Source organism: Herpailurus yagouaroundi, unplaced genomic scaffold (genome assembly GCF_014898765.1).
Source record: "Herpailurus yagouaroundi ecotype Mexico unplaced genomic scaffold, PumYag 29, whole genome shotgun sequence".
NCBI classification, from domain to species: domain Eukaryota; kingdom Metazoa; phylum Chordata; class Mammalia; order Carnivora; family Felidae; genus Herpailurus; species Herpailurus yagouaroundi.
This window is the reverse complement of record NW_024412377.1, coordinates 75087065-75157325: the sequence shown is the minus strand read 5'-3', so window position 1 is coordinate 75157325 and position 70261 is coordinate 75087065. Positions and strand designations below refer to the sequence as shown.

The following is a 70261-nucleotide window of genomic DNA, read 5'->3' as shown; positions in this document are numbered from 1 at the left end:
CGGACCGCGAGATCGTGACCTGGCTGAAGTCTGACGCTTAACCGACTGCGCCACCCAGGCGCCCCGAGTTTATAACTTTTTTAATGATAATATTTTTAGAGGTAAAAGATTAAGTATAAGTAGCTGAATCTTGAGTTTTGTTTATGAACTCTAGTATAGCTGCATAGTGAGTTACATTAAAAGCAACAACAAAAAAATGTTGGTTGTTATATATTTTTCTCTAGTGGTCTTAGCTTAACTAAGTATGTACACCTGCCCAATCAGTATACAAAATGCTGTGTTGTTTGCAAAGTGAATTTTATAGAATTCCTTTGTATTTTGCAGTAGCTCCGAAAGTTGAGTTAGGGTAGATATGATTATGGAGATGAGAAGTCAAACAGGAAAGATAGGATTTTGCATAGGGAAATCTGAAGTTCAGATTTTTAAGACATTTTTATAGAAGTTTATATAAAAAGTAAGTGCAAAATTTTTTGATTCCAAATGTGCTGTTCTTACCTATATAGAGGGGTTTATTATATTTTTGGAGAATTTTTAATTTTATTAAAACTTTTTAAAACATAAATACAAAATAGGTATAAAAATTCACACAATTTTTGATGTATAATTGAGTCCCATAACTCCTTGAGAGAAATATAAGACCCATGAAGAATTTTATATTTGTATTACTTTTTAATCACATGAGTAATACAGAAACAATTTTTAAGTTATTCTGAAACCCAGAAGTATATAGAATTAAAACAGGCAAGCCTACTTTTAAGCTCACAGCAGCAAATTCTATTTCCTTCTGGAACGTAACAATGCAATTTCCTTATCTGTATATTAATACTTGATTTTTTTCCCCTTCATTTAAAATATGTCTTGGAGTTCTTTTCATATGATTTATCTTGTTCTTTTTAATTACCTCAGTGTTTTCCATAGTAGCAATATGATATAATTTTATTTATAATTCCCTCATCACTGAGCAATTTGTTCATATTTTTGCTATTAATAAGCTGTACTCTGGTGAATTTTCTTTCATCTGTCTGTGTACACAAGTACCTGTTTCTAACATATGTTCCTAGAAAAAGAATAAATGGTTCACCATCATTCTCACTTTTGAGTTTGATACATCTTGCCACAGTGCCTTTCTCTATCAAGAACATATAAGTGATCATTTGTATCTGCCAGTGCCAAACCAGATACAATCTATTAAAAGTATTTTTACTAATTATTACATTATTATCTTAATTTCCACTTCCTTGATTATTGATAGTGCTGATCAGCTTTTCAACTTTATATTTTTCCTGGGTATTGTCTATCCTTATGTTTTGACTATTTTTCTAATGAGTTTTTTTTTCTTATTGACATGTAGAAGTACTTGACATAAATCTAGTGGAAATCTAAACATAAAGAAGATAGAAGAGTGAGGTGGGTTCCCAGCCCTGTGTTCCCTCATCTGCAAAATATGGACATTAAAGACCCCTTTCTCATAGTAAGGGCTGAATAGCTGTTAGTTTTATTTTTTTATGAGTATATATCTTAGTGTACAGTGCTCGTTCTCAAGAAGTCTATCAAGACTCCTTATGGAGTACAAGAACACAAAATAGGGTAGACAAGTTCCAAAAATGTTAATTATATATATTTCTCTTACCTAAATTTCAGATTCCTAAAGGGAATATTTTCAAAGGCCTGTAGGCACTTGTCAAATATTAAGTAGAAACTCACTGTCTAATTCGTTTAATCAATACTGATAAATTAAGTTTGCTCAGGCCTCCTCTCCAAATATATATCTCTCTGATTCATCTAAATTTACTTCTTGTATTGGATATTTTAATCAGATAATTGCTGATAACTACTGAATTATTTGCAGACATAACTAATATACCCATACAATTTATGGGAATTTATTAACAAATTTCTTAAACTATTTCAGATTACTACTAAGTTTCATGAAGTTCCAGCATTAAGTCTATTTTCAAGGACTCTGTGAGTTTTGAGTTCAACTTTTTACATGTATGTATAGGTGTAAATATATATACTTGCATATTTTATCAGAGAGGATTATTTAGAGAAATGCGGTAAAATGACCCTAAATCTGACCAGAAGACACCCTGTTCTTGAAGAACAAGAATCTGATTCTAATATCCATGCAGACAAGATTCTGACTGATGGTTTTCTTTCATGAAAGAATATATAAGGACTTTTCCCTTACAATTTTCTCATTATTGTAATTCCCTAAAACTCCTAATAATCCCTAAGGGCTTCCATACTTTCATCACCTTACTGTACTTTTAATCGTCCTTGAAGTTGCTTATGCTCTTGCTCTTTCATTAGGAAACTTGCTTTTTATGCACTTGATCTGCTAATTGGAGTTTTACCTTCTGAGGTTCTTGGAGCTGCTGTTTCTTGCCAGCTGACTCTTTGTGCTCTCAACATGCTTCTTTACACTCACCCTCTACCTTTTCATCTCTCAATTTATATCATCTCTCTCTCCCCTCTTTTCTTCAGTTACATTGAGCTTGTTTTATTTTGTGTGCACAGACGAAAAATGCCCTCATGACAAGAAATGTCACCACTAATCTTATTTTCCATTTCTAGTGTGTATTTTATTAAATCTTTTTTCATTTCTTAACCTACATACTGACACAGTGCCAGGCTTATTTCAAGATTTTTAACTCAGTCAACACCAACTGGCATGTGTTAAACTAGGAGAAAAAAAGAAATCAAACAGAATAAGAATTACCGGAAATCAACTGCACTTTCTGGATGAAGAACCTTGGTAATTGAATTGTTACATAGCCACCAGGTATAGGGAAAGGAATACAGAATGCCCAAGATAAAACTGAGGAGAATTATTGAGTCTGTTAAATTAGATTTGAATAATTTGCTCCTGTGATAGAACCTATTCCTATAGGAAAGCATCATAAGACTGAACCTGAAAAGAAAATTACTGTCAGTCCTAAAGCTCATTGACAACGTGGCGGCATTACCAGATATGTAGCACATTAAGTAACATAACCGGGTCCCTGGTTATGGCTGACCATCAGCATCAGGAAATAAGCATTGCATATGTATTAGGTTTAGAGTACCTTTATTTCCTTTTTCTGTATGTGTGAAAAAGAATGGGCACATGGAAGGATTTGAAGTTTTTCTCTTTTTGACATTTTACTGAATAAATTGAGGCTAGCCTGGAATTTTAAAATCTCTTGAAAATATATTTTCACTGTTTTCATTACAGGCTAACTCTGCACATTTTGGTGTAAGCATTTGTTTAAATAACCTTACACATGTGGGTGTATGCCATAAGGTGAGGAAAAAAAAGGTAGTGTCAGATAGTATAGTTTTGCTCTAGAAAGAACTGTTGATTTCTAATGATGAAAAATGAAATTAAATATTAAATACATTGAGAAATACTGGTTTAAGTTGTATCACAACAGTGTATTGCCATGATTTTTTCCAAATATAAAAGTTGTCCCAACATAATTCTAGTGTTTCTGAAAAAGTTATTTTTACCTTACAACCTTTCAAAATAATCTTCCCTTATATTTGACACTTACAGAATACCCTCTACTCACTCAGGTGCTTTAAAGCAATCTTTGAGGGCCAGCCAGATCCCTTCTTGCAGCTGTAAGGATGGGTTTGTTTACTGCTCTTCGATAAGAATAACACCTTTGGGTATGGTTTTGATGTCTTAGATCCTAAAAAGGAAAAAAAAAAAAAAAAGAGAGAGAGAGAAGAGAAAGTTGATTTTTCGGTTCTTTTAAATAAAACTTATGAAAAATGTGGTAACCTATAAAATGAACAGAACAAAGATTTGGGATGGAATTTAAATGTATTCTTACATAATATAGATAGATTTTTATATGGCTTAGATTAAAAAAATATTAATCTTTTTTATCAATCTGATGAAGATACATATCTCATCGAAAATAGATTGCCATTTCCATATACTTCAATGTAATTTGACTGCTTCCACATCAAAACCACAGTTGCCTGATGGGTTTTGCTAATCATGTCTTGTGAAAGAAAATGTATGCTAAGGCCATCCCAATTTCCCTGCATTTATTAAGGATTAGTGACTGATTAGTAGATAAATGATATCCATTGGAAAGCCAAGTACACCTTGAACTTATAAACCTATTGTGTTGTTGTTGTTGCTGCTGTTATTTGCAGGGATAGGCTTGTCATCCAAGGTCTGCTCTGTCCTCATGCTTTGCATGTTTATCAGTATAATAAAGAAAGGCTCCATCCTGAAGTAGCAAGTGATGAGTCAGGTCCTCAGTTCAGATAGTGTTGCAGATGTAGGTGAAAACCCCTGCTTGTCCAGGGCTCTGAGATCCAGCTCTCCTGTCACTGCCCTCTACTTTCCCAAATGTTAGAAAAGTACAACTGGAATGACACTCCACATGACTGGTGTACAGGACAACAATGTCAATACAAAGGATAAACTCTGACATATTTTTTGAGAGTTGGGAGAGCAACACTGGCTAAGGAAAAATAACATATAACTTTTATTACGTACTGAATACTGAGAAAAATAGGACATTTACATTAAATTGCAGGAGTAGATATTTAGAATGATTTTGAAGTCATTGTTGATGGGAACAAAAAGGTGGTGTTTTAATATATCTTTTTTTTCATTTTCTCCAAACTATTAAATGTTTCCTATCCCTTCTCAGATGATATTGCCTCTTAGATGATTAAGATTGAGGATGTCTTCCTTCCAGAAACTCAGATTATGATATAATATATAAGAGATGGCAATTTAGAAAAACCTGCACATTCTCTATCCACTTAGTATGGCCTTTATTGGGTGTGTTGCATTTTATTCCTTAATGTTTAAGGATTAAGATAAAGACTGATTATCTAATGTAGTTTAGTATTCCCGAATCCACTTCATACTGTTTTCTGTAAACCAAAGTTTGATCTCATGAAAAACCCCAAAGCTAGAAACCATAAAGACAATAAAAGGACTAATCAAATTGAATAGTTAATAAATTATATGTTTCTTAATGGGGGAAGCATAAAACCCATATGGGATGATGAGGAGAATAATGATGTGATGGTATATGCTTTTTGAATGGCTATCTATTTTTTTTTTATTTCTTTTTCCTAATGAATTTTTTTGCATTCAGACAGCTAAGCATTTAGTGTCTTTGATTCAAGAAGTGATGAGACCATAGAAAGCAGAGCAAATAAAGCCCATTAACTCTTGAGTTCTGATATTCAAATTGCCTATTCAGATTAATAGCCAAGAATAATTGTTCATTTTTACATCCTACACTCCAAGAAGAAAGCATAATTGGAAGAGAAATAATGTGTTTCACAAAAGATTGAGTGAATAGGTAGATACATAGATGAAGGATCCATAAAGAAGAAGCATTCGGAGCCAGTATTTGCCAGGAATGGGCCTGAGTAGAGCACTGATGTTTCAGGAAAATTTGAGGGCATAGATGACCTCCCCTTCCCTTTCTGTACAAAGCTCAGATAGCATCGGAACATAGAGAGGCAGTGGCTAGGAGGTATGTCTAGTCAGAGAGCTACAGATGGAGCAAAGTAGTTTCATGCACTCCCATGAAGTTCCCAAATAACAGAATGAACTCATTTGCCTCTGGCCAACTGATATTAACATATTAGTGAAGAGGGGTATCCGAAGAGACTGTGTAGTTGGGAAAAGGGATGGTTTAATTTTCCCTATACGTTTTGATATTTGTATACCTGTGCTATGTACAGTGAAGTCCTTGCATAGATGGTTCTATGCCAACCCTGGCAGAATGTAAGCCCCTTAAACCTAACAAAACCCTGAGTATAGTTAGGACGAAGTCTAGATTGATTGGAACAATGCTTCTGTCACTGAGTGGAATAGAGATTATTAAATAGATTTTGTTGTTTTTGTTAAATTAGATTTAGCAGATGAAGGCTTACCTGTTAAGGGACAAGGCCTTCTTTCCTTGGGACTAAAGTAGATTCCTTAGCAACATGGTTGTTGGGCTTGACATATTTGGTATTAATTTAAAAGGTAGAAAAATTAAGTGAAACTAAAATTAAAAACAAAACAAAGTAACAAAAACCTCTTGCCTATGCTGGCCTGAAGAAGTTATTAGTTACTTGTGATTAAATATTTAATGCTACTTACATGTGATTACTATGATATGGCTAAGGAGAAATGGATAAAATAATGTATAATTTTGATGACAAATTATTTACAGTAGCACCTTCTTAGTCTTAGCATTTTAATGGGTTTGACTATCAATTGCATACTAATTATGCTTCATATTTCTGAATTTTCTCTCTGGTTTATTATGTAGATTTTAATCTCCTATTATGAGGATAGCCATTTTAAAATGGACTGTCTTACTTCCACGTCTAATTTATTTTCATTCAGCTTAGCTGATGATTGCATAACTTTGAGTTTCATGAGAATACCAGTTAGCTTATTTTAGTTGGAGGCTAAATTTACGGTAACTTATAGAAACTCAAGGAAATTGACATCATTCAATTACTTTACTCTTCCAACAGCCGCATCTTCTTCATGAGAGAGGATTTGTGTACAATAAGAGCTAAAATACTTGCAAGTTGACATGGAAAGAACATGGATAACAGGTAAATTCATGCAGAAGCCTGACTTCTCTATAAATGCAAATGGAATCATAATATATTATTTACCTCTTAAAACATATTGTGTCTTTTTGTGGCATCAGGAATATAGTGGGGAGAAATACTCACTTTTAACTACAAAGCCTAGTATGATCTGGTCTCTGCCTACATCTCAAACTTTACCTAATACCTCTTTGTCTCCTTCTGCAACTTTATTGACTTTTTTCAGTTCCTCCAGCATCTCATGCCCTTTCCCGCCTTAGTTTCTTTATATGTGTTGCTTCCCATACCTTGAAGTTCTTCTTGAACGCTTCAATCTGGCTAACTCTTATCTTTCAAGTCTCATCTTGAAATATAATTTCTTCTGTCATTCTGGACCCTGGAGTGTCATTGTATCACCCCAGCCAGAATTAGGTAATTGTTCCTGAATAGTACTTTCTCATGGCTTTTTCCATCACTTAGCTCATATCTTGACACATTAACGGCATTCAAAGAATGCTTATTGACTGAGGCAGCTTTGGATTTCTGAAGTATGTCAGACTATATTTCTTAAGTATCAGTACATCTTTTTGTGGGAGTAACTGAGAATTTTGCTGTTTTACTACCTCGTCATACTTTACACCCCAGTGACTGTAAGCTTCCATTCCAAATTAGTGTTTAGATGTAAGTTCAAGAGCTCTTGATCTCCAAATTCATTGTCCCAATCATCAACACTCAAATTCCAAATCTTTAATATTTTCCCTCTTCCTCCCAGTTCCATCATAAGGGCCAATTGGGAAGGACAATGTTGGGAAGGAGAAGTTGAGCAGAGGAGCTCAGACATTCCTCTGGAAATTTCCATGTTTATGGCCCTTTGAGATGAGGCAATGGAATGTGCTCATCTCATCCATCAGATAAAAAGCCTACTTCCTACAGTTTTATGTCCTGATGGAAATGGGTGAGAAAGTATGAAGACAGATAGGAGTAGATTTCTCAGTCTGTAAATTTACCTTAAAGCTTGATGGCAAGCATTACATCATGTGGTATTTATATCTATCTTTGGAAAAAGAAGCTGCAATTTTTTTCATGATTTTATTTTCCAGTTTAAGTTTCTTCCTCTTTCTTAACTCATTGTGCAGTGAGAGTCTCCATGGATCAGTTGGTTAAGCAGCAGTCTGGAAACTCAGGTGCTCTGTAGCCCATCCCCTGCTGGGTTTTTAATTTGCTGGGTAACCTTGAACATGCCTCTGAATCTCTCTGTGCTTCATTATCAGGATCTGTAAAAGAGTGGAAAAAAGTATTAAACTTCAGGCATATTTGTGAGGAAAAACTAGTAAATGTGGTGGAAAAGCACTGTGAAAATATAAAGTCCTAACCAAAAGAAAAAGAGGAAATCAGCCAAACTGTAGAACAACTGAGAATGTCCTTAAATGTACTTAGCTCTTGATGGAGAGATTTAGGTTTGATATGAGGAAAATTTTCCTGACAGTGAGTTGTTAAAATAGGCTACCTCTTTGGCTTATAATATTTTCCTGCTGTTTCACATTTTATTATGTCAATGTCAATCTCTCATCAAAGTAGATGTGGAAGCTATAAAATAGAAATTGCCATAACTACCTCCAGTTATATGAAACATGGCCAGGCTTTGAGTAAACAGCCTTTGTTAGTGGTCGCTTTTTATCTGTAGCCTAAATAACTACTGGGCTGACTCTAGAAGAATTTGTCAAGTAAAAATAATGTTTTCTGGTGGCTTTAGGATTTTACAGTTTAAAGTATTGTTCTTTCCAAGAATATTTACTTAATTAAATATCAATCCAGAAATCACAAATTGTCAAATTTCAGGCCCTTGAGAACAGGGGAAGAAAATCTTACCCGTTTACTTTTTAGGGACACAGGAACCACATCCCATGTGGTCACTTATTTTCTTCTTATTTCCAGATTTATTACCTGGTCCATTTAACCTCTTTCTTGAATACATGGTAAGGAGCTGACATCTGATAAGGAATGACCTTCTGGGGAAAAGGAATTGATGTGGACATGAAATATTGAAATATTGTTTAAAGGGGTTTTAAAATATTTGCCTTTAGAGGTCATATAATGAATTCATAGAAACACATTAGTTTCCAGAAATCCAATGTTGTTCTCTTGAAGTTCAATATTAATGTTTATTGGATCAACTTTTTAATAGTTGAAACATCAGTCTCCTGAATGTGTGAATGATCAAAGACCCTACCTTTGAAATCGGTGTTTTGCAGCGATATCTGAGCAAGATTAAAATGTTGCTAATAATATTGAAAGTTTTAATTCAATATAAAATCCAGTGTAAAAATTCTGTTGCTTATTGTATGGTTAAGAGGTTTGTTTTGCATTTTTAAAGACTGTCCTAGATATGTCAATAAACTCTGATGGATGTGCATAATATTTCCATCAATTTATCTGAAGTATATCTTATGATTCTTACGCAAAAGAAAGGAGCTTGAAGATGGTGAGATCATTTTGGTTTTATCTACAGCTTTTAAATTGAAATACTTAGTAGTTTATTTCAAGTTTTAGTTCCTAACTTGTGTGTCCTTGATGAAGAACCCTCAAAGAATTTGGAAATATGATTTCATAAATCATTCCGTTTCCTGGTTGAAATCTAAACTTTTAAGCATACAGCTTTTAATTGTAACTCTAGCATGTCGCATTTGATTATTTACTTGTTGAAAATATAGTGCAGGCCTTCCGTAACATATATTTCTTCAAGTACAAGTTTCAGTTTCTGAGCTATGGCCATGTCTTAATTGGATATCAAATTATCTATCACTCCTGGCCTTGTAGTTTCTTTCTGATATGTTCCTTTTCTTTCCTTTTTCAGTTTCTGCATTTATAAAAAAACATTGGTGGCAAATGTTTTCCTTTGAATTATGGCATGGATAAAAAAATAATATCCAATACAACATATAACGTTAATAATATCTTAGGCTCTTCACTGAGTTTTCTTCATGATTACAGTAAGTGTATCTTTTTCCAAAAGGAATATACAAATGTTTCCCTTTAAAAGCACAGGTTAAAATGAGAGAATCTTAAGAGAATAATGGGAGAAAAGTAGAGCCAATGAAGGCAGAAGCCATATTTTACTTAGAAAACCAGGAATAAAATTTATAGTGTACTCTTTAAATAATATGTTAGTTTGGCTCCTGCTGTGCTATATAATTTCATATATTTAATGTGAACTTGGGGACTCATTTATATTTGGACCAAGTTAATCTTACCCGCATCTGTACCAAGTGAAGCTGCTGCAACTTATAGGACAGGCAGGAAAAGCAGTAACTTATACATGTCAGTATTCCGAGACTAGTTGAGTCTTATCAACTTAGCACAAAACATTTGCTTTATATAGTGTGCAAAGCACCATTCAGTATGTTAAGACTTCCTCATGTGGTGGAAAATTCTAATGGTCATTAATAATATTAATACTTATGTAATTCATATATCACTAAAATTGAAATTATGTGCTCTATTCACATTCTGTTCACAAATTACGCATTCTTTCACAATGGAAAGTGAAGAACTGACAATTACTTCCTGAAATATACTCTATTGGCTGAAAATAAACAGCTAACTAAATATCTTGCCTTCAAATTTAATCTATAGGACATCTCTTTTTTTAAGACCTGTTTTACATACACCTCTTAGTACATCAAGGTATTTTTCTTTTTTCTTTCTTGGTGAGGATTGACTAGTTAATGTTTACAAAGTATTTTGAAGGTGTAAAGTGCTATGCAAGTGCTAAACCCAATAAAAAGTATTTTATACTGAATCTGAGAGCTGATTTGTGCAGCATCGAGCTTTGTGAGTGAATAGAGCAAAGATGATTAAAATCAACATCATTTGTAATTTAAAATACTGTGAACAACAAAGAAGATCCAACTATGGCTTTCGTTTTGGCAGGCTGTAAATACAGATTGCTGAACAGCGGTAGTCTGTCAATATAAAGCATTTAGCACTTCACTAAGCAACTTGAGAGTTTTCCACTTTAGGAAGAAAAAATATAGATGAGATCAGATTTGGTATAACATTATTTTGATGGATTGACTCTATCATTATTAAAAAGAAAACTAAAACTCAACAAAATCTAAGAAGAGATAGTCTTCACTGTAGAATTTACCAGCGTGGTGGTGAATGTTCAAAATGGGGAGACTCTGTCCAGGAAGGTTCCCCACTCCATTCTGAATGTACAGAGGGATGATGACAGAAACCAATTGCGTGGGAAAACTCAGCATAGAATTCATAAGCAAAGCTTGAGAACAGATAATAGATTGACAGTCACTCATATGAGAAGTAGTTTTGAAATCCAGTTGGGCGGTGTCCACAATCATTTTTAAAAATGCAAAAATACTTTTATTTATTAAAGTAATAAATGTTGATTCAGTCCACAAAATATTCTCAGAACTTTGGGGAACACTTTTATTTATTATATTTATACAATGCCAGTCTTAAAAATAATTTAAGATTGCTCTTAAGGGATATAAAATGAATAGGACACAAACAATAAACTTACAGAACTAATAGTTGAGGAAGTATAATAAAATGTCTAAGTAAATATCTATACTACAAAAGAGAATGTGGAAGTTACATGATTAAGATATTGATTTCATATTTAGGGAATTCAGAGGAAGAGATATTGCATCCATCAGGGGAAATCAAATAATATTTTTAATTAAAGTGTTACAGTTTTGCCAATATCTATCTACCTGTCTACCTACCTACCTACCTACCTACCTACCTAACCAGTGAATTGTTTGAGAGAAATATTTAAGGCAACAACAGAAATATAAAGAGATTATTTTGGTTCATTAATTTCACAAATATTTATCCTGATTTTTTAAAGTTTACTTATTATTTATTTTGAGAGAGAGAGCCCACAAGCAGGGGAGAGAGAGAAAGAAGTCAATGTGGGGCTGAAACTCAGGAAGAGTGAGATCATTACCTTAGCCAAAAAAGAATCAGTTGCTTAAACAAATGAGCCAACCAGGCACCCCTGTCTTGAACCTTATATTTAAAAGCAAAAGTCTTACATTTAGAAAATGCATTACTTTGTTAATAAGTCAAGGCTGTGCATTTACAGTTCATTGATTTTGTTTTTATCCTGCTGTGACACATTTACTAAGACTAGTGTGTTTAAGAACAATTCACACATTTTTTTTTAAGTTGCAACAAGATTCAATTTCATATTTTTACCTAAGTTTTGGGCAGATAGGCAAAATCATTATGTTTCAGTCATTCCAATGGCCAATGGACCTACTCAGTAAGAAAACTGGAGATATGGCCTGCCCAAAATGTAAAAAGAACTAATACTATCAGAGGAGTAAATCTATGTTTTTATTGTCATTCTAATCCTTTCTGCTGTTGCCTTTATTCTTTACCTTACAACCTTTATATACCTAGGATCCCCATTCTGCTTCTTAATCTCCCATCATCTGTATTCCTGCACTCCCATCACTGACCTGTTTCCTCTCTCCTACTTGAGTTTTTCATGTATTTCTTTTAATATGCACACTCATTGAGAAGTATTTAAAAATTTAGAAGTATAAGGATATCAGTAAAATCTCTCATGATCTCACTATTACATAGATATTTTTAATGTTTTGGGGTATGTCTTCCAAATCATTTTTTTACCATAGACACTTTTAAAAGTTTGTATAATATTTTGTAAATATGTATTGAACCTCATGTCATCAACTTTCCAGAAGTTTCTTCTTGGAGATGGTAGTGGTGCCTTTTCACCATCCCTTAAGTCCCATGAATTAGGAAATGGCAGTGTATGTAAATCTACTCCAAGATGAAAGGACTTAATTTATAAAGCCCCAGACCAAAGTATTGTGTGAACAAGGCCAGCATTATTACTTTTCTGAAATCTTGAGTACGGAACATCAACCAACATTTATTGAATTTTCATTGCATGCTGGGAAAGCATTATATTCTAGAATGGAATGAGATGCAGTGAGATGGCAGGAGTGTTGTCCTAGCAAGCTCTATCTGTGCAATTGTGGAATAACTGTTTCTATACATCTCTGGTTTTTCATTCAACATTGGGCTTCTTGAGGTTTAAGATAGCTTAATTCATTTTTAGATCACCAGCACCTGATATAAAACATAACATAGGGGCGCCTGGGTGGCGCAGTCGGTTAAGCGTCCGACTTCAGCCAGGTCACGATCTCGCGGTCTGTGAGTTCGAGCCCCGCGTCAGGCTCTGGGCTGATGGCTCAGAGCCTGGAGCCTGTTTCCAATTCTGTGTCTCCTTCTCTCTCTGCTCCTCCCCCGTTCATGCTCTGTCTCTCTCTGTCCCAAAAATAAATAAACGTTGACAAAAATAAATAAATAAATAAATAAATAAATAAAACATAACATATATGGAGTGATTAGTGAAGTGTTCTTGAATTGAATGACATGACTGTCCTAGGTTACTTAAAGTCTGTGTTTGATTAATGATTCCTAAGTTATATGTGAATCATTCATAACTAAAAAAAAAATAACTCTTAATTCTGGTCTTTCACATATGTCAAGTTCTTACTCTGTAACAGTGTGCTTTATACATATTGGCAGATATCACCTTCAAAAACCTTAAGGAGTAAGGACCCTTATTTTCATGGTTTTACAATAACTGAGGCTCAGTATCTTAAAGTAATTTTCCCAAGTTCATGTAGTGAGCAAGTGGGGAATGGTACGTGGACCCAGTTCTGACGCAACTGTAACTATTATGCCAGACTGCCTCACAAATGGCACCAACTAAAGGGATGCACCAACAGTAAGAAAACCAGAGCTTCCAGAACTTACGATCACCTATTAGTTCAGTTCAAAAGTGATCTGCCCCTCCCCCGTTCATGCTCTGTCTCTCTCTGTCCCAAAAATAAATAAAAAAACGTTGAAAAAAAAATTCAGAAGTGATCTGAGAAGTTCCTTAAACTCATTTTCAGCTTTTTTTTTTAGGGGGGGGGCAAGAATTGTGACATGGTATTCTAAATGAAATAACTAAGTTCTGTTAAGTAGAGTTAAGACATACTGGGGCATTTTCTTGTATTCATTTCTAAATGCTATACTCTTGTTTTTTAAATTTTTTAAATGTTTATTTATTTTTGAAGCGGGGTGGGGGGGGAGAGTGCGGCCAGGGGAGGGGCAGAGAGTCAGGGAGACACAGAATCTGAAGCAGGATCTAGGCTCTGAGCTGTCAGCACAAAGCCCCACGAGGGCTCAAACTCAAGAACTGTGAGATCATGACCTGGGTTGAATACAGACGCTTAACTGACTGAGCCACCCAGGCACCCCTCTAAATGCTATATTCTAAGAAGGATATTTTCAAACTGGGATTTATCTCACAGAAAGTGAAGAAACAAACTCATTTGACTTAAGAATTACAGTAACACAGTTTTAAGAGCTTGGAGAAGAGAAAGAAACGAGTGTGTGTATGATTTTGAAGGAAGGTTATTTGTAGGATGTGCAAGTTGCAGTGAAGTTTCGGGAGACTAACAGGAATGGAATCTTATTTGAAATATTCCACATTGAAGGGTGGATTTGTGGAACTCTGAATGGGAATCTATTCCATGTGACTACAGAGTTCAGACTTAAGAACAATGGAAGAACATTCTAGGAGACCAAATCTAACTGTGTATAAGGAATATCATTTTCACAATTTCAGCTGTCCCTCCCACCAAAGGGCAGGCGACTGTGCTTTTGATCTTTTTTATCGCCAATGCCTGGCAACATGCCCGACTTGCAGTCGACTTCAGTGTTGGTTTACTAAATCCATTAATAGGTGTTCAAAAACAGCATGAAGAGCTAAATGATGAGGTATGGATTCCTATTAATGGTGGATTTATTCACAGTCTTTGACAGGGACTGTCCAGTGTGCTGTGGAATGGGTTTTTAAGAGTCTGGTACAAGGAAAGCCTGGCATGAGGCAGAGTGCAGAGGCTCTGCTCCGAAAACCTGGTTGCTAGGTTAGAGTGGACCTGCAAGATGGACCATGAGCTATGGATTCCTGCTCAGAGACCAGATGAGTCCCAGCACTTGGGGTGGGGCTGAGGCTACAGGTCTGCACTAAGAGGTTCCAGCTGTCAGGGAACAGGCAGGGCATTTATATGAATAAGTCTTAGACAACTTTGATATAAAAGATTTTAGCATTTTGATGAGTTAAGATTACTTGAACACTTGGAAAAATAGAATTGCAGATCTTTTCATAAACTGTTAGTAATTACTAAAAGAAATCATTTCCAGAAATAGTATGTTCAAATCAGTGGTTCTCAAATATGACAGTGTAACTCCCAACTGAGAGCGTTAATTCTGATTTAGGAGTGGGATGAAATTATTTCTAAGTTATTTTTTCTCTTTTAAAAGAAATTAATCAGCCCCCTCTCCTTCTCCCAGTCAATAAAATATAATTATACAGTTTTTTTTAAGTTTTGGATGTTCTCTGATATATAGAAATTTTTTTACTTATATTTATGAATGTCAGTGAAATATTCAGTTTAAAATTGAAAGTTTAGTTAGCTTTTGTTTACATTATGGTGAATAATAGACCTGTTTTCATTTTAATTAGACTGAATCATCTAGTAGGTTTTTTTTTCCCCTAGGAGGCCAGTAATCTGTTTTTAATGTTTTTAAAGTGAGAAAAAATTCTGTCCATTCCAGATGTCACTTCTTCTGCTCTTCTTATTAATAAGAACCCCAATTTTAGCTGACTACCTTGCTGCCCACTCAAAAACTGAATTTCCCCTTGAAATAGTTGTGGCCTTATGAATAAATTTTGAACACTGAGAATTAAGTGTTGTTTGCAATTTTCAGGTAATATCCTCAAATGGAGTGAGGTTTCCATTCTTCGTCTCTTTTTTATTCCTGGGATGTGGACATGATGACCAGAGCAGAAGCAGCCATATTGTGAAGTGAGGCAGCACACTAAAGATGGCAGAGTAGCTGGAAGCTGCAAAACAGCTCTGGGCTGCCTAAATCTATTACTGAATGAGAATACATGTTAATTTTGTTTGTCCTTTTTTGTTGGTGTTATTGTTTTTACTGTTGTTATTTTTATGCGTAGGTGAACTTAATACTGATATACCCGAAGATTTAACTGTCAAGGGCACACGCACAAACACACACACACACACACACACACACACACACACACAAACACACACATTTTCACATTTGTGTAATGCAATTGTAATTGATTTGTGTTGGAGCTGCTCAGTAACCTTTACAGTTGTGACAGTGATTAAAGTTTATCAAATACCTTTGGCGATTTGAACTGTCATGGATTGACACCAGTGACTGATGTATTTCTAGATTTTCCCTTTTAGGAAAGAGAAAAGCTACCTTTGAATCTTCCTCCAAACATAGTACTTTCTAAGTTGTTGAAATCTGTGTTTGGAAAATAAATCATACATGGAAAAGAGAATTAGAAGAAAATAATAAGGTTTTTAGTTAAAATATATTTTTGGCACTTTGAAGTCTTTAATAATATAAAAAGTTTTGTGAGAAATATTATTTTATTTAAAAGCACTGAGCTTAGGCTGTTCATTCAAATGATATGGAGTAGTGTAGGGTGGATTGAGTCCTAAGTTTTTGCTTCTCCTTGTAGTCTGGTACCTTTTTATCCCATGGGTTTGCTCTTAGCACAGACTTGGCTGCAATTAATTAACTGAAATCTTGCCGAATTCTGTTCATGGAAACCAGAGCCAAAGGCTTCCTCCCTGCCTTTTGGTGCTAGGGGTATTGTGCTGATCTTTTGATTTGAGGTCATGTTTATTCCTCTATTCATGCTGTTCACAATGTGGCTGCTAAACGTATACCTATATTAAGAATTCCTGCTGTTAGCATAGGTGCACCAAATAGAGTCCAAATCATTGCATAAATGCTCTACAGGGAAATTGGGCAAAAATGTGTGAAACTACTTTTTTTAAGCCCTAGGAATGTTTTAAGAACATCTTTAGTAGAAGCGACTGAATTACATTTCTATTTAAGTCTTGTTTTAAACAATAGTTCATCTGAGGCAAGAAGAATAAGTAAAGATTTTTGTGACTCTAAGACGATCTGTAAAAGAAAATAATTGAAAAAACACTTTATAGCAAAAGTATTTCTAGCTAATTATTCTTAAAACCCATGTGTTAAAAGTAGTATCTGAAAGAGTTGAATTCGGAGAAGATTTACAATTCGCCATGTGCTAAAATTACTAATAAATGTGCTCCTACCATGTATACATAATACCAAAGTGTCTTTATACACACTCATCTACACAGATGGGTCATATATTAGAGAGAGAAAGTGAGATTTGCAATCTCATTTTAGCTGGTTCTGATGTGAGACTAGGGAGCATGGGTTGAAGAAACTGACTTCTTTTCATCAAAATAGGGAGGTCTTGTGTTTGTGTGTGTATTTCTTATTCACTTATTCTCACTCTTTTCACTTGTCAAGTGAAGAAAATTTCCAACTTCGCTAAGGCCTACTCTTGTTCTCTTCTAGTCACAAGCTCATCATGATGGTAAGTAGTATCCTGACTTCTAATAACATAGATGAGTTTTACATGCTGTATTTTTGCATTTTTTCACTTTTAAAAATTGAGGAATAAAATATTCCCATTGAAACAAAGAAAGTACAAGAATTTTAAGAGTTTAGCTTAACAAATGTTTACACATATTATATACTCGTGTAACCATCATTCAGGTCAAGATACGGATTTCTGTCGTGTCAGATGCTTTCTTCCTGCCCCTTTACAGTCAATGCTCATCTCCGCAGAGCTAACCACCACTCTTACTCTTGATTATGTGTTCAGTGGGCCTTTATTGTGTTAACTGCTGTGCTGCCTGCTAGAATTGAACAGCATGGTCCCTGCCTCCAAGGAAATTAACTGTGGAGACTCTAGACCTATAAGCAGGAAATTTCAGTACTGTGTGCCGGGGGCTGTGGTTGAGATACGATGAAAGTTCCCTAGGAACTTTAGGAAGTGCAGCTGATTGAAAAAGGGATTGTCTCAGTATTCTTTTTTTTTTTTTTTTAATTTTTTTTTCAACGTTTATTTATTTTTGGGACAGAGAGAGACAGAGCATGAACGGGCGAGGGGCAGAGAGAGAGGGAGACACAGAATCGGAAACAGGCTCCAGGCTCTGAGCCATCAGCCCAGAGCCCGACGCGGGGCTCGAACTCACGGACCGTGAGATCGTGACCTAGTTGAAGTCGGACGCTTAACTGACTGCACCACCCAGGCGCCCCTGTCTCAGTATTCTAAGTGACACTAGAACCAGACATAGGAATACCGAGAACTACAGCTAACAGTATGGCCCACATGACCCAAGCCAGGCACTGCCGAGTGCTTTCATAACCTATCGATTGTGGGTGTTCAACACAGCAGCAGGGGCAGGTATTACCAATCCCATTTAATTGGTGCCAAAACTGAGGCACACAACTGAGCAGTATGCCTAAAATTGTACTAAGTGATGGAGAAAGATTCCAAAGCAGAAAGGGTAGCAGTAGGACTTGCCTTCTTAATTACTCCGAATAGACCTTTCCTATTAACACATTTGATTCAGCATTGGCAAGTGTCTTCAGCTTACATGCACTGTGACTAGAGGACTTCTCTCGATGGGGAGAAACCTGTTGAGTTTTCTCTTCTTTAGCCTATACCCCCATCTCCACCCCCACACATATAAACTGTTCTTTATTGTGATCTCAGGTGTTATAATAATAAAACTCTTCTTGCAGTTTTCTGATTTTTCAGTTAATAATTAGCTTGGCGACCTAAGCATTTCACTGAAGATTTCTTGGTTTCTTTACAACAAATAAAACCAACCTTGTTTTTTATTCTGTGTGGTTCTCATTGCCATCCGAATCCACCGTGCGTTCCTCAACCCAGTGCTCCAGATCGTCCGAAATTCTAAGGCAGTCTGTGGTTACACTCATTTTTCTCACTCCAAATCCCAATATATCATAAGTCAAACTTCACCTGAAATTCTCGTTTTGTCCTTGTGCTGCCTTGTTCTCTTATACTTGTTTTTGTTCCCATCTTGAATGCTCTCTGCCTCTCTGTCAAATCCAAGGCACTGTTCAGGGCTCAGCTCTGGGAACCCTCTCAAACCCCTCACACCTGTCCCTTAGACTTCTTTTAGGCTCCCTCCTCTTCTGAACCATTGCACTTCCATAGTATTGTACTTTGTTTATACCTTTATAGCACTCAGTGAGAATTCTGTTTGGTGCCCTTTCAAGGAAATTAGGAAGGACTGCTTGCCTGCTAAAGTGATCTCACCATCTGGCTCCTATTGCCTGAAGTTTTACAATTAAAATCAGAAGCGGATTTGCCATGAAGCTAACAAAGTTTCAGCTTCAGTGCCTCTCACCTGAACAGGCCCCTGTGAGTGCTGGAAGTTGAGGAATGTTCTCGTGGAGAATGGAGGCAGGATGCTATGAGGAAGCATGTATATGTAATCACATCTGTTAATTTTCTAAAGAGATCTAAAAATATAAACATGCATGACTGTCCATATTTTGTTGGCATTCTTTTCTTATTCTAAAGCATTATTTCAAACCTGATTTTGCTGTTGTAATTTTATATTCTTCTTCTTAGAGAGCCCCACAAATTATACAAACTTCAGGCCTCACAAAAATCTGGATCCATCCCTAAATATCACATTATTCCACTGCTTAAGTCAGAGTAATGTCTTGCATGATTTCATATTGCAGCATATTCCATTTTTATTGCTGGGGATATTTAGGCATCTTTCAGATAAACATCAAGCCTGGTTAGAAATCAGTCCTGTTTCCGGCTTAGAAATCAGTCCTGTTTCCAGCCAAAGCTTGAAAGCAGTAAGTCAGTCTGTCTGCAAAGGTCAGCGATGTTTGGATCCTTTTCTGATCTTTTAGTCAGGTTCCGGGAATCTGGTACCTTTCTCCTGTTTGCTGTCATTGCCTGGCCTATTCTAATGACTAAGTCACTTTCTTGTTTCCCTGAGACCCTACCTGGGATATTTGTTAGGGAATATAATCTCAGAGCTATAGCAAAGGACATACTACTTAGGGAAAGCTTTGACTCAAGTCTCTACAAATACTAGACATTGGATTACTTTAACATACACAGCAACAACAAAACAACAACAATGGCAACAAAAGGCAGTATTGCAAGAATGTAGAGTAGCTTGAGTGGAATCTGCAAGGTAGAAATGAAGGAAAGAAGGGAGCTGACTTGCTAAGAGATGAGTAGAAGAGGATGGAAGGGTAAGAGATGGTTTGTCAGAGAGGGCACTAGGACATGGGAGGGCCTTGGTAGCTAAGAATGAGAATTACCATTTATCATAACTTGCCCTGACAGCGTCAGAGAATATTTTTGATATTCTTCCTTAAGTGAACCCCTAATATGCTTTGAGGTCTTATAAGTCATAATAAAAAAGGCTCGTATCTGTTTATGGATAATGGAAGTATTTAAGACTCAAAGCATATTCATAGTACATGAATAAAATTACCTGTAAATTTCTTTTGGTTAAGGTTATAGATAATTTATTACATCACTTTTTCACTCCCTCTGCCAATTGTTCTGCATTAAGCATTTTGTTATTTTTTTAATTAGGAGAAAACAAACTATTACTGTTAAAAAGTGTTTGGAAAAAACATAAAATTAAACACAAAAGATGGACCCAAAGAACATATACCAATTTATTTACAATGATTATCTTTAGATTGTTGAAATATATGGGTTTTAAAAACATTACATTATTATTATTTTACTTTGTGTCAGTTGATTTGTCCAAGTTTTCATATCTTGGTTTATATTATTTTTGAATTAGGAAAAGGAATAACATTATAAAAGGAAAATATGGGAAGAAATATTCTGAAATTTTAAGAGTGATTATACTTAAGTAGTACTATACAGAAAGATTTCCTTCTTTTGACATTTTCTTTTGAACAGTTTCTATAATGGAAACTGTTAGCATTTTAATTTTATCTAAAATAAGTAAACATTCTAAATATCATATATAATTATTTTTGTGTATAACTATTTCTAGAAGAGCAACCATCTTTTCAGAAAGCTATATTACATTGTTACTTACCACATGTTCTAAATAAATAACTGGCTTATTTCCTATTATGCATATCTTTTTGATAATATCTATTTTGAACATCTCATAAATTTTTTTGAAGTATTGGATGAATTCATTGCAGGATGCAGTAAGCATAAAGTTAACATGAATTAAGAATTAAATAGTTATTCATTTCCTCTGCAATAGTATCTCAAACTTCTTTAATTTTAATAGTGGCAATGTGATAATAAATGAAATTATTTTCAAGACTGATTCTATCGATAGCCACTCTAACACAAGTGATTAAGTAGAAAACCATAGTCTGTAGTTACTAAATTATAGTTTGATTCCCTTCAAAATAGTTATTCATCTTTGTTGGCTACACTAGTAGAATTTTGTTTAAGACTCTAAGACTTGAATTAGAAGACAGAAGTGACTTAGTCTTGCTTTAAATTCTTGTTAATATAGTACAAAAAGAAAGGACAACTAGTCAAAGAACCAAAATGTATATATCTTAATCCTAAAAGTGCTATCACTTCAAAGAGAATTACAGCACTTCATGGAAAAAGGCTTGCATTGTTATTTAAGTCCATCCATTCATTTCAACAGGATTAAAATAAATGATGCACTTACCTTACATAGCATTGAAATTCGTGATGATAAAGGAAAGGGTGAACTTCACAGTGGCAATGTGCAAGATTTAAGATTTGATGGAGGGATTTACTTCTCAAATTGTCATTGCCATTGATTGGATTTACTAATCAATGAACAAGAATTGACTGAAATGAGAAGCTGTGCCTAAAACTGGTAAATCTATATTTCATATTTTACTTTTGCCTTTTGAAAGACAGGGCAATTTTGATCAGTGACTGAGATAACATTACATATGAACCTCCAAAATTGATATCCTGGATCTTTCCCCAAAGCTGCTTCAAAAGCACATCTCAAATTTTTTTTTTTTTTTGAAATCTATTCATCTGGAAATGTTTTTCTAAAATAATATTTTATAGTTCTAGATTTTATTTTATTATTTTTAAAAATTATTTAATGTTTATTTATTTGCTTTTGAGAAAGAGAGAGAGAGCACAATCTGGGGAGGGACACACACACAGAGAGAGAGAGAGAGAGAGAGAGAGAGAGAGAGACAGAATCCAAAGCAGGCTCTAGGCTCTAAGCTTTCAGCACAGAGCCCAGTGTGGGGCTCAAACCCACAATCGGCAAGATCATGACCTGAGCTGAAGTCAGATACTTAACCAACTTAGCCACCCAGGTGCCCCTCTAGTTCTAGATTTTAATCATGCCTTGATTCTTCTGACCTTATAAATTCATCTTTGTAGTTCTACATTTTTATAGCCTTTGACATAACTTTTTGCTTTTGTTTTTATTGTCTGAGCTATGTTTTCAATGATTAGTATGATTTTTTTAGGCCATCAATCCTAATTAATCATTGAAATTTTATATTATACAAAAATGTCTGATCAGTTAGATGACATTAATCACAACTACTGTATGTATTGCGATGACTTGGCAGTGGTTTTACACTTAAAATAATTATTTTAAGCTAATTCATTTCCTTTTAGAAAATACATACATGACTACTAATCATATTACTCTGAGACTGCATTGACCATTACTTATGGTAGCCATGATAGCAAAAACTATTCTCTAAAAACATTTTATTTTACTGAATTTCTGTTCGGTGGGATGAAAATAGTTTGTAAATAGTAGTGATGGTTGCAACACATTGTGAATGTAACTAATGCCAAGGATTTGGGCCTTTACCAATGGTTAAAATGGCATATTTGATACCATATATTTTTTAATATACTACAACTTTTAAACACCCAAGAAAAAAATTAAATTCTGTGTGTTATGCACTCAAAAGTAACATTTGGAAACATTAGGTGTGGGACAAAAGACTGTCACTATATCATAACGGGCTGGTGTAGAAGATTCAGATTTCCATTTGAAATTTTAGAAAAGGAATGGTTGGGAATGTGCTCTCATCGGGAGCATTTTACCCAGTTCAACATGGTTACATATGAACTTGACTTTCAGAATCCTCTGGAGTGACTCTGTGACATTTTCACTGATAGCTTTGAAATTTTCCATCTGATTTCATCAGCAAGAGGTTTTAGGGTGTTCCTCTCCAATATGGAGGTTGAGATGGTGGGCAACTTGATCTTTTTATTGCTGTTGGCCATTCTCTCCCTCCCCTGCAAGAGTCCCCAGTTCTGCACTGCAACTGAGTGCTGCTTAGAGGCATGTGGGGGAGCCCAGGAGTGTGACTCCCACATCCTCTTAAAATTCTGTCTTTCTGTTTGGACTAGTCATCCCAATCCTCAAAACCATCCCTGAGAAATGGGAAGGGAAAAGCTCAGGGTGAGAGAAGTGGGATATTTCAAAATTTTGCCAAAAACAGCAAGACCGGAAAATCCTTGGCAAAACAGAAGAACTGGCTACTTTAACACCTTTCTCATTCCTGAGATCCCCTGTTAACTGCAGTGCTACCGTCCCCAAAGGTTCTGTTTTTGCAGGTGGAAAAGCAGTTGGAGCAGCAGCACCTTCTCTCCAACTCAAACATTCTTTTCCAGGCCCTCTGTGGAGCAGCTTGCTCCGGTGAGCGTGCATTCAGCTATCAAATCCCAGGAGGCCCATTAGACCTCAACCAAATGACAGCCCGTAAAGTTCCTCGGAGTGAAGAATTAGGTTGAGCTGTTAACCTTCCCCATGCAAAGGACAACAAAGAAATTCTAGTAAGAGGCAAAAGGACAGAAACTCAATTTACTGTTTTACTATTAAATTCTCATCCCTCGCTCACAGAAAAAAATGTGTTCGCTTTCACAGCCATTTTCCTTTGGCGCTTGGCATAGGAGTCTACCTGCAGCAGCCTCTGCTTCTCCGCCATTTATTATCCCATTCCCGCGTGCTGCCTACTCCACTCAAGCACCTTCTATAAAGTGATACTGCCTAAGCTGAAGTGCTAAAATCTGCCTGCCCTAAATGGGATATGAAAATGTGGGAATATTAGCCCTTAAACAGTAGGCTAGAATTTCTTTCATCCATCTATCCCTAAGGCAAACTGGGTTTTAAAGCCAAAATCACAGGTTGCCTTTTGCTTTGTAAATCAGCAGTTGGATGTGTAATTGGGGTTTTTTTTTTTAAATGTCAAAATGACTCTTGGGTGTTGATTTGGCAAGTGGAAATAACATAGAAAGGCTGTATAAGTAGTTTTAGAATGGCAGTTAAAATCTCATAATCTGACTTTAACAATTGATTTTGCTCCAAATTTCCATATTGGTATTATTCAGCTTTTGGCTGAGGATCTGGAAATGGAACTTTTCCCGGTGAAACTTGGACTAAACCTAATATTGAACTTATCGTGTTCATAGTTTGGGTAGGTAAATTTTATACATCTAATTTGCAGACCAGCTTATAGAAACAGGAGATGAAAAGCCCATTTCATTTATTCCCCTGGTGGGGTGGAACATTTTCTTCCAATATGTTTTCCAATTTACTTTTGAAATTTATGGAGCTTAAGAAAAGTACCATTCCATTATCTAATAGTTCTTGCTAATAGGCAGTTTCCTTAAATACCCAGCCTAAATTTTCCATTGCTCATCTGACTTCAAATCTTCACTATTTTCCAATCTTATGGATTTTATAATTTAATGTTTGCTAAATCCTTAGTTAATAGCCATTCTCAAGATTGTGATTTAAAAAATGTATATTAAGTGATTTTGCTCCCTTAAAAATTCTATAAACTACTGATTGAATGTGCAAAACATTTATGCCCTATTTCTAAAAGAGTGAAACGATTCACAAACTATTACTCTGGATAGTGAGAGATGAACCTATTTCTTCTGCCTTGCTAAGAGAATTGTTTTGCTTGGTTTGATGCTACCAAAGTATATTTAAGAAAGAATAAAACGTGAATTGATCGTGTTTGTGGTTATTTTCTGAGGTTGAGCCAAGAAAGGTATATATGGAAGGACATAATACATTTAACAGAACTGGAGAGCAGCAATTTCTTTCAATCACTAGTAACCTGTGGGGTGTTTAATCATTGACCTACCATCAAAAGGCTGCATCCTTCATTACCAGTTCACTGATATCTTTGGACCTTTTAGTCCACTCACATTTCTGCTTTTATATTAGGTGTTGAAAATCCACCTTTACTAGACTTATCAATTTGGCTGCTGTACGGATAAAAATTGTTGCAAATGTTTTCTGAATGTTCCTCTTTATAATTAATTTCAGCTACTTGGTAACAATAGCTACAATATATTGAATACTTACTATGTACCAGGTGTTATTTGAGGTGCTTTGTGTTAATTTATTTATGTAGTCCTGTCAGAAATCTTGTTAGGTATATTTGTTAGCCCCATTTCATAGGTGAAGGAAGTGAGATACTGATTAATTCATTTGCCAATGTTTTCACCACTACACCAAGGCAAAACCAGGATTAGTTTCCATGTATTTAGTCTCCAGAGCCTATGCTTTTAACCACATTTCTATGATGGTCAAAATGCTATGTGAATATGTCTACTATTAAAGAATACTTAACAATAGCGTTTATGGAGTATTCTTGCCAAAAGGATTAAATCTGAGTTTTATTAAGCTTTTAGATCCGATTTCCAATTTAACAAGAAATATGACAGAGAAAAGTGTTAAGGAACCCACATAGACGCTGTTGGTGAAATTCACACTATGGGAAATAGGGTAGTTCAAGGAATCTACTTTCATCAACAAATAAAACTGCAAGGAGAGAGCATATGCATGTTAAAGGAGTCGAAATCTAAAGGTTGAAAAAGACCTAAGAATCTGTACTCCCATGTTCATTGCAACATTGTTCACAATAGCCAAGAGGTGGAAACTACCTAAATGTTCATCATTAGATGAGTGGATAAAGAAAATGTGGTATATGTAACATAACGGAATATTATTCAGCTTTACAAAAGATGGCAGGAAATGCTGCCATGTGTGACAGTGTAGGTGAATGTGGAGAACATTACACTAAGTGAAATACGCCATGCACAGAAGGACAAATACTACATGGCACTACTTATATGAGGAATCTAAAGTAGTCATATTTGGAAGTAGAGAGGAGATTGTTGGTTTCTGGGGCTGGGGAGGAGGAGAAACAAGAGAGTATTAATCAAAGGGTACAAAGTTTCAATTATACACAATGAATAAGTGGTAAAGATCTATATGGCATAGAGCCCATAGTTAACAGTGCTGTTGTGTATACTTAAAAATCTTTTAAGAGAGTAGATCTTATGTTAAATGTTCTTATCACAAAATATTGATAAATAGGGCAGGAGGAAACTTTTGGAAGTGATAAAAATGTTCATGACATTGATGCGGTGATTGTTTCACAGGTGTATACTTATCTCCAAACTCATAAAGTTGTATCCTTTGAATATGTATATATTTTTGTATGTCAATCATACCTCAATAAGGTGGTTTTAAAATAAAGTAGTAGGTTTAGTAAATTTAAGCCACCAGTAACAATAGCATTAAATACATTTTAAAAAGAAAAAGACTTAAACATATACCAACTAGTAACTATGTAGGGATTTTTATTTGGATTCTTATGCAAGAAAAAAATTTTAATTAAGACATTGATGAGACAATAAGAAATTTGATCACTGACTGGAGATTTGGTAACATTACCAAATTATTGTAAATTTAAAAATTTTTATTCTTATTACATTTTTTAAAATGTTTATTTGTTTTTGAGACACAAAGAGAGAGAGTGTACAAGTGGGGGAGTGGGCAGAGAGAGAGAGAGGGAAACACAGAATCTGAAGCAGGCTCAAGGCTCTGAGCTGTCAGCACAGAGCCTGACATGGGGCATGAACTCATGAACTGCGAGATCATGACCTGCGCCGAAGTTGGACGCTTAACCAACTGAGCCACCCAGGTGCCCCATGAAACTTTTAAAAACTAAAAGTAAAAAAAGACAGAAAAAGAATAATTGATGACAGTCTCTTCAGTCATTTCAAAAAAACTGTGATTCGCGTAAAATTAGTTACTACATAAAAGTAAGTCAAAAGGTTTTAAATGCTTGTGGTTTTAGGTTATGAGCTGTCATTCTCATATTTGAATTAGCTTGTTTTCTCTCATGAAGAACCCAGGAAAGCATTATTGTGACTTTAAGGAACTAGAGTGGGAAAATTTGTTTTCAAAAGGAGCTGACAGCAAATAAAAAGATCAGATTTACTTCAGAACAGAATATGATCAGATTTACTGTAAGTGGCACTCATTTACTAAAGTGATTAAATTATAGTCAGGATGTACCTGAAGTACCCACTTCAGTAGACAGACAGGAATATATTTAGGAAATATAGAATATTGCAGTACCTCTGTGTTTTATCTTTCACAAACTACTCTTATGTTTTCAAGATAGTAGAATACACTACCTGTTTTCAGTGCATATTTCATTGGTGCTTAGAATATGAAACTTGTTGCAAAGAAAGATCATATTTTTCTTAAGAAAAAACTGATCAAACTTTGTTAAAGAAAAGACTTTATGTGCACTGCTAATTTCTTCTGTAGATATTAGAAGATAAATATCCTAAAAATGGTGATCCCCGATTTAAAAGAAAAAAAAGGTAGTATAATCATGAAAGTTAGAAAATGCCACATATGGGAATAACTTCAGCCACAACAGAAGTGCTAACTTTTGTTGGTAATGCCTGGCTGACTTCCTTCAAGCAAGCGTAACTATATGCTTTGGGAGAACCATGCCCTACTGGTTATTACATGTATTTTCCTTCAGGAATGGCAGAAATAACTGCACTTAAAATTAAGTATCAAAGTAAGAGTTTCAAAATATATAATCTGTCAAAAATCATATTTTGGCCTTTAATACCCAGAAGGAAATCATTATGAATTTATGGGGCCAGAGCCATAAATATATATAACATCTGCAGTACACTATGCTTATGAGAACTACTTCATCTCCTAGATTAAGGGTATATTTATTGCATTTGAGTATAGTTAAGCAGCATCCTTCAAAACGTCATTTTACTGTAGTTTCTTTTCTCCACCATAAATTACCAGCATTTGCAGCATAATAGATAATTTGAGAGGTGTGAGGCTCTGTTTATCTTTGTTCTCCGTGATATAAATGATGAGTTTACACTTTCGTTCAACAGTCTGCCGGGAGAGGAATCAGATTGTGGCTAAAGCATGTGCCGGACAAAATGTCTATTGCACTGCATGGCACAGCCTGACTGCTGCCAAGCATGGGGGTGGTGAGTAGCTATGTTATACCACATCAGTTCATGCCAGTCATTTCAATAGGTTTTGTGCATTAATACATGGTATGCTGGTTTTCTAGATAACATGACAAGATTTTAGTGAAATCCTTTTCCGGGAAAAATGCTAAGGCCCCCTGATTATCTAAAATATTTTAAGTTAAATATTCCACTTTATTTTTTTTTTTAGGTGTTCATGGATAGATAGAAACAGGAGTCTTTTGCCAAAGATACTTGATTTCTAGGAAATTCAGTGTTTGCTGGTTGTATTTGGTGTGTAAAGCATTTTTTTTAGTATGATTTTTAAAGCAGTTTTTTATTTACGATGTTCTGGGCACTGTTTTATGTGTTCTATTTATCCTAGAAAGATAAGGTATTGTGAACTTTAGTTATTTGCTTTGGACACAAAGATACTTTTCTACTAATTGTGACCCATTTTTTTTCTCAAGAAAATAATGGTTTCAAGTTTGAAATAATTATTAATTTATTTATATTACAAAAATTATGATTCTAAACAAAATCATCTTCTAATATCTATATATACCTGAGAAATGAACAGTTAGTGGTTACATTATGCAGTCAACATGTTTGTGATGTTTTGATATATCCCTCAGTGTCACCTGTAAAATTGCAAAAAATAAAAGGATGAAACAATTGGATGAAGATTTTTTCCTACCTTAAATAGTTTCAAAATGCAAATATATTATGAACTGAGTGGTGAGAGATGCTATCATTGCCTTCATCATTTTACACAAAGTTCTGATTTTATGTCCCTTTCATAAATACTAAAGGCTGGAAAAAGCAGTGATTTGCCTCTTTTTAGTTTTCTTAATTCATAATTTCCCCTTGAAAAGCCGATTCCCCTTGAAATGTTTCTGCACATACCAAACAAATATTTTGCTTCACAATCAACTATTTGCTCATCCCAGAGTGACTATTATTTCCTTCCTGGTTTACAACTTTTCTAGCTGTGTAACTATTATTAGCACCTATTTTTACTCTAAAATAGTCTGGATTAGAAAATAAATCATATGGTCAATCTAGTCCACACCTGTGTATATAACTACTTCAAAAATTCTAGTTGACTTTAGAAATACGCTGTGTATGAAATGAATTGTCTGCAGTTACAATCTGAGTTGTGATTTGTGATGGGATTCAGGATATTCTCCCCGCAAATATGTCAATTTAGCACACTGAATATTTTAAGCTGAAGGAATTGGAGAAAACAAGCAGACGCAGTGTGTTCACCCTAGGACCTTTCTCCCACCTTCTCTGAAATAGGTTAGAAAACCCTCATGTGATATGCCTTCCCTATTCCAGAAGGAAAGGAGCATCCTTATGAAGACCAAGGATGCTGAGGAGAATACCAATAAACTTTCCTTGCTAATAAGGAAAGTTTCCTTTCCTTCCTTTCTCCACTTTATATTCCTTGATCTATCATATTTCTCCATGACTGTCTACTCTTCATCAAACCTGGCATAAAAATACTCATGTTTGTTTCTTGGGGTCTTCATTTCCTTATGAAGGCTCCCGTGTCCCATAAAACTTATTTTAAATACATTTGTGTCCCTTTATTTTGTCAGCTTCTTTGTCAGTTTTACTTTCAGCCCCAGCAAGGGACTCTAAGAAGGTGGAGGAAAACTTCTTCCTCCCCTACATTTGTGTTGCCATTTCTTTGAATGTCAGGATACAATAAGAAATGCTGCAAATTTGAAGGGCTTTAAATTAAGTAGGCTTTTAAAAATCATATTAGAAAATATGAATCAGAAATTCTTACATTAAACATTCAGACTTAATTAATTTTGGAGAAAAGTAGAATATAATATGTTGTAAAAAATACATGTGGGCAATAGTATGTTGATACATAAGTGTATGGACAGGAGTTTCTCAAAAATGAAAGTACATTAGCCTGACAAATACTTCGACAAATATTTGCTCTGAAGCAGTCTGTTCAGCAATGTCATCTATGTAAAATACTAAAAAGTGGATAGAATTTAAAGTATTACAATGTATTTATTATGTAAATTATATTGGAAAGTTAATATTATGCATATACATGTTTTTAATGGGTCAAGTACAGCGCCTTAATTGATCAATGGGGAAATCAGCTTATGACATTTAGATTCACCTATGACCTCATGTAAAAAAGGAGTTGTTTCCTGTGCACTTTTTAAGGACATTGGACTAGCATCAATTATCTGGGGAAATGGAAAACCCTGAACTGACACTTTAAAGGATAAAGAGCCTTTTAGGCACCTCTGAAGTGTGTTTTTGTAAACCATGCAGATTGATGCAATAGCACCCTGAATGTAACTTTCAGAATGAAATATGGATAATAATTAGGTAAAATGTTATTTGGAGATTTTAATTCCCAAATGGTTTATTGCTTTCATGTTTTAAATTCCAGTGCCCTTGTAGGTCCAATTAAGATGCTTAATTGAAGAATTCCAAGTAAGCAGACTGCCTTGGCACCAAGAGGGGATTGTGCCTGGTAATGATAGATCTGAATTGGATGGAAAGAATAGTCACAAATGTTAGCAGAGGAATATATATTTAGTAATGTGACATGTATTTTCCAAGCATAAATAACATCAAGCTTGAGAATCAGAGGTTCTATGGTAAACTAGAGTGCCCTTGTTTTCTTTTTTTTTGGTCTAATTTTTTTTTTAATTGAAGTATAGTTGACACATATGTTACATGAGTTTCAGGTGTACAACATAGTGATTCGATAAGTTTACATTTTATACTATGCTCACCACAAGTGTAGCTACCATCTGGCACCATACAACACTACTAACAATATCCTCAGGTCTCATTTTAAACTTTCCATTCCTTCCACAATCACTTCATTCTGAAGCAATGGATAGGAATACAGCTAGCAGTGGCAAATTTTAACTTATTAACATTATTTTCTGGTTATTATCTTTAGATCTGTTTGAAATGCAGGATGAGACAAGCCATTGACAAAGAGTGTCACTACTGGACACTCTTTCCAAAGTAGACTTATTACAACAATCAATGCTTAGGGTGCCTGGGTGTCTCAGTTGGTTAAGCGGCTGACTCTTGATTTCAGCTCAGGTCATGATCTCATGTTTTGTGAGATCGAGCCCCATGTTGGGCTCTGTGGTGACAGCATGGAGCCTGCTTGGGATTTTCTCTCTCCCTCTCTCTCTCTGCCCCTCCCCCCCTTATTCTCTCTCTCTCTCTCTCTCTCTCTTAAAATAAATAAATAAATAAATAAATAAATAAATAAATAAATAAATAAACAAACAAACATTATAAAAGAAAGAAAGAAGAACAATCAATGCTTTAGTTTGATTAAGAGCACTAGAGAGAATTGCATATACATATTTCATTTTAACATGCACATTACCATACAAGTATACGTGGCCTTATATTGAACCAACCCATTGTCATGATGCACTTCAACTCTTTTGTGTAGGGACTTGTTTATTATTTTACATGTTTTCTGTCATATACACGTGGAGGCAGATGTTTTCTGTACTGTGGATGAATACCATACAACACATGGCAGAAAGTGAATTACTTGTGCAGCATTTACATTTCTCTGATAGACTGTGTGACTATAATTGTGTTGTGCCTTTAACATTTCTCTGTTATGAATTATATTTACATTTTATTTGTAGTTTATTTGAAAATAATGGAAGAAAGGGTAATCACTAATAGAATATCATTAATTTTTATAGAAGGAGTTTAGATCTTTATGCATGATGATATCCATTCTGCATAAAGTTCTAAACTCCTATAAAAATTAATGATACTATATATATAGTATATATATAAAATGAATAATATATAGCATATATATAAATAAATAAATAAATATATATATATATATATATATATATATATATATATAATGAATAATACTGGAGTGGAATATAGGGTCCAAAGATATTTTAGTAATATTTTTTAGATATATTTAACTATGGGTTTGTCAAACTATATGATGAGAAACAAATGAGAAAGTAAAATTGGAAGTAGACATTTCTGTTTCTGTAGATAGTTACCTTATGAGTACTTTCCTTTTGTGAATAGCAAATAATCATAAATAATTATCTTCCTGTCCCCACTGCCCTGCTTGCCTTGTCTAAAACTACCTCTTCTGTGTTGAAGGTCATCCATTTTTCTATCCATTGCATTTTAACCCAACACTCAGACCAACTTCTGTCATTTCCATATACTACTCTTCTCTGGAAGAAGCACCATTAGTGCTAAAGTTCCTCTCACTGACTGGCAAGTATTGTTGGTGCTTAGTCCCCAGGCAAAAACAATCTCTGCCACATATACCACATATAAAATTAGTGTCCTAGCTCAAGGCGAATAGCTCATGGGGCAGAAGGCGACACTAAATGCACATTTGTATGTTACAGGACTGTCTCTTGGTCAAATGAAATCTTGATTATTGCTGATTTCCATATTCATTTGTCTTGTGATTCACACATTTCAGAATCATGTATCTGAACTAAACAAACACTGCTCATGTTCAAATATTCTATATTTTCAAGAAGTTAACATGTATTGAATTAAATCACTCTGTATTCTACGTACTTCATGAGGGACAAAAGCTAGAGAAACAATTATCATGCTTTTGAAGCCAGTTTATACAGGTATTTCTGCTTAATTTATATGAGGAGTTGAACTGTGAACTTTTCTTCCTGTGGGTGATTGTGTGCTTTTAAAATCTGTAACAAAAAATGCTAAGAATATACTTTTGCCACAGTTCAGACAGTTCCTGCTGGCCAAGCCACTCTGTCTGGCATAGGTTTGCATCTTCTGTATACTGTGCTCCAGGACTAGGAGTAGATGTAGTTTTGCTTCCAACAGGTGTTATGACAGAAATTTTCAAAATTGATGTATTTTTTGTGGGACACAGCTTTCAAAATTTCAGTCTTTCTGTCTACTCTTTTTTTTGAAAACCGTACCCTCAAAAGAAAAACTTTCTTTCAGCCTCCTGACTTAAATTATCGGTATTTAGTTAATGACTGCTATCAGACATTACCAAGACTCCTAGGAAGAAGCTTGATGAAATAGAATATAGAACATTGTGAAAAAATAGAATAAAAGGAGGGCTAGGAACATGGTGTATAGCAAATAAGAACTTTCATCCCAAATAGATTGCTTTAGTTTTTTGTTTAGATGGTTTTGGTAATGGAAAACTTGATCAGATGTACATACGATGCCTCTATTTTCAATGAGAGTAAATAATGCTTATTAAACATGATCTTTCTTTTGTACGAACTTGTATGTTTAGCTTCCTCACTTCAGAGACGGCAAAAATGTAACACATTTTTCCTTTTTAGCATAAGTTTTAGTCCACTGAAATATTTATTTGCCCTCCAGTACGAGTGTGAATACTTTCCAGGTGCTAGCTTAATCAAGAGAGCATCACTACAGACAACTTCTGCCTTTTATCACTACACATTCCAAAGAGAAGGTAAAGTGTAAGCATCTGAGTTAAACAAATAATACTCAGGTTGAAATGGTGCTCTGCATGCTATATATGGCAGGCAGTGAAATTTGAATTGGCTTGTTCCTTATGCAATACTACAATGCCAAGATTTATTACTTTAATAGTCACATCTATACAAAGTATGTAGGTGTGAGTGTGTGTTTTGTGTGTGTGTGTGTGTGTGTGTGCGTGTGTATTATATTTGGTGAGGAAATGTTGTTTACAGGATACTTCAATTGATACGCTATTGGGAATGTGTGTATAATTCTTTTTTTAGTATTTAATGGCTATATATATCTTAATTGTATTCATTTTTATTTTATTTTTTGAAAAATCTTTTTATCTTTTTTATTTATATTTTTATTCAAGTATAATCAACATACAGTGTTATATTAGTTTTAGGCGTACAACATAATGATTTAACAGTTCTATATGTTAATATTTAGTGCTGGTCACAATAAGTGTACTCTTAATCCCCTTCACCTATTTCACTTATCCCTCCCACCCACATCTCCTCTGGTAGCCACCAGTTTGTTCTCTATGTTCAAGAGTGTTTTGTTTGTTCATTTGTTTGTTTTGGTCTCTTTTTTCTTTGCTTATTTTGTTTCTTAAATTGTATATTTGAATGAGATCATGGAGTTTTTCTTTCTCTGACTTATTTCACTTAGCATTATACTCTCTGCATTCATTCATGCTATTGCCAATGGCAAGATTTATTCTTTTTATGGCTGAGGAATATTTCATTTTATATAACACTATTCTTTATTGATTCATCTATCAGTGGACACTTGGGTTGCTTTCATATCTTGTCTGTTGTAAATAATGCTGCAGTAAACACAGAGGTGCATATATCTTTTTTGAATTAGTGTTTTCATTTTGTTTGGTTAGATAACCAGTAGTAGAATTAATGGATCATTTGATAATCCTGTTTTTAATTTTTTTAAGACTATTTATTTTGAGAGAGAGAGAGCGCTGTGCAAGCTGGGAAGGGGCAGAGAGAGAGGGAAAGAGAGAGAATCCCAAGTAGGCTCAGCACTGTCAGCACAGAGCCCAAAACATGGGGCTCAAACTCACCAACCATGAGATCATGACCCGAGCCAAAACCAAGAATCAAATGCTTAACTTACTAAGCCACCCAGGCACCCCTATTTTTAATTTTTTGAGGAATGTCTATGTTTTCCACAGTGACTACATGAATTGGCATTCCTACCAACAGTTTAAGAGGATTCCTTTTTCTCCACGTCTTCACCAACACTTGTTATTTCTTGCCTTTATGATTTTAGCCATTCTGACAGATGCGAGGTAGTATCTCATTGTGGTTTTGATTTTCATTTCCCTGATGATGAGTTATGTTGAGCATGTTTTCATGTGTCTGTTTGGCATCTTTATGTCTTATTTGGAAAAATGTTTACTCATGTCCTCTGCCCATTTTTGAATTGGATTTTTTTTGTTTATTTGGTGTTGAGTTATATATTAAGTTCTTTATATATTTTGGATATTAACCCCTTATTAGATATATCATTTACAAATATCTTCTCCCATTGAGGAGACTGCCTTTCTCATTAGAGAAATAGGCCTGTAGTGGTTTGTTATTGTTGTTGTTGTTGTATTATGTATTTATGTTGTATTATGTCTTTATCAAGGTGATGGTGGCCTCATAGACTGAATTTTGAATTTTTCATATTTTTTGGAATAGTTTGAGAAGAGTAGGTATTTATTCTTTAAATGTGTGGTAGTGTTCATCTATGAAAACAGCTGGTCCTGGACTTTTGTTTGTTGGGAGGTTTATTTATTTATTTATTTATTTATTTATTTATTTATTTATGTTTTATTACTGATTTAATTTCATTGCTGATAATCAGTCTGTTCAAATTTTGTATTTCTTCATGCTCAATTTTGGTATTGATTCATACCAAACGCATTCAATTTATATGTTTCTAAGAATTTATTTCTTTGTGCTGTCCCTTGTGTGGTTTTTGATGGTGAATGGGACCAACAGTCAGATCAAATGTCTGTCCCCAGCCCACTGTTCCAGCTGCAGTGGTACTGGTGTCTTTGGTTATCTGCCACTCTCCCCAGGGCAGAGGTCACTTCAGAGTGGTGCTGGTCACTATCAGGGCTTCTTGCAGAAAGAGAAGCGTCAGGAACCACTTTGGAGGGACTCTTGCTGAGTGGGGCAGGTTAGATGGGGTAGGTCTGCCTGGGCAGAGTGTGGCTGTTAACAAACCTGGTGGAGAGTATTTGTTCTGGTTTCCAAAGATGTCAGACTATCTAGGCTGCGGATGGAGGGAGAGAAATGATGCCTATCAACTCTTTTGTTTTTGGAGAATTCTCCTAAAGATCCCTACCCCTCCAGTGCACATTCTGAGATTAGTAAATAAATGTTCCCATAAAGCACAGGCACTTTTCAAACTGCTTCTTCTATGTGGAGTTGTTTGTTATGTGATCTCTTTAAGGGTGGTGACTCAATTTCCTATTGCCCTCTGACTTCCCAGACCTGAGCCAACTGATCTTTGAAGTACATGAGTTAAGCCCCATTGATTGTAAAACCTGGCAAAGTTAAGCTCTACTGGTTTTCAAAGCCAAATACGAGAGGAACTTGTCTCCCAGTTCAGGTTCCCCATGTCTGGGATGCCTGCTGTGGGGTCTTTTCCTCTCCCTTTTCCATGTTTGTGGTATTCATCCCATTTGTGCTTAGTCTCCCTGGGATTTTGGGTTTTGACCACATCTCCCCCTCCTACCCTTTTAGATGTGGCCTCCTCTTGGTGGCTAACTGTGAAGAGTCTGTTCTGCCAGTCTTTGGGAAGTTTTCTGGTTTAGTTGTACTGATACAGCTGTTATATAGATGATAATATCCATGGAATGAGGTGAGCTTAGGACTCTTCTATTCTGCCATCTTCCCAGGCTTCCATTCCTATAGCTAAATCATACACTGTAAAATAATTTTATGTTTGAATAAAAATTAGGTGAAGAATAACAAGTAAATTCCCCTTTAGAGCATCTTGTCTATAAAACATCCTTTTAGCTAAACCTGTGTTTTCATTTACATTAAGCATCCTTTTTAAACCATGAATTAATATCAGCAAATAAATTCCCACCATTTGAATTGAATTACTAACTTTAATGCTTTTGAACCAGAAAAAAAGGAAAACAAAATACTGAACAGTACCTTTCATAATGTACAAATCAGTTGCATGGGTATTTACTTTTCTGTTTTTAGAAAGTGCTAAGTCTCTTGTTTTTTGAAATTTTTATAAAAGAAGAAATGTGTATTATTTTTTATTCAGGTTGTTGAAAGTAAAATAAACAGCTTGACCTTAATAACTTTAACTCCTGTGTTAACTTGGTACGCATTTGAGAATTATAGGCACAGCTGAGTAAATTACAGGAAGAATAATTGGAAAAACAAGAACAACAGGTGACAATTTGGTCAGGCTGCCAAAATCCTAGATTATTAATTTATTTATCTATCTTTTTCCATTTTACAGTTTTCCTCTTGATATTGGATACTGTGCTCATTCCCTATTGCTCATTTTAATGAATACTTAACCACATAAAATATTTGTTCATTTCAAGGGAATTCCCCATGGTTTCAAAAAAGAATGCAGAAGCCATTTCAGAGCTTAATTAGGGAGATTTGGAACCTCTATGCTTGTTCAATCGATTTTATCACAAGTAAAAGCATTTTAACTATTCCCTTTGTCTACACAATCATTTGCAACCCAGCAAAAATATTCCATTCCTTCCACAGTAAGCTTAACTAAGCAGGACAGTCAGTTGGAGTGAGGTCAGACTGGAAAATGTTTTTAAAAGGGTTTTATAAACCCTTTAAAATTTTAAGTTAAGTTTTAATGAGCATTGCAGAAGAGTTAGATCCCCTGGGGGCAAATCAATTTTGAGTGTTACACTGCCTGTTCCTTCTAGCCTGTGAAGTACCACCTTAACTGACTTCCCCCTGGTTATGTTGAGCCAGATATTTCAGATGAAAGAATGCAAATATACAGCCTGTGAATTTCTCCCTTACCAAGGGGTCACCAAATCCTTGAGCCATTTTATTTTTTCAAGTGGTGAGAGGAATGGAATGGGTGGAACAAAGTAGTTGGCTATTTCAGCACTAAGAGAAGTGTGAAGTTTAAGGTGGGCTATGGTGGGTTGGGGAACCTGCTTTGGGAAATGTTCAGTCTTTTTTTTTTTTTTTTTTTTTCCTTTCCCTTGGGACTAGATCAGCTCTTGGGATATAGTAAATTTGAAATTCAGTCTGGGACCCACTATGGTTTAATGTGACTACTGAAGGATAAAGGAAAACTGCCTAATGAAGTTCAGAGGCCATGTTTACTTTCACTTTTTCTCTCAGATGTGTGTTGTTTTCTGGATTTTTAGACTTTCATAATGTTGGACATGTAGGATTTTCCCTTACACAGTTACACAATTGCTTCTTTATATATTGCCTCAAATAAACTGACACCATGCATCCTCCTAAAAAGGCATTAAGCTCCAGAGTGTACTTCTCTGGAACTATTTACTACATTCTGCCATCTCCCTGCAATAAGGAAATTATATATTAAAGATTAACTGAGCATATCATTTCCTCTCTCTAGGCTGCCATGAGGTACGTCTACAGACTGCTGCTCAGTATTTTGGGAGCTTACCCCTGTGAAAGAACATTTTTAAGGCTAGATGAATCACAGGTTCTTCATCCCATCTATGAACAAATACTTAGCCTTCTACAAATGCTAAATAATGTACTGTATTGAATGTATTCTAGAATGTATTTCTAGAACGCACTTTATTACTACATTTACCTGTTATCTTTTCAAATTTTTGCTTTAAGGTCATCTTCTCAGTGAGGCCTACATAACCATCCTATTTAAATTTGTAACACGTACCACACCCCACTCTTTACTCTCCACCTCGCTCTATTTTTTTTTTTTTCCTCATGAGATTTCTTAGCACCTATCATACCCTTTTTTCCTATTAGTTCTGTCTTTTCCCCAGGGACATTTCAGTAAAATTTCAATACATTATTACATTAGACAGGATAGGTTAGATTATGCTGAGGTAACAACCTGGAAATCTAAGTGGTTTACAACAAAACATTTCTTTTTTCCACCCATCTCTGGTCAGTTAGTGTTCTGCTCTATCCTATTCATTCCAAGAATCAGGCTGATGGGTCAGCCTCTATCTAGAAAATTACCCCTTGCTGCACATGTTTAGGTAGTTTTGTCTGTTCACTTACATATACCAATGACCTAGAACAGAGCCTGGAACAAAAGGAGTGACACAACTGTTATATTGTGTGAAAGGGTTCAGTAAATATTATTAATAAAATATACATTTAGATCCATAAATATAAATAAATATAAAGTGAGCTCATATATTATTATATTCATTTTTTTCATAGCTGCATTTCACACATGATTTAATATTTATACCAAACCTATGAGTAGCTGGTAGTCCCATTTCACTGAAGAGGAAACAGAGAAATTGAATAACTTGTTTGAGGTCATGTGGTTTGTAAGAGGGCAAGATGGACTTTAGGCCCATTTGTATCTGACTCCAGTGTACATATTCTTTATGCTTCCTACAAGACTTTCTTTACCTTTGATATGTCTGAAAGAAGGCCTTAAGTAATATATATGTAATCATATTAGTTTCTAGTTGATTAGAAACTTGCTTTTTTTCTATCTGAATTTGCTTTGGCTATTTCACTTCCTCTATAGTCGAGTAAATAATCCCTGACTTTAGATTGCTCAGTTCTTCTCAAAACCAGAGTCTAATCACTGACCAGAATTTAAAGCTGAATTTAAATCTGTTGGCTCCTTAGCATTTATTTGACTCTGACCTTTATATAATCCTTAGGCTTCTGATGCTAAGTGACACTAAGGATGACTGGCATCTTATTCTTACACTTAGCTATTTTGTAAACGTTTCATAGCTGCTTCATAAGAAATTGCTTGCAAGGATAAGGAGCATAAACAACAAAACCATAGCTCATTTAATGTAATTTTCCCTGGATGAATTATTTTAAATGTTTTTAGAGTGAGGGTAATTTCTTTTAGAAGTTTTTATTGGATTCATCCCCTAGTTTGGAAACACCAAAAAGAACACAGAGTATTTAAAATCTCATCAGCAAGGGGGAGGGAAGGATTAAAACATTCTTTTAAATGACTTTTTCGATACATTATTACATTAGACAGGATAGGTTAGATTATGCTGAGGTAACAACCTGGAAATCTAAGTGGTTTACAACAAAACATTTCTTTTTTCCACCCATCTCTGGTCAGTTAGTGTTCTGCTCTATCCTGTTCATTCCAAGACTCAGGCTGATGGGTCAGCCTCTATCTAGAAAATTACCTCTGATTGTTCCTGAAAGACAAAAGAAACCTAACAACTCACATGCTGGTTCTTACAACTTTTACTCAGAAGTGGCACTTCATCAGCTTAAACAAATCCCATGTTCATGCCTGAATTCAGTAGAGCAAGGACAGAACCACATGCTGCACTTGATGGCAATGGGGAAGGAGCGCATAATAATTTGTAAGGAAGTTGAAGAATAATTTTAAACATTAATAAGATCTACTTAACAGATCTTTTAAAATTTAACGCACTGGCTTTTGAAACAAATTGTTTCTATCTCAGAACAATGTGAGAATTTTTCCCTTGATTTTTGCCATATCTTCAGTGTAGCTAGGCAAGACTATATTGTGCTATATATACACTTACATAACTTCCCAAGATTATCATGCTTTCCATCGATGGTCACATGAGGTAAAAGCAACATTTGCTACTACATTTTTTTGAAGTAAGTGTATTTACAGTGAGTCATATAGTCTTTGTTCTGAAAATGAACAAAGTTTGAATGACTTCACCTTAGGCTGGCTCGCCCAGTCTTCAATTTCACCTTACGTGTTTACACATACACATTTGTTGTCATACTTCTGCCAAACTGGAATAATCTGTGTCAACCATGCTGTCCAAACTGTAGTGTATTTTACATAATGAGAACACAGCTGGCACAGTGGATTGATTCCACATACTCTGAACATATGGCTTGGAGAAGGCCAGAGTAGCTCTGATCAGGAAACTTGATTCCAGTTAGAAAAGATGTATTAGGGTCCATAGTCCTGTGAAGAAAAATATTGTTTTATAAATATAGGCTTCATTAAGCACCTGTCTGCACAATTTACCGAGGTTATTCAAGTTTAAAGTAAGAATAGCAATGAGGGATTATGCTTCAGTTTGAATATCAAAATTTATTTTGACTAAGGTCAGGACTATAAAGTGAAATGAAATATAAACCTCTCTCAGGCACCTCTTACTACTGGAAATCTGAAGGTTGACTTTAGTATCCATATGGATTTCCAAATCATTAACAGGCTAATATTTATCCTCTTTGTCCAAAGAGACATTTAGATAGCTTTTGTCATCTGGCCTGAGATATTCACACAGTAAAGGTTACATTCTTTTTTCCAATTTATTGTGTTCCCTCTAAAATGGGGTAGAGGTGGAAGGAATAGGGATATGCTCAATGTCCTGTGGGCTTAAGGCCTTTAATAGGCTCAGCACAGAGTAAGATGGCTGCTTGCATTACATCTTTTATCTTAGCTGTGATAGGCTACCATAGGTTATTGGATCCTTCTACGGCAAACTCCTTCGCTGGCAGAGCTGGGGGTTATATTTCTGCCAGCTGCTTCTATAGGCTTTCCCTTATTAGTCTTGCACTCCCAGCATCCTATGTAGAAAGCTGCTTTAAGGAGCTACTGGTCAATAACCATACAGCCCCTTTGGGAAGTAAAGAGCAATAATTTGTAGCAATAATTTGGAGGGTAGACCCTTCCCCTCCCCCCACAATCAGTTACTTTATTCATCAGTTCTATTATGTAGAGCATCTCTTGGGACACTAAGGACACTCTTCCTTCCACAGCCCATTAGTTAAAGGTTATTTCAAACACTGCATTAGTGTATGTTGAATATTAGAACCAAATGCTCCTTCTGCTAGTGGTTCCCCTTAGAGATAAGAGATCTAGAAACAAGTGGTCTTGTGCCTAAAACTTGGTGGGTGCTCGAGAATGGCTCTGAGTTCCCTTCAGCTTGTGGAGAGCCAACAGTGTGTTCCAGAGATTTTCCAGGTATTCTCCATTTATTCCACCATACCCATCATTCTCCACCTTGTCCTATGCTTCAAGAAGTTATCACTTTGAATTGCATCAGTAGGTACACTTGCCCTCTGGCTTCTGATTTGGCCAAGTAAGGCACTGGCAGGATAATGGAAGGTGAAAGGAGAGTGAGGTAGGGACATTTCATCTCATGGCTTCCACCCTACTCCATTTAATTTTTAAATAGTGGTGGATGCTCCTTCAGTCCTAAAGGGTGCAATAGCTCTCCATGTCCCAAGTCCTGGTATTCTGAACTATTCCTTCTTGGTTTACCTTAAAACTACCCACACATCTGTAAATAGTCCCTTGGTAAATTCTCCTCCATAACCCCTTTTGATACACCTCTCTCCTTCCACAGCTTTGGCTAATTCAAAGGCATTTTATAATCAAATAGTTGCAATTGTGAATAACTGATCCAACCAATTATGCATGACCACTGTGTATGGTGCATTCCTAAAATGTTGTTTTCTACACCTTGTGGATGCTGTTAATGCTGTTTAATTATACCTCATCAACTTTTTTCTACTTTTGTGTTCTTAGTTTCCTGAGATAAAGTATCTCCCTTCCCTTACTATATAATCTTCCAGTTTTGATAATGTACATTCCTAGATTTGGAATCTAACAGTGTAGGGACACTAATCTTCTATACAGGTTGAGCAGATGTTAACTCTTTGTTTTCAGGAGAGTTTGGGAAAAGTGATTAGAGTGTGAGAAGGGTGAGCTAGTTCTCTGATTGATTTTCTAACTCTTGTGTAAGACTTTTAATGTCTCTAGATTTTAATTTCCACTTATGTGAAGTGAGAGAGCTGCGTCAAACAAGTGCTTTTTTCTATGACTACAGTTTTAGTCCTTTATTAAGCCTCATCTGTATGCTAGGCACTCAGAAGACTGCTGATAGTCTATTAAAAAGCTAGAGGAACTTAATGGAGAATGACGCTAGGAAGTGCTGTTTTGCTCCTAATTTATTTTCCCTGATTCTGGTATTTCCAAACTTGGGATCTGTCAACTTTTAGAAGGTCCATAGATAGTCGTTAGGTAGGGTGGACAGTCCCTTGAAACTGTAGGTTAAAAAATGGTGTCTATGCATGTTTTTCTGAGGTAAGTGTCCACTTTTGGCCAGATTCTCAAAGGACTAATGACTTCCTTTCCTCACCCCTACTTCTTTGAAGAGATGGGCATGTTAAAGTTCCAGACTGCCAAATACGTAATTTATGTGTCACCTACTGCCCCCATAAATGCATTTATCATGTACTGTGAGCCATCTACTTTTCACAGGTTTTCACATTTCTTTAGGATCTACTGATGGATTTTCAGATCAACTTTTGACTTATAGATATGAGAAAGGCTTTTTGTCTATGTGACTTTCTTTTTAGCTATAGATAGCAGAAATATTCAAAGACTCTGTTAGGATAAAGAGAAGAAGCAGATTTCTCTCACAGACAACATCAGATTAGGAGACTTTATTTTAAAATGTAGTGTGTATATTCTGTTTTCTTACTGTGTTTTTCTTTTTCTGAAGTACTAACTCATCTTACAGAATTCTCATTGAAGTTTCTGTCTCAATTACACTGCTCTATCAAGCCTTTGTTTTTTCTTTCATTGATTTTTTTTCTCCTGTTCTTCCAAAAGGCATAAGGTCACATATACATAATAGTAAATAAAGTTACAGATTAGTACTTTCATACAGAATGAAACTCTGGAGGAGACAAAATTTCTTTGCCTATAGGTGATATTTCTGTTTCCAAAATATCTCCTTCTCTCTTCTATATATTTCAATCCAGTTTATATCCTCAGTATTCACCCCAAACCCTCCAGTTAGTTTAGCCAATGATTGTGTATGTATGTATGCATGCATGTATTTATCTATCTATCTCCCTATCATCTATCTGATGATCATCCACTTTTTAAATATTTCTATCATTTCCTTTTCTATCATCTATTTGCCTATCTCTGTCTATTAATCCTTACATAGAATTTTGAGACATTGTTTTCAGTACTTTATGAGAATTAATTCATACTTTATAAGAATTACCTTATTTTATCCTCAAAACCTGTGATTCTCAAATTTTTTCATCAGACACAATTTATACTCTTAAAATTATTAAAGATTTCCAGGTTTTTTTGTTTGTGTAGGCTTTCTCTATTGATGTTTTTCATATTTGAAAGTAATATTGAGAAAACATCAATATTTATGTATTAATTTAACAACAGTGATAAAGCCATTGCAAGCTAACATAAATAACATTTTTTATAAAGAATAAAAATATTTTCCAATACAAAAACAATGTAGTGAAAAGAGTAGCAGTCTTATATTTTTCTAATCTTTTTAATGCCTAGTTTAATAAAAGATAGGTAGATTCTCATATCTTCTCTTGCATTCAGTCTGTTTGATGTGTTTTATAGGAAGCATATGAAGAAATTCTAGCCTTATTTAAATATCTAGTTGGAAAATGTGGTACTATTTTAATAACCTAAAGGTTATTTCAATGTTGAGTTTTAAAATCATGTCAGTAAGTTTTTGATAGTCTGTTACATTTGAATCCACTGGAGTATTTTCACATTGAATGGATATTTTTACCCATGTAGAATTTTGGAACATCATGCATTAGTCATTTGGCAAATGTTGGCTCACAGATACACCTAGATCTTGGCAGTGTTTACACATTTAGTTATACAATATGAAAGATCAAAATGAAATAAAATTAATATTTTTTAGTGGTTTGTCAATAACATTATTGAAAGAAATTGGCTTTTTTTTTTAACTGCAAATGGGTTGTGGAGAATAGAATCATAATACATTTTAGTGCTACTACCTTGGTTTGTACAAGCCAATACAGTGAATAAATCAGCACATGAAAGTGGTTTTAATCTCACAAGTCTTCTGAAAGGGTCTGTAGAATCCCCTCATGTCCACAGAGCACACTTTGATAAGCACTACTCAAAACATCCCTTTGAGTATCAAGGTTATATTTACTTCCATTTTACAAATGAAAAAATTGAGGCAAAGAGAGTTTATGTAGCTTACTCTAGGACCAAGCAGTAAATGAAGGGGAGGGGATTCTAACTGGGATAACCTGCTACCAATCCATGCTTTAATCCTCTGTTTTGATATGCAGTAACACTTTACAGTCCTCACCTTATTTGACCTATGCCATTTTTCATTACTGTTGTTTCCTCTCTTACTTTTACTGTATGATTCAGGGAACTTGTTTATAGCCTCTGCAGTTTTCATTATCCTGTAACCACCCATTTTCAAGCTGGAGTAAGTACCTTAAGCCTCCTCTTTCCTATCTTACAAACTCTTGCTAGGCAATATCCATGTGCAAGCTTCAATTACCATTGATATGCAAGTGACTCAGAGATTTATATCTCCTATTCTGATTTCTCATCTGTGAAACATTTATTTTTAGCTCATTTTACATGATTTTTTTTCTCTCAAACACATTCTGAATTCTGTAGGACTGTAAGCAGAACTAGGCATTCTTTTCCCATCCGTGACTCCAGCCTAAAGCTATTTTTCTGCCTCCTATTGAATAAATGTTATTGTCATCTATCCACTTATAAGATAAGAGACTAGGAGTTATCCTGGTTACTTTTTTCTCCATTGGTACCACTTCTTACCACGTGTAATACCCCCAAACTGTCATTGTATCTTATGTGGCAACCAAAATAGTCCGCCTTCCACCCATTCTCCACAATGCAGGCAGAGTGTCATGTAAGTTCAGACTTGTTTTCTTTCAGCTAAAAAAAATTCAGGGACTCTTCATTTTCTTTAGGATAAAGCCAAATACTTTAAGACGGCCTACAAATAGGATGACAGTTACCCCAACAACCCGATTATGCCTGTTGTTATTCATAGGCACTCATTTCACTTTCAAAAGGGCCTTGGTTTGGATGATTAACCTACATGGCCATCCTACCTAGGGAGATCCTGCCTGATTTGGTGTCTGATATCATATACAAAGCTCTCTCTTACTCTGAAATTCACCATAAATGCCTTTCTTCAAGTCCATGGGTCACAAGCATTTTTATTCACTTATCTCCTATTATTTTTTTCAGATTTCATCTCAGACTTCCCATTTTAGGGTAGGCTTTCACATTCTACCTGATTCAGCGCCATAGCACTATAAACACTGTCTATTGTAGCTCTTGTTTCATTTGTAGTGGGTGGTTTTGTGATAAATTTCTATAACCCATTTTTTAAAATGTTTTTATTCATTTTTGAGACAGAGACAGAGCATGAGCAGGGGAGGGGCAGAGAGAGGGGGAGACACAGAATCTGAAGCAGGCTCCAGGCTCTGAGCTGTCAGCACAGAGCCGGACGCTCGGGGCTTGAACTCACAGATTGTGAGATCGTGACCTGAGCCGAAGTCGGAAGCTCAACCGAATGAGACACACAGGCGCCCCTATAACCCATTTTAGACTATAAGCTTTGTGGGGGCAAAGAGTGTGTCTTTTTAGCTCACTGCTGTATCCTCAGTGTCTTTCAATATTTGGACAGAATGTGCATTCAATAAAAATTTTTGAATAAATTCTCAATGCATGAGATAGTCATTCATATTCTTTGCTAACCTTTGTGAAAAAAATGTTTAACAATTTTTAGATACTCTTTTAAAATGCAAATATGAATAGCTTTAAGCATTGTTAAGATCTCTTTTTTCTGAGTTAGTTTATCAGAGAATTTCTCCTCTCCATAGGAAGAGCCAATGGAATAAAACTAGAATGGGGGAAAGGGAAAGATCACTCAAGAAGAGAGAAGTGACAGGAGTTGTGTGTGTGTGTGTGTGTGTGTGTGTGTGTGTGTGTGTGTTTAGTTTGGAGGAGGAGGAAGTTGATGACTCCTGCTTTGCAACCCTGCAGGGGAAAACCTCAGGTGAGATGCAGACACCCATGCAATTTTAGAATTTAACCACTGGAGAAAAATATTTGGATATAGGCAAGCCAATGGACCTTTTTGTTTTTCTATTTTTCCATGGTCAGAGAGTTCATTTTTGGCTCCCTGGTCCTGCCAGCACAATGGCATTTGTTGCAGCTCACTGAAGGAGAGGCGAGAGAAAACGGTGCAGTCATGTGCCAGATAAAGGGGTAGTTGGAGAGGGGTTACTGTACCTTTGTTTAATGAGCACATGGAGGACACAACCTCTGCCCCCAAGTCTTCAGAATTTTCCAGAAGTTCAATATTGATATAATACCCTGAGTCATAGGTAATTTGATAATGACCTTTGTTATAAATGCCTTGAAGAAAGCTTCCTTAAAAGGGGTCACTCTGGGATCATGCTAAATTTGATAAATGTCCTCACATATTTCAGCCCATTGGTTGTCAGTGGATTGAAAAGTATAAACTCTGGATTCTAATGGCAGGCACTTTTTTAAAGCTAAAATTATGAAAGCATCAAATGACCTCTGATCTACAGGACAGCAGGAGACACTTCACATTGCTTTTCTGACCTGCAAAGTGGCACATGACTCCTATAATTACATGATTCAAAGCTCTTCCTAAGCCTCTCACTTCCACCTTGAAGGCAGATGATGTAACAGCCACATGTCAAAGCATCTGAGAATATATTGAAGACCTCTGGTATTTAGTTTATTTAGCCCCAAGGCGTGGTATATAATCTATTCACTTGAAAGGTACCAGACACATTTGAAATACAATTTGGTATTGTACATTTTCTGTGACTTAATCATAGTGCTTGTTGAGCAGTTTGTACAAATTTTCCCAATGACTAGTATTCAGTCATAATGACAGTGACTAACAGTATTAGACATTTTTATAATATAAGTAACAAAACTTGTTTTTAACAGTCAAAATTTTCTTTCCTCATAATTTTCTATAACTTTCCATTTGGTGATTATTGCCCTCTAACTTTGCGATTTTAATGTAGTCAATGATACCGATATGTAGAGAAGGAAAACTTTTAATCTGTCATCTCCATTAAATATGTAGAAATAATGATTGTTCCTACCAATCTAGAAAACTAAAGAAATTGATTTTAATTAATTCAGATCTCATCATAAATTGATTATTAACTTACTTGTTAAACTTTGCCTTATTTTGTTTTTTGTTTTATAGACAGTTACCAAAATAAATCTCTTTTATAATTAAGAACTAGAAAGAAATAAAATAATGTACATATAAAAACTCCAAACTTGATAGTTTTGAAATTTTTGGTTCAAATTTTTAAATGTTATGTTTTTTCACTTAGAATATAAATTAAATGCCACCTAAGAACCTATTTCGAAGTGAATGATTCATTTTGGAATTTGAATTGTTTTATTATACTTTGCTCCATAAATTTTAAAATAAATGCTCTATTAATATTTGTTTGACTGATAAATGTTTATTAAACACTAGCAGTGGTGAGCATCATAATTAAAACTATCAATTTTTAATAACCAATGTTCATTAAATACACATTTTGACATCCCTTTATTATAGAATGTGACACACTGAATTGTCATTATTTCTTTAAATGTCTCTCATCACATCATCTCTAAGAACATCTATCTATTGGAAAACCATTGTGATTTATTTAAATTTGTGTCTACTGAACAAACACAATTTCTGGTGCATGGCCAGGACTCAAGAATGCCTTGTTGAATGGATAAAATATCTAAAATGTATACATATTTACAAGGGGAAAACTTATGAGAAAGAGAATTGGTCATCCAAAACCCAAATTTAGACAGATAACTAAAACAAATATATTAGCAAAAAGAATTGCTGGGGAATCAGTAGAATTGGTATATTTAGTTTACATATGTAAACTATGTATGTATATGTGTGTTGGGGGTGGCTGTCAGCATGACAGGGTCAAGGACAGTGGAGGATGAGCATCCCATTGGGTCTGAGACATTTAAGGTAGACTTAACTTAGCAACATCATCCTAAAAATTTGTTGACTCATTCAACAAATGTTTATTGAATTTGCTTGCTGTTTGTACTATTTTAAATTGCAAGGATGCAGCAGTAGATAAAGCAGGGCCTCTACTCAGCTCACTCTTTAGTCAATGAAAAAAAAAAGTTTTGAAGGATAAAGAGGGTTCATTTGTTACAGAGACAACAGGAAGATATTTTTGCCTTTGAAAGGACAACATTTTAGATCATCTCTGAAAAAAGAGATGCTTAGAGAAGAGTTTTCAGGATTTCCACCTAATTCTCTGAATGCTGGACAGATTTCCCTGGAAAGAAATTATTCCTATTGTCTGACCAAACCCCCACACACTGCATTTTTAGCCAGTTTCTTCACAGTCTATCCATAATGGGTATGAAGGTAAAGGGAAGATAAATGCTAGGATGGAATAAGGAATAGGAAAGGACTGTTTAACACAAAAGAAGAAATAGGAATAAACGAATATTACATTATATTTAGATTTTATTTCCAGAGCAAGTAGAAATGAGAAAAAAGAATTTATGAGAACAACATCCTGCTTGGCTAAGATCCCATGTGATTACATTCAAACCAAAGTATTAATTTTACACCCTCATATTTCTGTAGAATATTTTACTCAATGTGGTGAGCAAATATTTTTAATCCACCTTCTTATTTACTTCTCTGTAAAATTCAACATATTATAATTTTCTTTACCACTTAAGTGCAGATCTCCTTTACCATCTTTTGTAATTTTTATCTATTTTTCTTTTATATATGTGATCCCCAAAATATACCATGATTATCAATTTTGTGGAAAATTGTTATGTTTCTATTATTTTGTTTCTAATATTATGTTTCTAATATTTTCTAATAATAATATTTCTATTATTAAAAATCATCTTTCTCTTTTAAACATTAGAAATCACACATTTTTATATTAGAGAAGCCCTGAGATTTCTTTGGAGGGATGCTTGAAGCTGTCTCTTTATTAAAACTCTATCTTGACCTATTATTGAAGAAGAGACATTTGCCCATATCAAAACTGGTGAGGTAATGGAGAATGTAGGAGACTTGCTTCTTCCCCTGTTGAAGCCACTAATTCATACCACATCTCTCAGTAATGTACGTTACTTTACCACCTTGATCACTCTACTTTCCATATCATTCAACATGGTGCAAAAAATAGTCATTTTCCTGTGCCACTTATAATTTTATTGCTTTGGTTTTCTAATTTTTTTTTATTTTGCATAAATGTATTTTAATAAGTTAATACAGCCTAAGACAAAATATCATTCTAAGACAAGGTAAAAATATGTAGATAATCTCTATGACCATTTTTGTTTCTTTTTGTACTTCCAAATTCACCAATTGGTTTTCATGTACTCTGCATTGAAATTAAAATCTTGCTACTGCCTATAAACCCAGTCTTCCTTCTGCATAGTCTAGTTTTATAAGGACAGACACATTTTTGTAGGTAGATTCATCAATTCACTGAAAATTGTGTAATTTAACAGCCTCCAGGCTGTGCAAATTTAGAGACTTAGGTATTCTTCAACTCAAGTGCAGTTGATTAACCTAAGGATTTAGTAGTTAATACAAGTTACACATTTGCACAGTCATTCCTAATGTTTATAAAGGTGTAAGGTTTGCATAACATTTGCATTGTTATCCTTGTCAATCAGCTTTAGCCATTCTTAGCTTGATAAGACTAGACAGGTGGTTGAGATATGTATAGAAGCATGAGGCTGAGAAAAGCAGTTAATGTATTTGTCACATAAGATAAAGTCAAATGCAGAATCAAGAATGGGTTCCTTAGTGACCACCAAATTTATTGGACATCATTTTTCATTTTAAAGTATTTAGGACTATTAGTCTGATTCTTCATTTTCTCTTAACTGCAGTATTTTCACTAGTTGTGGTCCTACTTTGCCCTTTTCAAAAGTTACCTTCCTATGTGGTCGCTCTTTTCCTTGTCTAATGATAGCACACAAGAAAATCATTTAAGCCATAACCTCTAAAGCCACTTAATCAAATCTTACCTATAAAATGGAGTGTGTATTCTCACGACAGTACATTCACTTTGGCATTAGAAAAGTAAAATCTTAATTTTTAGAGTGACAGAGTTGAAAGGATTCTACCACAAAATGTGCATGATGACATTTACACAGCCTCAATGACACAACACTTGAGAATGAGAGCTCCAAGTCTCTTGACTGTGGCCCACCTGCAAGTCATTATAGACCATAAAATGTTTCCCAAGTCCTGACCATATTATTTATAGAGCTTGACCAGCCTGTCAGAGAATAATAACGGCATTTTATACTTCTGCTGTGCCCTACATCTCAATGTTCCTTACCAACATGAATAAATTTTTGTATCACTTCTGTGCGGTATTGGATAAATATTATGACATCAAGTTTTACAGATGGGGAAGTAGAAAATGAAGTACAGATGTTAAACAATTTTATCCAATCCCAAGTCACTATGTAGCACTTTTCTACCGACCATATAAATAATATCAAGGATCAACACTGATGTGTAGGAAAGTAGGGATGGGTGGAGGGAAGTGGGGCTCATTTAAGTAAATTGAATATAGAAAAGCCACAGTGGGAGTAGTTAAGCTAAGAAGATGATTAAAGAAAAAAAAAGGATTAAGTCACTATGATTTATTTATAGTCTCTATCCTACTAACTTCCATAAAGGATTTGAAATTGGAGAATTAGGATGTCTCTTCTCCCCTAGGGTATTTATGCAGGAAAAAGCAATAAGAATAGATACCAGGGAGAAAATTGTGAAGATTACTGATGAGGGATTATTGTTCAGTTGGTCTGATTATATTTTGTAAGAATGAGTTTGTAAGATTGACTAAGGAGAGTTGATTGAGAATTCATATCTATTATATCTTCAGCACTAGCACTCTCATCTCCATACTTTTCTTTTTTTTTTTTTAGTTTATTTATTTTGAGACAGAGAGAGAGAGAGCACGAGTGGGGGAGGGATAGAGAGAGAGGGAGAGAGGAATCTCAAGCAGGCTCAGCACTGTCAGCTCAGAGCCTGACATGGGGCTTGATCCCACAAACCATAAGATCATCACCTGAGCTGAAATCAAGAGTCAGACACTTAACCAACTGAGCCACCAGGTGCCCCGTCATCTTTAGTCTTTTCTTCCCCTTAATCTTTATTCACATCTACTCATAGCTGGTCACTTTCCCACTGTGTTTTATATCTATATTTATACATAGATATACATATATATTTAATAGTATATAATTAAATATTAATATACAATATAAGTAACATAAAGTTAACATTTATATAACTATATAATATATTATACATGTATAATGCATACATAGTATATATTATATATCTATATACCACTATTTGTCTTAATATTTTTATTTTCTCAGAAACTCAGATTAAACTAAGATTCACTCCACATGCAGATTCCATGTGATTTAGTAACTATTTGGATAATTATGTCTTTAATATCTATCTCCTATAATAGACTTCATGACAGGAGTAACCATATGTCAAGTCTCCACCTCTACTTCTTTCTCTGGTACCACAGGGTCTGGCATATGATAGGTGCCTAATAAAAGTTAAAAAAATGTTTTCTCTATTGTTTATTTATTGTTGAGAGAGAGAGAGAGAGAGAGAGAGAGAGAGAGTGGGGGAGGGGCAGAGAGAGAGAGGGAGACACAGAATCTGAAGCAGTCTCCAATCTCTGAGCTGTCAGCCCGGAGCCCGCCCTGGGGCTTGAGCTCACAAACTGCGAGTTCATGACCTGCACTGAAGTCAGAAGTGTAACAGACTGAGCCACCCAGGTGCCCCTCACAATAAAAGTTTTGTGAAAGAGTCTTTCACAGGGATAGAGTATACTGTGCCAGTGGAATATATAAGACATTCGTGGAAAGCAACTTTAGAATAGAGAGTAAAAGGGCTTTAAATTTTTTTTTTTACCTATGGAGAAGCTGGGCTTCAAGTGAATAATATAAACAGTATGAATGAAACATTTGAGAGAAAGCTCTAAAATCAAATTAATATGGAATTTATTATAATCCTGAGAACAAATTAAACGGGAGGATTCACAGTTATTCATTTTTCTAGTGAACGGAGGATTAAGTGGGAATAGTTATTGCACAACAAAAAATGCACTGAAAAGAATTTGGTTCTATTAAAATACTACAGATAGTTTCTTGATTACTCTGAAGTATCATGGATATTTCCTTGATTGCTTTGTTTTAGGCAGTAGAAATTGACTGGCAGTCAAGATGCTGAACTTCGTGGAAGTTACATTTAACCATATGGAACCAGACATTACATACATAAACAAGCAATATAAATATGGCCATTTTGGATGATAGTATTACAAAGAAAATAATATAGTGTTGTATTAAGGAGTGACTAGAATAAAGATGGAGACAGATAGCATTTTTAATATGATTGCTTGAGTCAGTTTCTCTAAGGACACTGCATGTGAACTGAATCTAGAAGGATAAAAAAGGAATTAGACACATTAAGAGCTGGGGGCAGAACATCCTAGGGTGGGGGTGGGCTCGCAGCTGTCAGCACCAAATGCAGAGGACCTGACGTGGGTAAGCTGTCACTGGCACGTCCATGTCATTTTAGACATAGTTGTAGAGAGGACCATTATAAAAGGAGGCTAGAGACATAGGCAGGAACTTTTCTTTGGCCTTGCTACTAAAAAAGTGTGGTCCACAGAAAGCTTTTAAATAGTGAATTTACGTGGTAGTGAGTTTATGTGGTCTAATTTACTTTTTTTAAAGGATAGCTCTGGGTCTTATGATAAGAATGGAATGTATAATAACCACAGAGGAGGTGGAGAGAGGTAAGACTTTCTTGCAGAAATCTGGGTGACATTGTGGTGACTGGGAGTAGGAAGGTGGCATTACAGGTGGAGATGTATAGAAGTGAATATCAGTAGAACTGAGCAAGTACTGATGGGCTGGTTGTTCAAGAAAAATATTTAAACTAAAATATGTTTCATGGATACTTGGTGTAAGCAATGGATTAATGGTGGTATCATCCACTAAGATGGGTGAAAGTCTAAGAGAGGAACAGATATGGGAGTTATAACAAGGAGTTTGAATTGAACATTAAAAATATCCAGTTGGCCTAGGGGCACCTGGGTGGCGCAGTCGGTTAAGCGTCCGACTTCAGCCAGGTCACGATCTCGCGGTCTGGGAGTTCGAGCCCCGCGTCAGGCTCTGGGCTGATGGCTCAGAACCTGGAGCCTGTTTCTGATTCTGTGTCTCTCTCTCTCTCTGCCCCTCCCCCAGTCATGCTCTGTCTCTCTCTGTCCCAAAAATAAATAAACGTTGAAAAAAAAATAAAAAAAAAAATATCCAGTTGGCCTTTGTTAAGTTAGGCTTTCCTAGTAGATAACTGTACTGCAAATATATGTTATGTAAGGTCACTGGACTGTGTAAGAATACCTAGACATGAAACGTAAGGAATATGTCATACTTAGGCCCTGAAATATTCTAGCATATAAAGATATTATAAATACCTGTTACTTAAAATATGTTCCATGGGCCTACAGCATCAGCATCACATGAAATATTACTAGAATTATAGAATTGCCAGACTTACTTATAATCTGAATTTTTCAGGAAGTTCTACTGTACAGCATTATATTATAATCAACAAAGAAGACTAAATTGGTATAATGATTGAAGTAGAAGGAATAACTAGGAACATATAGTCCCAGAAATAGCAAAATAAGAAAAGGTTTTAGGCATGAAGAAGTGGTGAAAATTACAAAATGCCCCTCATAGGTCAGATAAGGTAAGAACAGAGACTGTTTTTTTAATTTTATCCCAGTTTACTTTCTTGCAGAATTAGTTTAAAATTTTGCACATTATTATTAATTAGCATAAAACATACTCCATTGGCTCTCATTAGTTCCTTTATATTGTTCTGCCTCTAGTCCTAACTCATTATTCTCTTTCTTTCTTTAGAAAAACCTATCAAAAGAACAGATAAAATTATTGTCTCTGTGTCTTCATTTCTTATTTCCTCTTCAATGAATTTCAATCTGGTTTCTCTCCTTATCCTCCAGTTATGGAGGATAGAATAATTTTACAGCTGGACTGGTAAAGTTTAATGCTTCTTTTGGGAATCTTAGATATTTTCTTTGAATATGAAAAATATTAAAAAATATTTTTAAATAAGTATTGCTAAATAGTCCAATTTTATGTTCATTATGGATATAACTTCCATCTCCACATAGCAATCATATCTGGGATTGAATGGCGCATCTATATACAAGCGTAGCATAAAAATGAGTTTAAATAATCACCTTCATGGTAAAGTGGATAAAATTAATACTGCACCAAGGGATCTGTCAAGATAAATAGAAAGAGGAAATTGAAGATGTTGACAGCTATATCTATCTGGGTCATGTGTTGATGGGGAATTTAGCAGAAGAAAAAAACTAGAGTGTATAAAAAATAGTCTACATCATTAGGTGAAGAGCTGCTAAAAATAAGAAGAAAGGAAAAAAAATTAAAAAAGCTATAGAATTCTACCATCCTGTCTCCTGCTGTGCAAGTACCACATGTCTGAAAGATGCCACTAAATGCTGGTTGAGAGCTCTAGCAAAAGGATGTAATCTTTAAGTAACTCAAGGTGCAGTGGAACAGAAAATGCACTCAGCCCTACTGATGTATTGTGCTTGGGCTGAGTTATAGTGTGGCAGTTATAGTTATAGGGAAGGTAATGAATAATTCAATTAAGTTTAATTTTTTTCCTTAAGTTATAGAGCTAAACACTATTCTAAATATCAAGATTTGTAAGTCTATCACATAGCATTTAATGGCAAAGGAAAGGTATGTTTATCAACATGTTACTGGAGACAGCAGCAAATGCAAATTCCCAAAGTACAGGTGAAGTGTTGTGTGCATTGAGGAATGAGGAAAGGAATAATCATATTACGTTTTGGGGATGAGAAGAGATCTACTGAATAAGAAACCTACATTTTCTGTGCATCTCCAATACCAGTCATTAGACCTGTTCCATAGGCACACACAAAATATAGGTTGAGCACCTAACTAAATGACATAGAAGTTTAAGAAAATTTAAGAAAAGATCAAAATGTATAAATGGAGAGAAGGAAGGTGAATTAAGATACAAAATTAGGGAATAGTGGAGGGTATTCTGAAGAATAGCAAATGAATCACTGTAACAGAAATATACAGTGGGTGGGGACATGGACATGAAGTGCATGGTTTTGCTCTTTGTGATGTCCAACCATGTTCTGCTAGATGAGCCGTGTGCCCTGGTATGCAGGGTACGCTTATCCAAAGGAAGAGACCTTTTTCTTTTCACAAAGGTGATCATGTGCTCTAGCCCAGATGTGTGCCTGCAGGATTATATCTTCCTAGAATTGGTGTTTTTTTCTAATTTGCACAAATGTGCCCTACAGAATATGGTGCTTTTGTATAAGACGGTAGTGGGAGGATGAGTTTGGAAAGATAAGTTAAGGCCACATAACAGAGGATCCTGACTATTTCTAGAAGGACTCTGTTCTTAATTCAGGAGGCAGTGGGAAAACCTAATCAAGGAGCATTTTTCAGTAGAGAAGGGCCATGTTTGGAGCTGCAAACCAGATCTTGTAACAGTTGGAATCAGAAGCAAAGGGAGGGGTAAGATCAATTAGAGGAGCAGGCCACAGAGCTTTACTTAATATAAGAAGACAGTATATTTTATGGATTAGTTCACAGAGATTATGGTAACTATGTGATTAATCAGTTTGGTCAAGTGTGGAAGCACATCTGCATTAGTAGACATATGAAATCAATGTATATGACTAATAGAAAAAAATATCTTCCGCATATGTACATGTTATATAAGCAAGACAAAAGTTGTGTAATTAAAAACCCCATGTTTATAGGACAGTTTCTACATTCCAGGCACTGGTCAGGGTGTAGAGATGAATGAAACATAGTTCCTGCTACGTGAATGACAGTAATAAATATCTTTTCTTGATATTTCTGGAATTTAATCATTTTAAGCTAAATGTTTACATATGAATGAAAAGATAAGAGTATCTTTTATCATAGTTATTTGTTCCTACTTTTCTCTATTATTTTACTCTTCTTTCATTTTTACATGAGAAAATCACCTTTTTAAAAGTTTATTTATTTTTGAGAGAGAGAGAGAGAGAGACTGCCAGCAAGGGAGGGGCAGAGAGAGAGGGGGACAGAGGATCCGAAGCATCCTGCTGACAGCAGACAGCCTCATGCAGGGCTTGAACTCATGAACTGTGAACTCATAACCTGAGCCAAAGTTGGACGCTTAACCTTCTGAGCCACCCAGGCACCCTGAGAAAATCAACTTTATTCAAAATGGTATGACAAGAGTTCTTATGATTCCTCAATTATATCTAAGTAAATAAACAAATAACCTTTAAATCTTATGTTTATTCATAAGATTTGTGAATATGTTATTCCTGATTCAGAGGTTGTAATACTTTAGTTTTTAGCCTACCACATTATTAATAAAAGCATCAAATTAAAGTAGATATATATTTAAGATATGTCAGGCACTATATTTAAGGTTGAACAGGATCAATGAGTTATTTTTTGTTCTAACACTATTGTTAATGAATTTCCATTATATCTGGAAAATCTATATTGGTACTAGAAACAATAGAAATAGTTAAAAATTGATTCAAATAATTAAAAATAGAATTGGATTTAGGACAAAGAATTGGGATGATGAGAACCCATATCAGGGTGAGAATAGATTGGGCTGTAATTCAAGTTTGTGGGGAGGGAGGATTTTTAGACAGTTTCCATTTGTTTCTTCCAGTTTGCTCTCTACTGTTTTCATTCTGTTTTCAAAGCCAGCATTCCTACCCATGTGGACTTTCTTGCATTCAGTAGGGTTCAGCTAATGGGAAGGTATTTATTCTTCTGACTTCCTCTCTGCAGGTCTATCTTGGGTTGGCTATATGTCTCATTGAAGTTCACTGCTCTTCCAACAGTGACCTTCTCTCACTTTCACCTTATGTATTTCAGTAAACATTCCCTCTTGCTCCTTTGGGTCTTCTAGGGCTTCTAACAATTCTGCTTCTCCTAGCCAGAAATTATCCCACAGTTTTTTGCAGTGTTGTAAAATTTTGTAAATAATCTCTTTTTAAACTCTCTTCAAATTTTCCTAATATGAGAGTTACACCTCTTTTCTTTTGGGGACACTGAGAGAACAATAGAGCAGGAGGTTGTAACAGTATGTGCTGTATTAAGCAGAAGGAATATCCAGATATTGCCTAGAGGGTGATATTCAGATACTATTAAGATTGAGAATACTCAGCTAGGCAGAGGAACAATCCCTTGGAGAACAGAAATTAGATATTAGAGAAAATAGGCAGGTCTAAAGTTCCGGAAACCATCAGAATATAAGAATTAAAAGATAAGGAGAAAACGTGGTAAAACAGACACGAAAAGAAGGAGCTCGATATTAAAGACAACCACTTTATTTCCCCACTTGTCTGAATAACTGCAGGGACAAGAACACTTATGTATCCCTAACTGGTTGAGCTTCTTATTGGAAGCACATAGCCAAGATAATGGGGGTAGAGGCATATATGTTGATCTTACCCAGATCTCTGCCAGGTATTCTACCAAGTCTGAATCTCCACTTTTTATAGTCCCTGAGGATAACATAGGTAACTCATAGTGAATGAAATTAGGAAGAATTATCCAGGTGGTATGGTAGGCCAGAATGATAACCCCCAAAGAGGTCCACATCTTAATCTCCAGAACCTGTGAATATTTTACCCTACACAGCAAAGGGACTTTGTAGATCTCATTTAATGTTAGGTATTTGAGAGTGGGAGATTATCCTGTATTATCTGGTGGGCTCAATCTGTTGACATGTATGAGGCTCTAAGAGCAGAGAACCTTTCCTGACTGTGGTCAGAGAAATGGATGAGACAAAGGAATAAAGAGTCCGAGAGATGTGACTTTTCTGGCTTTGATGGTGGACAACAAGCCCACCAGCCAAGGAATGTGGGTGGCATCTAGAAGTTAGAAAAGACAAGGAAATGTATTTTCACCTAGAGTCAACTGAAAGGAATATAGCTCAGCCCAAACCTTGATTCTTTCCTGGTAGGATCCATTTTGGACTCATGGAAACATAGATGATAAATTCATCTTGTTTTAAGCTAGTAAGTTTGTTAAAACAGCAATGAAAAATTTATACTAAGATTGGTTCACAGAGTATGGAACTTGGAGATTTTAGATAAAAAATAAAATACAACAGATAATCCCAGCTCTCTTGGAAGAAAAAATTGATAAGGGCAAATGCCTATCAAGAAAGATCCTATACTAGGTGAAAGAAAAAAGCTGATAAAAAAGACAAATCAATAGGTCAATTGTCAGATCTGCCAATTAACCAAATATACAAAAGGTCAATAACTTATGCATCAAAAGTTTGGTATTATTCAGAAACTCAAGAATATTCACTTGTTTGGCAATGTGGGATATGACAGTGATACAGATGGAGAGAAGGAACTTACAGTTTATAGATGAGCAAGGCTCACTGGTGCCACCTGAAGTCACCAAAAACATGCCCTCTCCTACTCATTTTTGTGTGCTCTTACCTGTTGCATAGCATATCTGTTTATATTTCTTAATTGCCACTGCTAGAGGTGAACAAGCCCTTTAGTATATCATTCCCAGCAGTGGAACTGAGGTTAGTGTTGGCAATGATTATAGAGATTCTGATTTTGAACACATGATTTTAATATAGATTTTCATTTTGATCACACCATTTTGATGTTCTCAAGAATTGTCGAGAATTTAACTCTGCCTTCTACTTTAGACGAAAAATAAAATATTCTGACACTTGTTCTGCCCATTTCAAGAGGAGTAGCTGGAGGAATCTCTATATACTATGGGGAATGGTTTTCAGATAAGAACACATAGGTTCTTTGTAGTGAAGCAATGTCAGGAGAGACTGTAGATTTGGAGAATGAGACTCTTCTCTCATTTAGGGCTAGAGAACAAGAAGGTCTTCACACTTAAAAACAGAAAAGTATAAGATATGTTAACAAAAGAAATCCGTGTATACAATTCCTTTCTATAGGTCATAACTCAATTTGAAAAGCAGTTATACCAAAAGAGAAAGAGTTTTGAAACTTTTTGTAAAAGCATTAAGTATTTTAAAAAAATTGGTGCTCTATTTTGTGATGAGTGTGCATTAAAAAAACAGAAGTCAGCTGGATAATTCAATGAATGTAGTTTTTTTCCCCACATTGTCGTGTTTCAATACAATTCACAGCTGTATAAATAATGCCATTCATAAGCAGAACTCAGGCAAATTCAATTCTGTTTCTATTAATGTGGAATGTGCTAAAATTTTCCACTTTTGTTTGCTTAAAGAACATGTATGTCTTGGCACACAAAAGCTCTCTTGTGTTCATATAATTGTAAAAAAAGTTAAACACCCACCTCAAAATCCTAAGGGCACTAAGCAGTCATCCTTCCAAAGAGGTCTATATTTTCAGACATGACGTGTATTACTGATTGTGGAACAAAATCCACTGTATAATTTCTGTGGTCGTCTAAAACAGACAAAGCAGCTGGGAGAAAAATCTTACTGGTTGCTATTTCCCCAGATTTTCTTTCATCTCCCTCTGAGGAATTTGTTTGCAGAGCATACACAACACCATCCAAAAAGGGAGGCTTTTTTGAATGAAACATGTTCTGTCTTAAGCGAGTTCTAAAGTGCTCTAAATGTGAAGCTTTAGAATCCGATGATACCTACTCCATGGAGGCCTGACAGTAAGTCATGTAATACATCGATGAGTTTATGGGTTTCTCGGTTAGTAGTTCCAGATGGTGTATCTGTGCTCTGGCTGTGCACTCTGTGTAAATCATCTCACTCACAATCAACAGATATCCAGAAGCACTTTAATTGGAAACATTTATTTTTACCAGTTATTTATAACTTTCAATAGAATCTCATTCAAGAACATGGAGCCCCTTGTTTTTCATATTAGCTGAGCTCTTTTTTTGGAGGGCAGGTTTTGACAGGATCTGTACTGCCTGAAATGATGTTTTCCTGAGATTTCTGTATGCTCAATATATTTGTGGTTTAGTCTTAAGAAATGCTGCTATCGAAGCTTCTGCCCCTCTCCACACCACCTTCTTGCCAACTGTTATTTTGGACTAGAGAGTATTCAAGTGAAAAGCATGTTTGCCATAGTTGAAAAATGATTGCTGTTAATGCCAGGGTTTTGGTATCAGCCCTTCAAACCACCATCATTAATCTTAATTAGAAAACTAAAGCAAAGGTTTTTACCATTTGCAATTAATATGGGACCTAATTTGGATTCAGATTCCAAACTGAACTCACTGTCTGCCTGTGTTGGAAAACGTGTTTTATACCTGCCAGTACCAATATTGTTTTAGTAACCAAGGAAAGAGCAGTGCCTTGACTGACATCAGAATAATCTGTGTCGACCATAAACATTAATCTTGTTTAGAAAGTCAAGCTGAACTTTGTCAAAGAAGAAAGGTCTAGGGAAAAAAAAAAAAAGCAAGTTTACTTCAAGGCCCTACATAGTATCAAAAACACTGAGCTAGGGGCGCCTGGGTGGCGCAGTCGGTTAAGCGTCCGACTTCAGCCAGGTCACGATCTCGCGGTCCGTGAGTTCGAGCCCGGCGTCGGGCTCTGGGCTGATGGCTCGGAGCCTGGAGCCTGTTTCCGATTCTGTGTCTCCCTCTCTCTCTGCCCCTCCCCCGTTCATGCTCTGTCTCTCTCTGTCCCAAAAATAAATAAATGTTGAAAAAAAATTAAAAAAAAATAATAAGTGAAAAGAGACTGGTTGGTAAAGTCATACCTTGTGGTGGGTAGGTGAGGGAGGGAACAGAAATTTGAACAGTTTGAAGTATGAGAGTTTAATATGAAATTAAATTGGTGTGATATTTGGATTAAGTCCTCATCTATTGATTTTGTACTTACAGTGTACCTAGTAAAATGGTTTGCTTTGAAAAACATGATTCCAGGGGCGCCTGGGTGGCGCAGTCGGTTAAACGTCCGACTTCAACCAGGTCACGATCTCACGGTCTGTGAGTTCGAGCCCCGCGTCGGGCTCTGGGCTGATGGCTCGGAGCCTGGAGCCTGTTTCCGATTCTGTGTCTCCCTCTCTCTCTGCCCCTCGCCCGTTCATGCTCTGTCTCTCTCTGTCCCAAAAATAAATAAACGTTGAAAAAAAAAATTAAAAAAAAAAAGAAAAACATGATTCCAAAAATAAATAAACGTTGAAAAAAAAAATTAAAAAAACAAACAAACAAACAAAAAACACTGAGCTACATCTTCGAGTTTCTCCCACTCTAGAGGTGGTGGGTTTGGCCATTTGTAATGAAGGCCCTGTCCTCTGCTCTTATATTGTTCAACATTGTTTGGAGAAAACATATGACATCTGAGCTCTTCATCAGAAAGTTGGGAGACGTATTTATGATGCCCCTATGTTGAAATGATGCAAAACATTCAAATGAAATAGTAATTAAGAGAAAATACCTCTAAAGTGTCAGAGACATTACTTCCAACTTGGTAAGCAGTTTAGGTTGCTTTTAATTTTAATTGAATTTGTATGAATTTACTAAATACAGAAATATCTCTGAAGAGATATTGGTTAGACTATTTATTATACTAGAACCATCATTTATTTCACCTTCAGAGTGAACCTCTTAACACTGATGGTCTATTTTTTTTTTTCCCTTAAAGTCTGTGTGTGGGGTTGTAAGGGCTTTCAGGAGTGTTGAAAACTGAGATGCAGTGTTTGAAAGCTAAATGAAAATTAACTGATGTTCAGAAGATTTTATTTTCAAAAATGTACCAACAGCTATAGGAAACTGGTATTTGTATCCAGATATGTAAAACACACATATCTTGGTATTTATATGTGTATAAATATCACCTTATTAAAGCACATATGTATGTGTGTGCATATATACATAATATATACATACACATATATGTTACTTGTGTTTTATAAATTTTTCAAATGTGAAAAAAGAAGGTTTAAAAAAGGTATACAGTAGTAAAGTCAGGACCAAAATTCTAGTATCTAATTTTTAGTAAATTGAAAATTTGCCTTTCAGTTTTAACACACCCAAAATGAACAAAGCTAATGCTTGGTATTGAAGTATTTTATCTAGTTTTATTTGGTTGGGGAAGAGGAGTGTGAATGCTAAACATTCTCCTAAAAAGGCTTAGAAATTTCTGATGCTGTTCTCATATTATTTCTATTTAACTAAACTTTTTGCATCTTGATCCTAATAAATAAAGAATACAAAGCGTAACATGTTTGAAGATGGATATTGCATGTGTAAATTTATTATAGTAATTTATGTAAGTTTTAACCATATTTGAAAAGATTGATAAGACATTAAAAAAAAACATTAACACGGTCAATAAGTACTGATTGACAAGAATTAATTAAATTAATAGAAACTCAAACATGACATGCGATTCTATTGACTTCAAAATACCCAAATATAAACCTTTCTTCAAAGCACATCCTTCTTACCACTCTCTTGAACCCAGAAACTTGCTCCAGCCAAACATAGCTGAATTTTACTCATCACTAAACACCTTGGTAATATCAGCATTAAGGGGGGTTGGCAACTGTTAAGAATTTGGCTCTTTCAAAGAGTATTCACTTTTGCCTTGTCAATTTCATTATGGGAATGGTGTTTCTCACAGTTTTATATAACACGGTTTTATGTGTGTATACAAATGACTTTTCAATGTTAGACATTCACCATCAGAATTCTATTAAAATAGTGCTATTCTGGCTCTGAAGGATGTTAGATGAATTAACATGGGGATCATTTATGTAGACAATATTCATTATTCTTATTTAGAAAGTCATATTTTCTGATGGCCATGAAAGGGTTTTATTTTGTTTCTGAATTCTCAGTTGGCAACTAAATCAAAAACCCATTTCCAATAACTGCCAGTACATAGCTCACATATTCCTATGCTTCATTTTCTTCAGCTATCTTATAAAGTTTAAGTGTGATAAAGCTGCAGAATAATCTTCTCTTGCAAAGGGCATCAGTAGACACCTAGTTTGTATTTTCTTATCACTCTATGTTTCTCACTAAATACAGCATTGTCTTTATCTTCTAATCTCTAGTTGTAAACTCCTTCATTATAATCTGAGGGGAATTGTGTAGTAAACATGATGAATTGGGAAATGTCTTTAAAATCTGTAGTCTAGTGAATAACTCCAGCAGCAGGCTAATACTGGTAATAAATTTGAAAATACTTAACTGTGGAGTATATTACTGTCTGCTTTCAGTGGTTTTTTTTTTTTTTTTTAGACTTTCAATCTGTAAGATTTTAAAATAGAAACAAAGAACGTCTCAGAAGAGATCTTGGCAATCCCAAAGGCAATCCCTGTTCTGCGTGTAGTACCATATGTTGAAAAACACTAGTGCCAAATTGCCTATTGTGGCAAGTTCTACATTTTTCTTTTTGTTGAGGTCTCCTTTTGAATCAATACTATTTTTTTGTCAGAGTAGGGTAGAGATCCAATTGATTAAAATATAGAATGTAATTGAAATAGTAGTACATTTTGAAGATATTGATGAGCTAGTCTAATATTTCTTGAAGAACACATTAGTAAATTAGCTCACAATTCAGTTAAGCATAATTATTCTTTCATTTAGGGTATTTCAAAATACAGTGACTGAATAAAGATACAGTTTTTCATATTAAACAAGCAAACTTACATTTGTTTTGATATCTATAAGCTTATTAATTCCAACAGATCTAGTGTTATGATGTGTAAATGCTTCAGAAATTTTGGGGAAAACCAGGTCATGTTGAAAATATACATTTTAAATTAAATTAATTAAAAATCAAATTTGAGTTAAAAATAAAATGCTTGTAACACTCCTAAGCAAATTTGAATAATTTGATTCCACTCCTTTGAAAAATAATTGCTACTAATTTGGGGAAAATATCTTCTTGTAACATCTAAATATTGATGCTGACCTCTGGGGAAAAGGTAAGAAACAGCATGAAAAAAATAGAATAATTATTTCCATATTATTTTCCTATAAATATATGTCTAGAAATAGCAGCTTTGGAACAAGTGGGACCAAAATCTAAAACTGTTAAATAAGAGCATTGTATTGAGTGAAAATCATGCATATGTAATTGTTTTAAGTTAAAATAATACTCAGCATTTTTTAGAGTTCTCAATCCCAGGAGACAGCAGTGTGAAGTCTTGCAATATTTTCATTGTATGTTTTTTCCAGACACCACTAGAGGCCCCACAACTCCAAAAATAAATGAATGATTACATGGACTGCTAATCAAAGCATAAAATAAAATAGAAAGTTAAATGGAAAGATTACCACTGTCTACCTGGCAAGGTTTTATATTCAGGGATTTTCCTGTAAGAGTTTAGATGGCCTTTGTGGAGCTATCTAAGATTTGTGCCTTTTACTTCCTTCTCTGTCTGCAACATACTGATATGTTGCACACCCTTCACACAAACCCTCACACACAGAATATATGAGGTGTGTAAGTGCTGTGTGCACTCATCTATGGAGATTGTACACAGAGCCTTGAAAAAATATACCTCTGAACCTAATGAATTATCTATTAAGAAATTGAATTAGAAAAAAAGGTACTGTATTATAATTTAGACTGCTAAAAATTTGCTTGCGTTCTTTTTATATTAGGTTAAATAAGTGTTTACATTTGTGACAAAAATATGCCATTCTCTGTGTCAGACTTTACATTATGCCACAAACATATTTTTATAATAATTAGGTAAAGACCCACGGGGACGAGCTGCCTTATTCCTCCGAGAGCACACCTCCTCCCAGATGCTACGAGAATAGCAAGGGGATACATGTTACATTGCCAGTAAGCAGGCAAGTCTTCTGGATCTCTTCTTACATCCTAAGTAAAATTAGATGTAGCGTTTTCAGCCTGGTTTCTAAATGTTTTGTCTGCCAGCCGGCAGCTTGTCACCTTGAACAGACTTAACCAATTAATTCAGTTCTCTGGTTCCTGGCTAACCTTGAATCCTAGTAGCTTTCATACCATCTCAGCGGAAGTTTAAACGGCGATCTTTATGGTGAATAAGTAGTGTCTAGGCTCTGAGAACTTATTTTATGAAAAGCCAGTAGCACCTGTGTTCATTTTTTATGGAAGACATAGTAATGTTACCAAGCATTCCTCTAAATGCCTTATACTCAGCATTTGTAACAGTTTTCCTGATGAGTAAACCTAACTTTTCTTCTTTTTCAGCTAGAAAGAGGGTAGTTAAGAGAGGTTAAATGGTATTGTGATAGTGAACTAATCTCTAAGGCAAAGTGTCCTCGGATTTTTCAACTACAACTGTTCATATTGACAATTCATAAATGATGTTATGTCAAAATTAATAGATCAAAATCCTACAGGGCTTCTCTCATGTCCAGAACAGTGTAGACTTCTCAGGGGATATAAAGACATATAAAACCCAGTTCTACTTCCCAAGAAACTAACAATCTAGATATAAACCAAAAAATATATCTTTAATAACAATACAACCACATGCTGTTTTTCAGGGATACATCTGAAACAGTTAAAATAGACTGGTCAAAGATATAGGATAAACCAAATAACAAAGCAGAGTGGCAACAGTATTCTTGAAAAGAATTCAAAGTAGAAAGTATTAAACAACAAATTTTTTTATAAAAGACACTACTATCTTTGATGAAGCTCAAAAGTATTAATATTTTCCCTCCAAATGAGATAGGTTTATGACACAAGGATATGATAAATACAATAAAATATCAACAAAGAATATTCATGAGGTACTTTGAAACAACATTATCAATGTTTGGAAAATAAAATGAGTTAAAAATAAAGCAGTATATTGCTGACTTGGGTAATATAAGTAATTGTGGGTTATGTAGATATCCTTAATATTTTATATGATATATAATTCTCTAGTATATGTTTTATACTAGATAATTATAAATTACATTATATAATTTATCCATATCATATGGATATCCATTTGTCATATGGATATATGCCTTGTTCTCATACCTAACGTATATTAATGTATTTTGTGTTATACATCATATATAACACATATCTGTATATAGTTATATTTTAGAGAAAAAATCTACCTGTCATAAAAATGGCGTAAGAAAGGATTAATATATTCCAAAATTCAGATGCTATATGTTTCATTTTAAATCCCATTGGAAAGAACTATAAACTAATAAAACCTGTTTAAATGACAACTTAGCATTCATAAAAATTATCATGCCGAGTAACACTTACATGAAGACATATAATTGAAGAGATATTTAATTTTCATGTATTTTAAATACCATAAATGTGTCAATACTGCCTAAATATAGATTCAAGGTTGCTCAAACAAGTTTCTTCTTAAATTAATAAAGTACTTCTAAAATCTGTATGGAAGTTCAAAGGGCCAATAAGTCAAACCTCCCCAGTAAAAAGAAATAAAAAAAAAACCGATTAGAAAAACCTATTATAAAATGAAAATATTAAGACTGTGCAGGAGTGATTCAAAGATAGAAAACTGCCAATATAGAGAGCAGAAGTTTGTGAAAAAGACTTCTATTTATGAGGAACTTTGCTTTATGATAGAAGTGGCATGCAGGTTATTGACCAAAGGTGATTGACTATTACATGTGAGGACATAGAAAATGGAGATTTCTTAAATGAGATACAAGGCAACAATCATAAGTAAAGATTGAAAACTTGATAATATAGAAATTAAAAACTTTAGCTTGAAAAAATGCATTTTAGAAAAAGTGATAAGACAGAACACAAACTGGACTAAGATATTTGCGGTTTATGTGAGCAACGAAGTATTAATTTCTAAATATATGAAGACTCTCAGAATCAAGAAGTAAACAGAATTGAAAAATTATTCAAACATGAGCAGGTACTTTGCAAGAAAAGTAATATAAATAGCTAAAAAAAACCAGATGTGCTGTCTCTACTTTATTAGTATCACAAAAATATGTCAAGAGAGCTATGAGACACTATTTTAGGCCCATTCAATAGGTGGAAGGAAGTTAAGTGTGACTCTACTGAGTTTTACAGATGAGGTAGGTTACCGGGGTCAATTATGCTGGCAGGAGCATAAACTGGATAATCAGGGTGGGAAACAGTTTGGCATTATCTTGTAAATATAAGCTTTACTTCTGTGATCCGATAGTTCAACTCCTGTTTATCAAAGAGGAACTCTTTTAAAAGTACATTAGGAAACATACAATTAAAGTTCAGAAAAGCACTTTTTGTAATGGGGAAAAAACCCTCGAACATCATAAATTCCATAAACAAAATAATAGATAAATACATTTTATTATAGCCACATAATGGAATATTATACATTGGGAAAAAATAAATGAATGTACCTGTGTTCAATAACATGGGTGACCTTATTATAATAGTATTGAATGGGAAACCCATATGAGTTTAATAACCTTTATGTAAAGTTTCAAACTAGGCCATATACATGGATTATCTATAATATACTTTAAAAACGCTTTCTAGGGCGCCTGGGTGCCTCAGTCAACTAAACGTCTGACTCTTGATTTCGGCTCAGGTGGTAATCTCATGGTCGCAAGATCAAGCCCGGTTTCAGGCTCCACCGAGCCTGGGGCATGGAGCCTTCTTGGGATTCTCTCTCTTTCTTTCTGTCCCTTCCCTCCTCACGTGCACACACGTGCTCTCTCTCTTTCTCTCTCTCTCTCAATAAATAAACTGTAAAAAAGGCTTTCTAGTAATAAATGGTAGATGTGAAAAGACAACATAAAAATATGACTAGAAAATAAAAATGTAAAATATTTAAATACATAGTTAAGCAAAGGGTATAGTTTGATAAGCATATTTTTCATTTTTGATGGAAGGGTAAATGGAGATAATCTCCCTGAAAAGCAACATATTAATATCCAAATAAACTGAAAATGTTGTCTTCTTTGATGAAGTAATTCTTAGACTCAGTTCCTAAAAATAATCTCCTTTTGTTATTATTATTATTATTTAAGATTTTATTTTTAAGTACTCTATACACTCAACATAGGGCTCAAACTTATAACTCTATGATCAAGAGTTGCATGCTATACCAACTGAGCCAGCCAGGAACCTGAGAATTCTCCTTTTAAATGATACATTTCTGGAAAACAAAAAAAAGAGAGAGAGAGAGAGAGAGACAACCATATGAACGTTAAAATCCACATACTCTAAAGCAAACAAGTGCTTAGGAAAACAATTATAAAATAATGAGTAACATCTTTGGTTTGGGCTTTTCTGGTTATATTATTCTTCATTTTCTATTTTTCTCTGTTTTTCAAATTAATTCTTATGAATATTTGCTGCTTTAATTGTCCAAGAAAAAAACTGAGTTATTTTGGAAATGCACACAATTTCTCAATCATATTGGAATAAATAGAAAAAAATCATTTGCATTTTGCAGGATTCAATTATGTTTTAAGTTCAGTGTAAAATGTTAACTTGTAGAACCTTGTTAATGAAGTCTATTAAATGTATAGTATACAGAAAGTTTGAACACAATAGTAGGCAGATATGGGAAATTCTGAGGAATGCCAAACCTCAGAGGAATTTTATAAGATCAAAATTTATCTAGCAACCATTCCCTAGGAAACCAATTCTGTTTAATTCCCCTTTTTTCCTTTTTACTTGAGGATATTGGTGTGAGTTGTTATTTTGCATCAATAGGTTTCTTTAGGAACTGTGATTTTCAGATTTCTGGTTTCCGTAGACCATTTCAAAATCAATTTTGTTGGGTAGAATATTGCCAACATTTTGTTTTTTCAAGCTCCAAAAATGAAACAAATATATGACTAACATCTCTTTTTACCATCTTAAAGCAGAGATTGTGTACACCTAAATAATCCCAAATAATTTTAGGCTCTGAAACACAAGACCTATTTTCCAGGACACTTTGTGGATCTCCCCAGAAATTAAAGTTTCAGTATTCAAAAATGATGTACTAGTTTAACATTGAAAATGATGCTAATAGTAAGTTTTAGAGTCATGACTATTTAAAAAAAGCTTATAGTTTTGTCACAAACTCTTGGATTGTAGAGTAACTATGGTAAGAAGTATAGGGCTCTTGAGCACATTGTGGCAATGTGAGGTATATTATGTGTAACACACTACTTTCCACATTAGGAGGTGGGAGATATAAATCTTGATTTAATTGGAAACATCCTTTTCCCCTAGAAAAGATGATTCAGGAACCCTACTGGGGAGAGCACACTCACAATTGAAGATACAAAATGGACTTCGTGCAGTCACAGAAACAATGAGGAACTGAATCAACTGCAGGCAAATCATTTCAATTCATTACAAAATGAAAGTTAGGCCTGGACTATTTCATTTTGGATTGCTTTTTGCAATCTCATAATCTCTTTAATGGAAGTGATTTGTTAATAAAACAGTGGTAATGAAACAGAAGTATCTGTTTACAGCACTCCCCTTATATTTCTTGTGCTTATGCCTGCTTTCATTATTCATAGAGAACAGTACACAATTTGGTCTGGTATATATCAGTAATAGAAAACCACTTACAGGAGGAAAGGAAAGGACATCATCAATAGAGTATAATCTTGGTTTCTAGAATCATTATTGCCCTCTTTGGAGTGCTTTTTCAACCTCAAAGGCAATAGATCTTGAAGCCAGCTAAAAGCTATAATAAAAACATATTTTAACTTTAGTCCTTTAAACAATATCTCTTTGATCTAAATGGGCTCTCTGCTTCAGCAATTACCACTTAAGTTTTTCTCATTTCTTGACTTGGGAACCTACATTCTAGTCTTATCCAATAGTAAAATTCGAGAAACAAA

The 70261-nt window shown here is 34.9% G+C and overlaps 1 long non-coding RNA gene across 2 annotated transcripts; it reads left to right on the top strand.

Moving 5' to 3' along the window:
- The first annotated feature begins 13968 nt into the window (after positions 1 to 13968).
- LOC121012224 (uncharacterized) lies at positions 13969 to 65288 on the top strand. Of its 2 annotated transcripts, none has more exons than XR_005782024.1 (3): positions 13969 to 14385; positions 17010 to 17071; positions 65190 to 65288. It is a non-coding gene; the product is annotated as an uncharacterized LOC121012224 (long non-coding RNA). The 2 variants fall into 2 exon arrangements; XR_005782023.1 differs by lacking the exon at positions 65190 to 65288 and adding an exon at positions 23189 to 24207.
- Positions 65289 to 70261: the final 4973 nt, after the last annotated feature.